Raw genomic sequence first — 72,089 nt, forward strand, 5'->3', positions numbered from 1 at the left:
ACTGAACTGAACATGCCCAGAAATCTGGTTGAACATTATTTCTGAGTGTGTCTGTGAAGGTTTTGGAAGAGACTGGCATCTGAATTGAGAGTCTGAACAGAACAAAAATGTGGAGGAAAGGAAGATTTTCTCTTTCTCTGCCTGACAGAGAAAGCTTGACACACAGCTTGAGCCATGACATCTGTCTTTTGCTGTCAGCTCTTCAGACTATACCACTGGGCTGTCCTGGGTTTCCAGCTTGCAAATATCAGACCATGGGACTTCTCAGTGTCCATAATCACATATACTAATATCTTATAGTAAATCTCTTCATATGTACTCCAGATAGTTCTGTTTCTCTAGAAATCTGACTAACACACTACCTTATTATGAGAGGACCTTGTGCATTGCATGTCTTTTCATGAACATTCAGCTGAGACTCCCAGGTATATATTTCTTTCTCCAAACCTCTTTGTTAGCAATCTTTCAATCCTGTTCTTTCCAAGCAGTCAAACACTTAACAACTGCATATGAATTGGTGTTAATCTGTGCTACTGACCTGATATGGATGTAGACAAAATGGAGAAGCAAATTCATTGCTCAAAGGAGTTTCATTTGCCCCTAACCTTTAGTGACAACCCTGTGTAGGTCTCTAATGCTTCAGTCATCCATTTCTGTTTGGTACCATGTTATCTTGTGGAACTGTCTACACATCAGGCCTGAGTTTTTCCTTCTTCTAAACTAATTGTAAGAAACTTTTCTTGACATCATAGGTATAGGTTGAGAAAGAAGAGGTGGTACTAAAAGAGCAAGTGTTGAAGTTTGGGCCATTAACACACATAGTAATTGTATCTGAATCTTTTCATACCATTTCCATTTGATAGTACATTGTTTCTGAGCCTTCTCATCCATAAGAATTCATGTCAGATAATGTACAGCTTATAATGAATAGTTCTGAATGGATGATATTTTATATCCCACTATTGGGCATTCAGCCTTTACCTGAGTATAGCAGTCAAAGTCTGTTTCTCAAAAAGATAATAGTTATTGGACAATGAAGGAAAAAATCAGACCCTGAGAGGCCAGTGTGGTGATTTGTCCATTGATGCTTGCCAAATGCTTCATAAAGTATTCTTATTTGCCACAACCCTTAAAGAACCATGAGATCTGCTGGGTTATAACATCCAAGCAGAACAAGAAAGTGTTCTAAAGCCTGCATGAGCCCCACTGATTTCTTCTGCTCTCCTTCCTGGTCAAAACAGGCATGCTTATGGTTTATACAGTAAGTGCTCTACTCAAATGTGAAACAAGTTGCTGCTGTATTAAAGAAATCCTACTGATAATCATGCCTCATCTTTACTTTCACCATGGAGAGGATATATTAACATTTTTCAGATAACTGGTCTTTATAAAACTGCATAAAAAGTAGACCCTAAATTGTTTAACTTTGTATGATTTGTTTATAATTATTAGCACATACACACATATATGTATGTTTATTGCAATATACATATAATGTATAAAATATGCATATTACAGACAATTATAATGTAAATTTTGTATATATGTATATTTATAAAGTACAAAAGTCCATCTAGTCAAGGCTATGGTTTTTCCAGTGGTCATGTATGGATGTGAGAGTTGGACTGTGAAGAAAGCTGAGCACCGAAGAATTGATGCTTTTGAACTGTGGTGTTGGAGAAGACTCTTGAGAGTCCCTTGGACTGCAAGGATATCCAACCAATCCATACTAAAGGAGATCAGCCTTGGGTGTTCACAGGAAAGACTGATGCTGAAGCTGATTCTCCAGTACTTTGGCCACCTCATGCAAAGAGTTGACTCATCGGACAAGACCCTGATGCTGGGAGGAATTGGGGGCAGGAGGAGAAGTGGACGACAAAGGATGAGATGGCTGGATGGCATCACCAACTCAATGGACATGAGTTTGGGTAAACTCCAGGAACTGGTGATCTACAGGGAGGCCTGGCATGCTGTGATTCATGGGGTCGCAAAGAGTCAGAAACGACTGAGTGACTGAACTGAACTGAACTGATAGTATACTTTATGTTGCATGTACAATATTTTATGCCAATATAATCACAGTTCTTCTAAATTACTTTTGGTCTCTTTCTAGAAAGCTTTATTTTAGCATTTAAAAAATATTCTTGACTATCAAAAACTTCACCAAAATATTTGGTTGAGTTCTTCCCACTTTAATGATCTTGTAAGATACTTGATGGAGATTCCCCGGTGGCTCAGTGGTAAAGAATCTGCCAATTAGAAGATGCAGGTTCAATCCCTGGGTCACGAAGATCCTCTGGAGAAGGAAATGACAACGCACTCTAGTATTCTTGCCTTGGAAATCACATGTACAGAGAAGACTGTTGGGCTATACAGTCCATAGGGTCGCAAAAGAGTTAGACACTGCTTAGCAACTAAACAACAACAATGTCCACTCTCTGCTCATTTTCTGGAGATTTTTTATCATAAATAGGTGATGAATCTTATCTGAAGCTTTTTATTTTTTCATCTATTGAGATGATCATATGGTTTTTATTTTTCAATTTGTTAATGCTTTGCTTTGGGCTTCCCAGGTGGTGCTAGTAGTAAGGAATCTGCCTGCCAATGCAGGAGAGGCAAGAGACTTGGGTTTGATCCCAGGGTCAAGAAGATCCTCTGGAGAAGGAAATGGCAACTTACTCCAATATTCTTGATGGGATAATTCTTGCTATGGATAGAATTCTTGGATAGTATTCATGCTATGGATAGAAAGCCTGGCAGGCTACAGTCTCTGGGGTCACAAAGAGTCTGACACAACTAAAGTGACTGAACATATATGCATGCATGCATCTTTATATGAATTAAAGGACTCTCCATGACTGGTATTGTAACGCCTCCTGATTCCTCTCTTATTTTTTAATCTCATTTGTGACACTAATTATGAAATGTTCATCAGTTTTTATAATTAACAGAGAAAACTATAAAAGATAATATATTTCACTGATTTTTCATAAAGTAGTATTCCTTGCTTGGTTGAGTATTCCCAATTTATTTTAATGCAAAACGCAGTAATTTTACAAACAAAGATATCTGTAATAACAAAACACAACCACATAAATACACATATTCTGAAGAAGTCATAGTAGAACATGAGTGTTAATCTTTATTGCTGTAGCTACAGAAAATGTAGAAGAGTCATCACTTTGACCATCTGTTCTACTTTCTACTCATTCATTCTAATGGAAGAGAAAATCTAGAAAATGTATAACTGCCAAGAATATAAATATACCTACTGGAAAAGATTAATGATCCAGTACAATGAACGGTGAATCAGCTGTATGAATTCCATCCCACTTGAACAAACATCCTGAGCTGTGAAAAATAATGTGAATTAGACTTACAAAATGATAAAGGAAATCTTTGATATAAGAGATGAAAACAATGAAATTCCAGTTGCCTATTAAATTAATTTACTGATAAGTAGCTTGGTAAGTGTAAGAATTAACAAGACAGCTACATAATTATTTTCACTTGCGAGCAGGGCAAAAAGTGAATAACTCACAGGCAAGAAGGCAAAGATTTAAACTGAGATTTCATATTTTTGTAGGTCTGCTCCTACAGTAAGGCTACAGCAATTCTAGATTGCATATTAGGGTCTGATACGAGAAGTGGCAGTTAGGAATTGAGTGGATGGTCGAGGAAGAGTCATCCCTTCAGGCTGAGCTGATTGCCAAAATAGAGGCATGTCATCTGATTTAACATTATTGAAAAGTAAAGGTGAAACTGAATACAAGATGATAGAGTAGAAGGACGTGTGCTTATCTTCTCCTGTGAGAACTCCAAAGTTACAAATCGCTGCTGAACAACCATCAACAGGAGAATGTTGGATTCCACCAAAGAAAGATACCTTACATCCAAGGGCAAAGAAGAAGCCCCAGAAAGACAGTAGGAAGGGCAAAATCATGTTTAGAATCAAATTCCATACCCACAAGAGATGCTCAGAGGGCTGAAATGAACCTTGTGCCCACCAGGACACAGAGACCCTGCAGAGACTGAGCCAGAACTGTGTTTCAGTGTCTCCTGCAGAGATACGGGTCAGCAGTGGACTGCTGAAGGTGCAGGGGCTCTGGGTGCAGCAGATCTGGAAATGGCATAAGCCCTTTTGGAGGATATCGCCATTAATCCCACCATAGTGGGATTTCTCACAGTTCAACTCTCACATCCATACATGACCACTGGAAAAAACATTGCCTTGACTAGATGGACCTTTGTTGGCAAAGTAATGTCTCTGCTTTTCAATATGCTGTCTAGGTTGGGCATAACTTTCCTTCCAAGGAGTAAGCATCTTTTAATTTCATGGCTGATATCACCATCTGCAGTGATTTCGGAGCCCAGAAAAATAAAGTCTGATATTGTTTCCACTGTTTCCTCATCTATTTCCCATGATGTGATGGGACCAGATGTCATGATCTTCATTTTCTGAATGCTGAGCTTTAAGCCAACTATTTCACTCTCCTCTTTCACTTTCATCAAGAAGCTTTTTAGTTCCTCTTTACTTTCTGCCATAAGGGTGGTGTCATCTGTATATCTGAGGTTACTGAGATTTCTCCCAGCAATCGATTCCAGCTTGTGCTTCTTCCAGCCCAGCGTTTCTCATGATATACTCTGCATATAAGTTAAATAAGCAGGGTGACATTATACAGCCTTGACGTACTCCTTTTCCTATTTGGAACCAGTCTGTTTTTCCATGTCCAGTTCTAACTGTTGCTTCCTGACCTGCATATAGGTTTCTCAAGAGGCAGCTCAGGTGGTCTGGTATTCCTATCTCTTTCAGAATTTTCCACAGTTTATTGTGATCCACACAGTCAAAGGCATTTGGCCCCAGGTAAATAGCAGAGAGGAGAAGGAAATGGCAACCCACTCCAGTACTCTTGCCTGGAAAATCCCATGGAAGGAGGTGCCTGGTAGGCTGCAGTCTATGGGGTTGGGAAGAGTCGGACAAGATTGAGAGACTTCACTTTCACTTTTCACTTTCATGCATCGGAGAAAGCAATGGCAACCCACTCCAGTGTTCTTGCCTAGAGAATCCCAGGAACAGGCGAGCCTGGTGGGCTGCCTTCTATGGGGTGCACAGAGTTGGACAAGACTGAAGTGACTTAGCAGCAGCAAATAGCAGGGAGGGAACACAGCTCCACCTACCAACAGAAAATTGGATTAAAGATTTGCTGAGCATGGCCCCACCCATCAGAACAAGATCCAGTTTCCCTCTTAATCAGTCTCTCCCATCAGGAAGCTTCCATAAGCTTTTTATCCTTCTCCATAAGATAGAATAAAAACCATAATCACAAAAAGCTAACCAATCTGATCACATGGATCACAGCCTTATCTAACTTAATGAAACTATGAGCCATGCCAAGTAGGGCTACCCAAGATAGACAGGTCATGGTGGAGAGTTCTAACAAAAGTTCCACTCAAGAAGGGAACAGCAAACTACTTCAGCATTCTTATCTTGAGAACCCCATGAATAGTATGAAAAAGCAAAAAGATAGGATACTGAAAGATGAACTCCCCAGGTCGGTAGGTGCCCAATATGCTAATGGGGATCAGTGGGGAAATAACTTCAGAAAGAATGAAGAGATGGAGCCAAGGCAAAACTAACACACACTTGTCAATGTGACTGGGGATGGAAGTCCAATGCTGTGAAGAAGAACATTACATAGGAACCTGGAATGTTAGGTCCATGAATCAAAGCAAATTGGAAGTGGTCAAACAGGAGATGGCAAAAGTGAACATCGATGTTTTATGAATCAGCGAACTAAAATGGACTGGAATGGGTGAATTTAAGTCGGATGACCATTATATCTACTACTGTGGGCAGCAATCCCTTAGGAGAAATGGAGTAGCCATCATAGTAAACAAGAGAGTTTGAAATATAGTACTTTGATGTAATCTCAAAAATGACAGAATGATCTCTGTTCATTTCCAAGGCAAAACATTAAATATCACAGTAATCCAAGTCTATGCTCTGACCTTAGGAGAAGCTGGAGTGAACAGTTCTATGAAGACCTACAAGATTTTCTTGAACTAACACCCCAAAAAGATGTCCTTTTCATTATAGGGGACTGGAATGCAAAAGTAGAAAGTCAAGAAACACCTGGACAAATTAACAAGCAAATTTTGCCATGGAATACAAAACAAAGCACGTCAAAGGCTAACAGGCTTTTGCCAAGAGAACACACTAGTCATATCAAACACTCTCTTTCAGTAACACAAGAGAAGACTCTACACATGGACAATCACCAGATGGTCAATACTGAAATCAGATTGATTACATTCTTTGCAGCCAAAGATGGAGAAACTCTATACAGTCAGCAGAAAAAAGACTGGGAGCTGACTGTGACTCAGATCATGAATGCCTTATTGCCAAATTCAGACTGAAATTGAAGAAAGTAGGGAAAACCACTAGACCATTCAGGTATGACCTAAATCATATCCCCTAAAACTCCCCTACTCCCCCTGGAAGGGACAAATAGATTCAGGGTATTAGATCTGATAAAAAAGAGTGCCTGGGAACTACAGATGGAGGTTCATAACATTGTTCAGGAGGCAGTGATCAAGACCATCCCCAAGAAAAACAAATGCAAAAATGCAAAATAGTTGTCTGAGGAGGCCTTACAAATAGCTATGAAAAGAAGAGAAGTGAGATGCAATGGAGAAAAGGAAAGATACACCTATTTGAATGCAGACTTCCAAAGAATAACAAGGAGAGATAAGAAAGGCTTCTTCAGTGAAAATGCAAAGAAATAGAAGAAAACAATACAATGGGAAAGACTAGAGATCTCTTCAAGAAAATTAGAGATACCAAGAGAATATTTTATACAAAGATGGGCACAATAAAGGACAGAAATAGTATAGACCTAACAGAAACAGAAGATACTAGAAGAGGTGGCAAGATACACAGAAGAACTATACAAAAAGATCTTAATGACCCAGATAACCACAATGGTGTGATCACTCACCTAGAGCCAGACATCCTGGAATGTGAAGTCAAGTGGGCCTTAGGAAGCATCACTACGAACAAAGCTAGTGGAGGTGATGGAATTCCAGTTGATCTATTTCAAATCCTAAAAGATGATGCTGTGAAAGTGCTGGAATCCATATGCCAGCGAATTTGGAAAACTCAACAGTGGAAACAGGACTTTAAAAGGCCATTTTTATTCCAATCCCAAAGAAAGACAATGCCAAAGAATGCTACAACTACCACACTATTGAACTCATCTCACACACTAAAAAGCAATGCTCGAAATTCTCCAAGCCAGACTTCAATAGTACCTGAACCATGAATTCCCCAATATTCAAGCTGGTTTTAGAAAAGGCAAAGGAACCAGAGATCAAATTGCCAACATCTGCTGGATTATTGGCAAAGCAAGAGAATATCAGAAAAATATATACTTCTGCTTTATTGACTATGCCAAAGCCTTTGACTGTGTGGATCACAACAAACTGTGGAAAATTCTGAAAGAGATGGGAATACCAGACCACCTGACCTGCCTCCTGAGAAATTTGTATGCAGCTCAAGAAGCAATTTAGAACTGGACATGGAGCAACAGACTGGTTCTAAATCGGGAAAGGATTAAGTCAAGGATGTATATTGTCAGCTTGCTTATTTAACTTATATTAAGAGTATTGCATGAGAAATGCCAGGTTGGATGAAGCACAAGCTGGAATTTAGATTGCTAGGAGAAATATCAATAACCTCAGACATACAGATGACACCACCCTTTCGGAGAAAGTGAAGAAGAACTAAAGAACTTATTGATAGAAATGAACGAGAAGAGTGAAAAAGTTGACTTAAAACTCAACATTTACAAAATTAAGATCATGGCATCCACTCCCATCACTTCATGGCAAATAGATGAGGAAACAATGGAAACAGTTAAAGACTTTATAAAGGGAATGCTAAAATAAAAATCCAAAATCACTGCAGATGATGACTGCAGCCACGAAATTAAAAGACGCTTGTTTCTTGGGGAAAAAAGCTATGACCAACCTAGAGAGCATATTCAAAAGCAGAGACATTATTTTGCCAGCAAATGTCTGTCTAGTCAAACTATGGCTTTTCCAAGTAGTCATGTATGGATATGAGAGTTGGACTATAAAGAAAGTTGAATGCCAAAGAATTGATGCTTTTGAACTGTGGTGTTGGAGAAGACTCTTGAGAGTCCCCTGGACAGCAAGGAGATTCAACCAGTTTATCCTAAAGGAAATCAGTCTTAAATATTCATTGGTAGGACTGATGCTGAAGCTAAAACTCCAATTCTTTGGCCACCTAATGTGAAGAACTGACTCACTGGAAAAGACCCTGATGCTGGGAAAGATTGCAGGCAGAAGGAGAAGGGGACGACAGAGGATGAGATGGCTGGATGGCATCACTGACTCAATGGACATGAGTTTGAGTAGGCTCCGGGTGTTGGTGATGCACAAGAAAGCCTGGCGTGCTGCAGTTCATGTGGTCACAAGGAGTTGGACACAATTGTGTGGCTGAGCTGACCTGAATGTTGATATAGGAGACACAGATTCGACCCCTGGAATGGGAAATTCCCCTGGAGAAGGTAATGGCAACCCATTCCAGTATACTTGCAGGGCATATATCATGGACAGAGAAGCCTGATGGGCTACAATCCATGGGGGTCACAAAGAGTTGGAAACAACTGTGTATGTACCTAGTACTACCAAACATAATAAAACAATTCTGAGTATGAAATCTTGTGATTTTACTCTGTATTTGTGTTTGTGTGTACTAGTCACTCAGTGTGTGCAACTCTTTGAGACTCCTTCGACTGTAGCCTTGCCAGTCTCTTCAGTTCATGGAATTCTCCAAGCAAGAAATCTAGAGTGGATATCCATTCTCTTCTCCAGGGGACCTTCCCAATCCAGGGATCAAACCAGGATCTCCTGCATTGCATGCAGATTCTTTACCGCTGGACCACCAGTGAAGCCCCAGTGATTTTACTAAGTCATGGTAAAAATAAACTATAAAATTCAGTTAAAAATATCATGTATATCTCTATCTGTCTATTAACTATACACAAACAGATGTATGCATGAGTACTTATGTATATATACTTACATTGTAAAACCTTATATTAATAATATGTATAGACAAAATAATATTGGAAATTAATTTGAAACAATCTTAAAAACAATATTAAGGTAAAATATTTCTTGTTTTAGTTTCTACAGAGCTTTATAAAGGGAATGCTAAGCAATAATTCAAAGAATATAGATGATGAGAATAAACCTCATTACTACTAATGCAGAAATTCCATTCTGAATACCTCAAATCAAAATCCTTGGAACTTAAAAGTGTTCATTAATACAGTGTTTTCAGGGAAGTTTTTTTTCTAATTTTGGTAAATTATTTTTTTTAGAGTTTGTCCAATAATTTTTCTTTTCAGCTAGTTGAATTTTACTAACAACATATGAAATCTGTTTCGTGTTCATTGAAAACTCTTGTGAAACGTTAAAAGAATATGGCTCACCAATATCCACATAACATTCTAGGTTCCACCGCCAAGCTGCTTATGAAAAGAATCAGTTCAGTTCAGTGCAGTCGCTCAGTCGTTCATGAAAAGAATAGTATATTAAAACTCAGTTCAAAAAATTAGGTTAATTCAGTTTTTAAAGTATAATATGCTGTATTAGCATATAAACTAACAAACACAAACAAAGATAAGTAAAGAGAGAAACCAAAAATAAAGATGCACGAAGTCAAAGATCAAGTTATTCTAGAGAGAGATGAACTGATAAAATACTTCCAGTCTTGATGCTGAGTCAAGTAGAGTGATGTCAGAAATTGATGGACAGAAATTGTTCATTGGGTTTGGTCCAGTTTTCATCCATGATGAATTTAACAAATTTAAATACTATAAAGGTGAATGAAAGGATGGAAGAGTAAATGGGGAGAAATGTCTTTTCTGGTATTATTGCTGACAATGCATCTGGCTTACATAACACCTGAAAATATTTGATAGCATATATTGTAAATCATTTATGACCTGATAAATTTGCAAGTATTCATTGCACCAACCTCAGTGAAGTGAAGTAAAGTAAAAGCTGATTCTTCCTTGAGGAATTTAGCAAAGAAGAGAAACTCAAACATTGGTATTCATAGACTCAAGTTTTGTGGAAGGGTAGAGAAATCTTTATGCCAGTACATGTGTAATACAATTTTTGCCAATAAGACACATCCCTAAAGGTTGTTTTCTATTTCCAAAGGCCACAAAATTTGCTTTGGCATTATGTGATGTGGGGGTGTGGCAGTCCTTGAGAAGTTTTAAACCAAAGCTTATATCGAAAGGCTTCTATAGATATAATTTACACTGTCTAGGATGCTCAAAACATCCCAACTTTGGAAGGAAATCAAATTGAATAAACTGAAACTCCAAAGGGACAGCCTTTATACAGTAACAGTATATCACTGAATATTTTCTTCATAGAGAGCATTTGCTAATCTTTTACATGGCTGATGATTGAACTTGATCATAATAGAAAGTACTCGACTTGGGAAAGAAAATCTAGCAAAGACTTGGGTGTTTGTGCTATTCCAGCTCTATAATTCTGAAAAGTCATGAGCCCTAAATGCTTGGTTGTGTTTATCTCACAGTCTGTTTGCCAAATTCTTTTGCTAAGTATCAGGTAAGATTTTCTATAAAGTGAAATATAATTTATGTAATCTTGCATTGTTTAGAAGAAATATTTACACCTAAAGAATGGGGCCTCTCTCAAGTGCCTACCATGCTTTTCACACAAGACATTCCTTATGATTGGAATAGGGTGCAATAGAAAGAGAAAGCTACAAAGCCTGAAATCTCCAAATAACAGACTCACATAATCCTTCTGCTGACACTAGAGACCCAATCAGAATTTCAGATATCAAAAAATATTAAGAACATTGTTCTACACTGAATTTTGTACACCTGTTCCAAATTCATGTGTTGAATTCTAATTCCCCATGTGATGTATTTTTCTGTTCCTTTCTATATTTTGTCTAGGATAACATACAAATTATTTCATGTCAAGAAATAAGATGATTCAACTCATAACAAAGAGGAAAATAAACATTAGAATGAGATCCACAGAAAATCTAGACACTGAGATTAACAGATGAGGATTTTAAAACAATTGCAATAATATAGAGGTATGAAAAATAACAAAATATGTTAGACAAGTGATGAAATACAAGGAGAGACATAATTGTATACATCATACTCAAGCCTCTGAAAAAGAGAAAGGAAAAGCAATTTTTCAAAACATCTTGAAAGGAAAACAACATGCTATGACAAACAACCTGAGAAGACTTACAGAGAAAACTTTTAACAAAATCAATGAGTCAGAAAATAGGAAAAGGGTAAAAATAACTTCAATCATTTCCAAAAAAACATACAGATATTAAAAATCTATATCCAACAGAAATTTTCCTGAAAATTTGTGTGAAATAATTTCAGGTAAAATAAGAACAGTGCTATAATTGGTCACCAACAGTTGTGCACTACCAGGTGTGCTTAAATTCAAGCCTCATTTCTACACTTAACTAGCTAAGTGACTTTTTCCAAGTTCATTTACCTCTCTGTGTCTCAATTTCCTTATCTATGAATATGAGATACAAATATTGCCCTTTTTACAATAGCATGGTTTTAAGAGCTCATGCATTTGATAAAGACACAAATCTATTTTTAGAATGCAAAATACAGTTAACAAATTATTTATTTCTTTATTTTTGGCTCTTTGGGTCTCTGTTGCAGCATGTGGGCTTTCTCTAGTTGTGGTGACCAGGAGTTACTCTTTAGTTGCGGTGTATGGGCTTCTCATTGTGGTGACTTCTCTGTTCTGGAGCACAGGCTCTAGACACTCGGGCTTCAGTACTTGTGGAACATGGGCTTGGCTGTTCCTTCGCATGTGGGATCTCCCAGACCAGGGATGGAACCCACGTCCCTTGCCTTGGCAGGCAGATTCTCAGCCCCTGGACCATCGGAGAAGTCCTTAACAAATGATTTTCCCTGAGTTTGAAACATTGTACTCAAACCTACTATTTACTGCTGCACAGTATCTCCTCATTGAGAGAATATGCTTCCGTCACTGAGAGACAAGTTTATGTGGACATTATGAACAAGGAATTGGAATTTAACTTGAATTGTATCATTAATATAAATCTTTATCTTCCAACACCACATTTATAGTTCTGAGCAAGTTGTATTATCTCTCTGTGCATCTATTTTTACATCTATAAAATATAAACACTATATGTAGCTAACATTGTGTGATCATTGTGAGTTTTAAGTTATGCAATGTATGTTTAGAGATCATAAACATATATATTTTTTAAAGTATTACATATTGGATTTGTAGACATTATACACAGGGCTGTAATAGCAACTACTATATCTATCTCTATGTGCTCACCCAGAATCAATTCCCAGAGATAGGATACTTGAGGGTAAAAAGTTATCAACATTTTCTAAAATGATGAGTACTATTAGACTGCTCTTTGTGTGTGTGATAAGTCACCTCAGGCTGTCCGATTTTGCGACCATATGGACTGTAGCCCACCAGGCTGCTCTGTCCATGGGATTCTCCAGCAAGAATACTAGAGTAGGTTGCCCTTGAGTCAATCCTAAAACCTAAATGCTCACTCTCTCTGGTGCTTAGTCATTCAGTCATGTCTTAACTCTTTGCAGCACAATGGACGGTAGCCTGCCAGTCTCCTTTGTCCATGAAATTTTCCAGGAAAGAATACTGGAGCAGGTTGCCATTTCCTACTCCATGGTATCTTCCTGATCCAGAGATAGATAGAACCTGTATCTCTTCTGATTCCTGCATTGGCTGACAGGTTCTTTACCACTCGCACCTCCTGAGAAGCCCAAATATTCATTAGGAATGTATAAAATAGTCCATTTCAATACATCCCTAAAGAAAATGGATAAAAGCATTGTTACATTCACATAATTTTTCATGTATTTTACAGCTGAGAGAAATAGCTCATATTTTCCCATTTTCAGCTAATAAAATATGGTAAATCACTATGGTTCATAATATAACATGCTCAATGAACATATTTTAAAAGTAGAATTCTAACAATTCGAACTTAAAAAGGCATTCATGTGCACCAGTGTTTGATTCATGTTGATGTATGGCAAAAACCACCACACTATTGCAAAGTAATTATCCTCCAATTAAAATAAACTAATTTAAAAAATACATTCAGAGTACTATTTAAACACAATCTATTTTGATTGATGATTGTCCACACAAAGTTATAATTATAATAATGACCTCTATCTGATTGATAAGCAACAATGATTTGCATAAACAGTTTTCATTGGAACATCACAATGCTCCACCCTTAAAACTTTTAACAATATATTTTATGACTAAACCTAATTAGAACTCTTTCTTCCCAAATGAAACAATGATATATATTTGTGTTTTTGTACCCTTTATCTTCTTTGAACTAAGAACAAAATTAAGTCTATAAAAAATGTACTCAGGCTAATTAAATGTGGAATGGACACACTGAACTCATAGATTATTAGGGTTTCACATGTCCTCAGAGATCATTTTAATGTGATTATTTTCCCCAATGTTGAAGCCCTTCTATAACTTCCTTAATAGTGCCTATACTACACATCCCCTGGAGAAGGAAATGGTAGCCCACTCCAGTATCCTTGCCTGGAAAATCCCATGGATCTCGGAGCCTGGTAGGCTACTGTCCATGGGGTCGCAAAGAGTCGGACACGACTGAGCGACTTCACTTCACTTACACATGAAAGGGAATGATTAGTTTTTAGAAAGTACTTTTTACATTGAGCCAAAATTTCTCTAGTTTTGGTTTAATTCACTAGCCTAGCCCTGGTTCTGCCCTAATGATGTCTTAAGGCATCTTCAATACAACATTTTTTTTAAGTGTAGGAAAACTGTTTAAAAATGAATGAAGTACTAAATTTTGATAAACCAACTTTGCTTTGAATATTATAATGGTATTTGATTCCCCCTCTTCCTGGCTATTCTGACTGGATAAATTCAGTATGTCAACATTTTTTTTTTATACTGAAGGAAAAATTTTATTAATTTCATTTAAAGCTTTTATTGGTTTTACTAAATATTGCATTTTTAAAAAGATAAATTATGTAAAGATTTATTTTCCATATTGTCAACGCATCAAGGAGTAGGAAGTACAGTATTTGCACATCTCTTTATGAACTCCAGCAACCAAAAGAAACACAGAGGGGAACTGGGAGGCTTACCCACATGTATTAGGCATATTAATCAAAAACAGTGTTTGATACTGAGCTACACAATATTTAAACCTTAACAAAAAACATTCCAAAAAGATTTTATTTGAAATAAATTTATATGACATTATCTTATTCTTGAATATCATCAAGCTGTAAAGATTCTTTTTAAAAAAATTCAATTTACTCAGAGCTCTAAACTTTCTTTTTTAGTGAAAATCTCTGGACACAAACTAAAAGTAAGTTCATCTTTTTATTCTAACTAGCTAAACTTAACTTGTAGGTAAAGATTAATAGGAGACAAAGATGTCTTTGATAATTACGAGTTAATTGTCGATTATAAAAATCAGAAAGTGAAAGCAGTTTAAATACTTTGGCCACTTTTTGGCCAATGTCTCATTTACACTTTCATATTCTTAAGAATGAGCATCTAAAATGGAGAATAACAAAATTCAGCCCACAGAAACAGAGGATAAGCTTTAAAAAAGCAATTCTTTCTGCTGCCGCAGCTAAAACTAAAATCACCCTGCAGGTAATTGCAATTCTCTGGTACATTTAAGTAGTTCTCAGTTACTAAAGTGGAATAAGACAAAATACTCTGAGGAGAAACCCTTTTGTTTCATTTTTGATCACAGCAGTTTCTGTAAGAGATCAAATTTTAATGAAAGAAAAATTAATACATGATTTTGTATTTAGATGATGGAGACAAACAGTTCCTCCAAACAGTCCTTTAGATAAAAAAGAGACACTAAACAATTACTCACATGAAGTCTGCTTATAGATCTATTTCACAGCATTTAATTATGCTTGAATGAATAAAATTGCTAGAGGACATATATTTTATCTTCCTTCTAAAAATTGGCTAATAAGCTGTTAAAGCCATTGCTAGAGGTACATTGACGCTTGCTGTGTTCTGATTCTAAACAACCTAGTTTAGCTCTTATAAATGCAAGAACATACTCTCTATTAATCCTTTCTGCTTAGCCTCTCAGCAGGATGAATTTAAAGTCATCTCAATGGCCCCAAGCAATATTTTAAAAAAAGAAGCATAGAAAAATTTTAAGAGATCATTCAGATCATTCTGATGTCAGAAAAATAACACTCCTAAATACAGCCTTCAGTATTCTATTTCAAACTCACTTTCAGATTCCAAAGTAATAGAGTTTTAATACCAGGAAGAGATGTTAGTCAAGAATAAATTTATAGTTATAAAAAAATAGTTCAGGGAGAATTTGCTCATTAGGGTACTAAATTTGAGATGCTTTTCATACTGTGTGCCCAAGGGGAACTGATTTGTACACAAATTTGATGAATTTGATAAAATGAGGAAGGATTTAGGTTGGTCATAAATAATTTTAATAATAAAATTATTTAGAAAAAATGAAATATATTACTAGGAAAGAATATGCCAAAAGATAAATGATTAATTAAAATTACATTAATATTGTCAATATAAAATTTGAATATTCTTCCAAACATAATTTTATTAGTAGAGAAATATATTTTGACCTAAAATAAACACATATGTGTGTTAGTAGCTCAGTCATGTTTGATCTTTGTGACCCTGTGGACAGTAGGCCACAAGGCTCCTCTGTCCGTGGGATTCTCCAGACATGAATACTGGCATGGGTTGCCATTTCCTTCTTCAGGAAAATAAACACATATACTAATTTGCAAGTTGTGGGAAACTTGGATAACCAAAATATATTTACTTATTTAAAATGCATAAGTAACTCAGGTGATTTCTACCTAAAATCTAAATATATAATATGGCATTTTACTGTAAATGAATGTCTTTAAAACTTCAAAATTAACAGTGATTTTCCAATAGCAGACTTTATGTACTTTATTAGAAATTTAGTTACTAAACAATTTATATCTGGTTCTGTATATGGTATTTGTTTTATTATGAATCTAGGGTTAGGAATTTATGATAAAAAATAGTGTCTAATGTTTCTTTTTTATTGGGGTGGTCAAAATGTTCATCAAGTTTTCTGTAAGATATGGAAAAAACCTGAGTGAACTCTTTGGCCAACCCAACATTTGTCTACATTGAGAATATATGACTAAAAGTGTTGAAGCTGATTGGAAAGAAAAAACATTTTTTTTTTCCTCCTACAGGAATAAACTTTAAATCTATTAGTGACAAAGTTGCACTGTTATATCTATCTTTTACTTAATATTATGTTTAAAATCACATTCTTTTAAACTGATAAGAAATTTTTCTTAATTATTTAGAGAAGAGGATTGGAAATATTTGCATAAATGAGATGATATTTTAGGAATGTATGGATTTTTATAAAAGAATGATGAAGATGAAAGTATGATATTTAAAATAGAGCAATAGTGTGACATGGAAGGCCTCCCATATTAAAAGTTGATCTGTTGTATTATGGCCATTCCTGTGTAATTAATTCCTGGCATTTTGATTCACATTATTTTATAATTTACTGATACAATCACTTATTAGCTGTATGAAATTGCACAGCCCATATTTAAAAGCACAAATTATCAAACACAACTACATACATTGACATTTGGATTTGGAGATATTGTGATATTTAATGATGTTGTACCAAAAGTATTTTATCATCTATTTTTTCCCTCCAAATGAACATATAAAATATATACATTTTATGCTCAAAATGCCAGCAGATTTTGCCTTCTGCTTCTACAAAAGATGGAGTAGGTACATTTCACTCTGACTCTTCCACCAAAAGAAATTATGAATCAGTCCAAGAGTGGATTTAGTATTAACACCTGATTAAGGATTCTGAAAAGTAAGTGGTAGCAGACTGACTGGGGAGAATTACAAGCAACCCTGAACCAATGGTGATTTACCAATTCTTTTCCCACTGTTTTCTCAGGACTATACTACACAGCATAAAATACAAAAGTGAATGTTTTTCTATAGATAAGAGAAATCCAGGAAACCCTTCCTGTTGGGCTCATAAAACTTGAAAGTGACTTTTTAAAAATTACCAAATGGAAAAATCACAAATGTCACAGCAAGAGACCACAAGATCCAAGACTCTGAGGAAGAGAAAACTTCCTTTTTGATTGGTGGACCTCTTGCCCTAGGAGGTTGGAACAAACCCCCTTAACATTTGCTCTTTGTGTAATTCTAGTGCTTAACCACAAAAATTAAAAAAAAAAAATGATACCACATACCACAACAAAGATACCTCATGCTTCAACTAAGAACCAGTGCAGGCATATAAATAATACTTTTTTTTTAAATCAGATGCATTGATGGATGGATAAAGGCATGAGACAGATATGTGATAGAGAAAGTATAATAAAATACAAATGGTAAAAGACCATAAATAATCAAAACACCCACAAAAAAATAGAAAAATAGGGTTGTTTAAAAGTACAAAGAAGAATAAAGATATACCTACTGTGCAAACACATCAAAACACGACAAAGCTAGAGTGGCTCTACTAATAACAAAGAAGAACAAGAGCAAAGAATATTACCAGGGATTGGTGGGGCATTGCTTATTCACCAAGAAGTCACAATAAGTCGAATATTTTTGTGCCTAAAAACAAAAATTCATGAAGAAAAACTGATAAAACTTAAAGAAAATTTAGGTAAAACTACAGTTACAATTAGAGGCTTCAATATTTATGTCCCCATAATAATACATAGAAGTATTAAACAGCAAGTTGGTAAGGTTATAGAAGAAATGAACTCCATAAATCAACTGGATTTTATCAACATTTTTAGGACATTTTACCCCCAAAACAGCAGAAATCCTTTCCGAGAGTATGTGAAATAAAAATTTTTGATATATCCCAATGTATTGTTATTTTTTTTAAAAAAAGCAAAGAATGAGTCAGTGCTAGCTTCACTCCAAAGTTAATCTCTTTAACTTCAATGTAAATTGCAGGTGCTTATATTCTTTAATTTGATGTCTTTTCAATAAACTATTGCCTGAAAATAATTACATTTAATGTTCCCAAATGTGTGCATTAAATCTTAAGTCTCTATAAACTCCAGAAGGAAAGGAGAAAAGAAGAGAATAATAGAGAATATCCCTTATTGTCTAGCAGTCAGGTCACATATGGTGGGATAGATAGCATCAGCTCAGTTCAGTTCAGTTCAGTTCAGTCACTCAGTCGTGTCTGACTCTTTGCAACCCCAGGAATCACAGCACGCCAGGCCTCCCTGTCCATCACCAACTCCCGCAGTTCACTCAGACTTACATCCATCGAGTCGGTGATGCCATCAAGCCATCTCATCTTCTGTCGTCCCCTTTCCCTCCTGTCCCCAATCCCTCTCAGCATCAGGGTCTTTCCAATGAGTTAACTCTTCGCATGAGTTGGCCAAAGTACTGGAGTTTCAGCTTTAGCATCATTCCTTCCAAAGAAATCCCAGGACTGATCTCCTTCAGAATGGACTGGTTGGATCTCCTTGCAGTCCACGGGACTCTGAAGAGTCTTCTCCAACACCACAGTTCAAAGCATCAATTCATCGGTGTATAGTAGCTCTATTTTTATTTTTTCAGAAACTTTCATACTATATTCCACAGTGACTGCATCAATTTACATTCCTACCAACAGTGTACAATGGTTACATTTTCCCTATATCCTTGCCAACACTTTTTGTATGTAATTTTTTGTTGATATCAATTTTTGTTGATAATCATTCTGACAAGTGTGAGGCGGATATCTCACTGTTATTTTAATTTGCATTTCTCTAATAATTAACAAAGTTGAGCATCTTTTCATGTGCCTGTTAGCCATTTGCATGTCTTCTTTGGAAAAATGTCTATTCAGGTCTTCGGCCCAGTTTTTACTGGATCATTTGATTGTTTGATATTGAGTTATACAAGCTGCTTATATATTTTCGATATTAACCTCTTGTTGCTTATATCATTTGCAATATTTCCTCTAATTTTCTAGGTTTTTTTGCATATATAATTTCTTTTGAATGAAGGAAACACAATTTTAAAACATTCTCTGGATAAAGGTATAGATAAATGCTTGACATCTGGAGAGTTAGAGGAACAACATACTATATAAGATATTATTGTTAATAAGCCTTATTTTTGTATATTTTCCTTATATTTTTATAGTTCCTTGGGTCATTTACTCTCTACAATCTCTGGAATGAGGGCCTTAGATTAGATGTGCCCTGTTTTGCCTTTTGATTCTTTGTTTCCAAGTCATGGAGACATAACGATTTTAGTTGGGAATCCAAATCAAAATGATATTTCATTTAAACTTTAAAGATATCTATTTAAATAGAAGGTAAATGTATTTTTAGAATAATAGAGGGTGGTAAAGCTGAAAACATAAAATATGTCAAGATAAAATAAGTTGTATTTTATAGCTAATGTGCACTTGCTCATAAACCTGTTTGTGCATATCTATTCCTGATAACTTCATGTCACATAAGTTGAATGATATCAGTAATGGTAGAAGAATTTATAGTATGGAAAAAGCAAAAACAAATAATTCTGTCCACCCATTATCTGGACATTAGCCCCAAAATGTGCCAAAAATAAACAAAGAAAGAAAATATCTAACAACTGTCCAGAGGAAAATTAGATAATAAATAGACAGATGTACACAGTCTCCAAAAATGTTTTCATATTCTTGGCAAAAATTAGAAACCAAATATAATCACAGCAATTATGTTGGCCATTCTGATAAAATGTTCACCTCACTTCTTCCTTCCAGCAGATTTAAAAGAAAATTCAGATTTCGCTGTATGAACTTCCATATGCTTTCACTTGCAATAGTTTTTGTCCTCTTGAAATAAGCAGTTCTGTGATAGATCTTTTCTCTTCTTCCCCTCAGAATGTTCAGTCACTGTGCTTCAATCTAGCCTCTTACAGATACCCTCTTGCCAGTGTGTACTGCTCAGAATCACAAGTTTCAGGAAACATCTTCTGATCCTGTTCCAAAATTTCCTTCCCTGGTGGCTCAGCTGGTAAAGAGTCTGCCTGCAGTGTGGGAGACTTGGGTTCAATCCCTGGGTTAAGAACCCCTGGAGAAATAAAAGGCTACCCACTCCAGTATTCTGGCCTGGAAAACCCCATGAACTGTATAGTCCATGGGGTTGCAAAGAATTGGACATGACTGACCAACTTTTACTTCACTTCACTTCAAAATTTGCAGCTCTCTCCCCCTAAGGAGCCATCTTCCTATTTTGTAGTCAAAAGTTTAATGATCTTTACATACAATGTAGATATTTTACTTCTGTAAATTTTTTGAATACCAAAGAACAGGTCACTGACAGTAGGACCTCAGGGATCACATTGCTTTTATAACTCCAGGGAAGAGCAAAGCATATTGGGGCAAAACAGTAGAAAGAAAGTTCTTTGCAAACATTGTGCTCTATTGTAAATAAGTTACTTACTTCCAGAGACACAAAAGCCCTTGGACATAGGCAGATTTTCATTACCTCTTTAACACTTACTCATATTCTTGAAAATAAAAATACCCATGGTACAATCGTGTTTATATCAGCAAAAATCAGACAGACAAGGACAGCTGTTTAAATTGGGATATCGGTAAATTTACATATATCCATAAATGTTGCCAGAATCATTAAGGATGAAAATTATAAAAGCACAGGCAAAGTGAGAGATTTCTGCATGTTAACATCCAGCTCTGTTTTCTCCCCAGAACCATAGACTCATTATCCAACTGTAACAGGATATACATAGAGTGTAATGCATATTACTAAATAAGGGAATGAATGCCTGGGGAAGGAGACAGGAAGATCATGTACCAGAATTAAAATTTTAATATTTCAAACATTACTAAACTCAAAATATTTCTTGATTATACAATATCATCACCATTTGTATTACCATTTTTCAGTTGCTCAGTCATGTCTGACTCTTTCTGACCCCATGGATTGCAGCACACCAGGCTCCTCTGTCTATCACCATCTCCTGGAGCTTGCTCAAACTCATGTGCATCGAGTCAGTGATGTCATCCAACCTTCTCATCCTCTGTCATCCCCTTCTCCTGCCTTCAATCTTTCCCATCATCAGGGTTTTTTTCTAATGAGTTGGTTATTTGCATCAGATGGCCAAAGTATTGAGAGCTTCAGCTTCAGCATCAGCCCTTCCAATGAATATTCAGGACTGCTTTCCTTTAGGATTGACTGGTTTGATCTCCTTGCTGTCCAAGGGACTCTCAAGAGTTTTCTCCAAAACCAGAGTTCAAAGACTTCAGTGCTCAGTCTTCTTTATGGTCCAACTCTCACATCCATACAGGACTACTGGAAAAAACATGTGAAGGGAAGTGAAGTGAAGTCGCTCAGTCATGTCTGCCTCTTTGCCACTCCAAGGACTGTAGCCTCCCAGGCTCCTCTGTCGGAATTTTTGTTGGCAAAGTAATGTCTCTTCTTTTACAATACTCTGTGTAGGTTTGTCATAGCTTTTTTCCAAGGAGCAAGAGTCTTAATTTCATAGCTGCAGGCAACACCTGCAGTGATTTTGAAGATCAACACAATAAAGTCTATTACTGTTTCCATTGCTTCCCATCTATTTGACATGAAGGGATACGACTGGATGCTGTAATATTTCTTTATTAAATGCTGAGTTTTAAGGCAGCTTTTTCGCTCTCCTCTCTCACCTTCATCAAGAGGCTCTTTAGTTCCTCTTCACTTTCTGCCATATGGGTAGTGTCATCTGGATATTTGAGGTTACTGATATTTCTCCCAGCAATCTTGATTCCAGCTTGTGCTTCATCCAGCCAAGCATTTCACATGATGTACTCTGCATATAAGTTAAATAAGCAGGGTGACAATATATAGCCTTGATGTTCTCATTTTCCAATTTTGAACTAGTCCATTGTTCCATATCCAGTTCCAAGTTCATTCCCTTGGAACCTCTTGGATATACTTCCACAATATTACTCCAGTTGGTTTCCCTGTTGTCAAATTTGGCTTGTGAAATCCATCCTCACTCTGAATGAATTGATAAATAGATAGATCAAGTAATCAAAGTATGGAATTGCAAAGAAATATTATCATAATGTTTTCATTTCCAAAATAAAATTTTGCCATAAGTATATATTAAGTACGGGTTGATACATGGGATCTCTATTTTTTCTGGCTCTTCGTGGTCTGACTGAGATGAAAGTTTCCAGAGTTTTCAGATTATGCCATGTTGTCCTCTTTTATGTGCTAACAAAATACACTTGCTTGATTCTATGGTCTTCATGCAGTTTTTCTGCTTCCTTCATTTCTGTGCTACAGTTTTCCATCCATCCTTCAGGTCTCTACTCATATTGCATCTAAGGAATCTTTTTACTTTCTCTTATTCTCAAAGAGCTAAAAGTATATGTATTGAATAATACTATGTGCTAGGCACTGAGTTGGCTATTTTTTCACATGGTAAATAATCCTAAGAAAGAAAGTTGACATTTTATCTGAAAACATAGGTGCAGATAAGCAAGGTCTTAAAGTTACAGAATGTGAGGTTATCACCCAAACTCAAACGTGCTGGTCCCCAAAGTACTTTCTTGTTTTCAACACACAGAATGACATGAAATGGGCATTATATTGTAGCATTCACACTACATAGTTTTATTCTTTATTTTATTCTGTATTTGCAGCAACACAGAGTAGCTAAAGAAAATCTTAGAAAGGACGCCAGCATCTCAGAGATGTGGATAAATATTTATATTAGCTTCTAAATTCTTGTCATAAAGATATAAAGAATGTCCTTAAAAGAAAAACTATCAATTCTTTAGTAAAAAAAAAAAAATAATGAGCAACAGGAAAGAAGTGTATATACAGGATATTAAAGTAAACATCTTAAAAATGAAAGTATAGTGACTTCTTTATAAAATGTTAAAGATATTCTGGCTGTCACAAAAACATGTTGTGACATTTATTTTCAATCCAATGGGGCTCCATGGCTGTCATTTAGCATGGCTGGGGAATTCCCTTGGAAATGAAATGGCAAATGAAATTTTCATTTTAATATTGCTTAGGAGTAGCCAAAATTAGATTGCTAATTATAGAATCAGAAGTTAGCAATACAGCATCTCTATACCGAAAATGTTTCTTTTAAAAGAAAACCAATGCACATTTTCATTTACAGATAAGCATTGTGTAGAATATGATCCTCAATACTATTCCGAATTTCTCCAGAGCCACATAGAATAGTTAGAAATAAAAGGATTGAGAAGGGCTATTTGGCTTAAGGTACTTTGCTGTTTAGTAGAAGCCTCATTCTAGTTCTCTGCATATTGAAAACTCCTCTTCTTTTGGAAGAAATCATTTAAATCCCTGGGGAAAAAAAAAAGTACATTTCAAGGTTGGGTCTTTATAATTAGCTTTGCATTATATACACATTTTCAGTAATCAAATCCTAACTTGTGGTTCAGAACATAAGTTTGTTTAGAAAGAATTGTTTATAACAGATATATCCCCTCAAAACAATGCATAACTTGAACAACATACCTGAAAAGGCAGGAATAGCCTATAGGGAAATTTAAAGCTTTATTGTTTTTAGAATCATGATATTATAGTACCATGCTTTGTGCAATGCTGATTTATAATTTATGCTATCTCTGTCTCTTTTAGAAAAACTTTAATTGAGGGTGAACTCTTTGGATAATGTTTAATTTTTCTTTGATGTGTATTGAAATGCTCAGCTTCAGCTTCCTTTGTGGCTCAGATGGTAAAAAAAAAATCTGCCTATGATGCAGAAGACCTGGATTCCATGCCTGAGTCAGGAAGATCCCCTGGAGAAGGGAATGGCAATCCCCTCCAGTATTCTGGCCTGGAGAATTCCATGGTCAGAGGAGCCTGGTGGGCTACAGTCCATGGAGTTGCAAAGAACTGGATATGACTGTGCAACTAACACTTCTTACTTCAGCATTTGTGAGTATTTTGATAATAATTTTGCCTTGAACTGTGAAAGTGAAAGTCTCTCAGTTCTGTCCAACTCTGTCCCTGGGATTCTCCAGGCAAGAATACTGGAGTGGGTTGCCATTTTCTTCTCTAGCTGATTTTCCTGACCCAGGGATTGAACCCACGTCTGCTGCATCTCCTGCATTGGCAGGCATGTAGCTCACCAGGCTCCTCTGTCCATGGAATTCTCCAGGCCAGAATACTGAGTGGGTAGCCTTTCCCTTCTCCAGGGGAATTCCCAACCCAGGGATCAAACCCAGGTCTCCTGCATTGCAGGCAGTTTATTTATCAGCTGAGCCAAAAGGGAGCCCTCAAGCTCTATTACCTTTTAATCCCAAATTTATGTGTTTACATTGAGAATGCATATTCCATATGTATAGCATTTATCTAAAATTGCAAAATAAATGAGCAAAAATTAATAACTACATTAGCAATATCCCAGACTGTCAACTTCAAGAAACTATTATTCCAACATCATTTTAAAGACATCACTTACTAGAAGACTATGAGGAAAAATACAGCTAAAATTTAAAATATATAAATATAGCTCTAGGAGGAGCTGTCTACATAGGAGAAGATAGGGACTTAGCTTTCTTTCATTATTATTTAATAAGAAAAATGTTTAAATCTCAAAATAGGTGAAAGTAACTTTATTTTATCTGCAAAGTGTATTTAATTTAGCATCCTTATAACTTGGAAAAACAAAGATGATACAAAAGTTATTCAAGTACATAGGTTGCTACAAAAATTACATTTTGTTTTCATTGTTATTTATATTCAAATTATAATATAGCATAAGCAGATTTATTTGATTTTCTAAAAGAAGGAAGAAGACTGAGGGTTTAAAATCTTTTGATTTCTTTCCTGTTTTAGTTTTTACTGTTTTATACACTCAAAATTTTCTTCCCAACACACAACATTATACCAGATGAATAATTAATAATAATTAATCAGCAATGCAAATATAGTTATCAAAAGAGCACATAATTTAATGGTATATTTTATAAGGTTTATGGTTGATAGACATGATCATGCACCTCTGACATTTTATCATCAATAAGTAGATTGGATCTGCAACTGGTAATCAATTCAAATATTAATAAAAGAAATGTTGTCTCAATTTTGTGTAGAAGGAAAATCTTTTCTTTTTTTTCGTAGAAAAAGACCACAAAATTTTTTTAGAAACGTTGTTTATGTATAAATCAAGAGCTTCATGTAACTTTACACGTGTCTTGCAAATTCACTGCAGTTTCAGCATCTTTAAAAAATGAGGTATGTGTGTATGTGTTTGTGTGTGTGTATGTGTAATTCTACCTAGTTTTGGTTAGGTTACTTAAGATCATGGCAATATGAACCATTTTTTCTTGATCTCAAAATTATCTGTGACAATAAGTATTAGTGAGAATGAGCTTCTTCCTTCTGTTTCTGAGAGATGTAAAATCTTCCTTCTAACACCTAATAAATGTAAAATTACAATAGCTGTGATAGTACAATATATTCAACTATGTATTTAATATAAACCATCTATTGAACAATAACCAAATTTTAGATATCTTTGATTCATAGTTTAATTTGATACATTTTCTGTCTGCTAACTGCCCAAATCCATCAAGAGAACACATACAATCAAATAATAATTGAGCCAAGTCTTAGCCTAAGTATTTTATAAATGCATTCAAAAAATGAATTTTTGAGCATTCAATAATATGATTAATATAATATTTTATAAATTTAAATATGTTAATACAAAATCTTTGGATTTTGTTACTGATCCCTTTCTTAATAAAAATATATGTGGATTTCTTCTGTTTCTGCAGGATCTTTTTACGATTAGTCTAGTCCTAGAAAGTCCTGAAATTTAGTCTAGGAACCCACATATAAACCCTGACATAGAAACGACCATGTCAGATTCATATAAATACAATTTGCTGCTGCAAAAGAGAAGAAAATATTTAAATAATTTTTAACTCAAATCCTTATAAACTTCTTGTGTCTCCCTGTTGTCCTAATCTCTTCTTCTGTTAAGGGTACTGGTCAGATTGGATTAGCTCCCATCCTAATGGTCTAATTCTAACAATCAACTTGTTAAAAACTTATTCACAAATGCATTCACAATCTGAGGTACTGAGAGTTAGGCCAGCCTTCCTTCCAGCTCACTGTGTCCTTACTTCTGAAGCTCTAAATAATAAACCTTCTGACTCTGCTTCCTTTGTGTGGGTATATTGAAACCCTCTTCAATCAAAATAAGCCCTTGGGTTTCACTTACCCAAAGTGGGAGTTTGGATGCTAAAGAAGTTCCCTGCTTCTCCTGTGTGGGTAGTCTGTGCCTTTGAATTCAGCAGGTTATAATTTACTTATTCTAAATTCAATACACCAGCTCCAGCTTCTCAGCACATAGAGCTTCAAAATATTAATTTTGGGGAAAGACACAATTCAACCCATCATAAATCGTTACAGAACATAATCCACCATTGCTGCTATGGTAGACACTGGTAATATTTTCCTCAAATTCCTGACATAAAAGACACTCACTTCTCAAGATCCATTGAAATTAGCAATAGCCATATATCTTACTCTGACCAAAGAGATATGAGAGAAAGTGACATGCAATTATTTCAACACCAGTGCTTCACTCTTCCTGGGCTCTTCTGTGGCCTCAACCAGTGAGATTCCAGATGATGGAGCTTCTGTCAGCCTAGAGGTGGGGCTAAGTACAGGATACATGACATAAGAGCCTCATGTGTGTGCCATGGAGTTGGGGCATTCTCACTTGTTTATAAAGCACAGCTATATGTTCCCTGTTCTTTTTTTGAGACCACATAGCCCTGGTTTTACTAACCAAGTAATAGAGCTGCTATTGTTATTCTGGCTACTCCTGGAATATTTTTGATTTCCTACTCTGTGCCTTGTTGTGCATCAGAGTCCACTCACACCCATAATTCCCTTTATGCCTTCTTATTGTACCTTGGTTTACATTTGCACTTAAGGCAAGCTTTCTTTTATTAATTTCATCCAACTAAAGCAAAAGTTCAGTGTCTTCCTTTGTGTCATGTGAGTTTTTATCATCTACTTGAGCCTGTGTTATTGATTACTATGCCACCTAATTTCCATTCTGATCATTTTAGGACTCCAAAGATTATTGATTCAGCAAATACCACTGAATCTAGATATATCCTGGCGTTTGATTAATTTTGATAATTTATTTCAGTATGTTGTGAAAAGTTGCTTTTAGTTTGGTAAAAACACACATTTTAAAAAAGGAAAATATTCATGTTTAAGATTTCCATTTTAAAATTTGACCAAAATACTACCTTATTGAGGGAAAGAATTTTTTTTGGCATAAAAGACATACTTTTTAGCATAAGAAGTTTTTCTGCAGGCAGGACACATTGACCTTAGGACACTAAAAAGGCTGAATATCAAAGAGCAGAAAAGAAACTCTCTCCACTAGATATGAAGCCATATTCTAAAGACAAGGTAAGTAATAGAGGATTGAATAAAGAGGTGAAAGTCCAATAACATGCATGAGTTACTATATCATTCCTTTTTGTTTGGAGGGAAAAATAAGAGAGAGAGAGAGAGTGGTTGGAGACAGGGATCTATTTGAACGTGTTTATTACAACGTTAGGTTTCAGAATAAGTGGTATACATCATGTTTTGTTACACAAACCAAGTTTTTTTTTTTAGTTTGTCATTTTTAATCCCACGACGATTTATTTTATTAATTTATTGATTCTTTAGAAGTTAAAAACACAATTTTTAACATATCGTAGGAGGTACCCTATGCCATAGTTGTATACATTGAGAAGTAAATCAATTTCTCCTGTCTCTTCCTCCTTTCTATTGTGTGGATTATGAATGTAAAGGTTAGAGATTGAAGTCTCCTCTGGAAATGACAAACGCAAAGTTAATAGCCAACCCCTAATAATGCAAGAGACAGATACACGTATCCTTTACTTTTTGAAAATCCTCTTTATGTCACTTAATTTTAACAAAAGATCCATTTTAATATCCTGCTTTTGCTAACTGAAAAAAATCCAGAGATGATTTAATTTTTTTTTAATAGTAGAGAAGTGAAAATAATGTGCAGTGCTGGTTTTGCAGCAAGCCATAGCAGAGGCAACAGGCGTCCTGAGCTCAGTTCCTTCCATGAGAGATACACTCAATGTCTTAACATCAAGCCTTCATAGCTTTGAACTGTGTCCATAGCATCTGTGCTTTATCTCATTTATTTTGTGCATCCATGAGCAAGGTATGTCACAAGGTAACTGTTTATTTATCATTTAGGTTTAGGAAAGATTTCATAAGGATGTTACTTTTGGATGAGGGGCATGTAATATGTTTGTGTGCATCACACTTTTTTTCTGAATGATGAACAGGGAGAGAAAAAAGTGCATATGGGTGTGCTAAGATGCTTCAGTAATGTCCAACTCTGCAACCCGATGGACTGTAGCCCACCAGGCTCCTCTCTTCATGGGATTCTCCAGATAAGAAGACTGGACTAAGTTGCCATGCCCCTCCAGGGAATCTTCCCAACCCAGAGATCGAACTTCTGTCTCTCATGTCCCCTGCATTTGCAAGACAGCTCTTTACCACTAGTGCCACCTCAGAAGCACAGGTAAAAAGTAGTCACACCTAAAGAGTAGGACTAAAAGGCCAGTATGAAAGAGTGGCTTTCACAAACTCGTGGGGTCTTTGAACATATTTTCTGCTTGAGTTCACTTCAGTTCAGTTCAGTCACTCAGTCGTGTCTGACTCTTTGCGACCCCGTTGACAGCAGCATGCCAGGCCTCCTTGTCTGTAACCAACTCCCAGAGTTTACTCAAACTCATGTCCATTGAGTCAGTGATGACATCCAACCATCTCATCCTCTGTCATCCCCTTCTCCTCCAAACTTCAATCTTTCCCAGCATCAGGGTCTTTTCAAATGAGTCAACTTTTCGCAAATGAGTCAGGTGGCCAAAGTATTGGAGTTTCAGCTTCAGCATCAGTCCTTCCAACGTATATTCAGGACTGATCTGCTTTAGGATGGACTGGTTGGATCTCCTTGCAGTCAAGGAACTCTCAAGAGTCTTCTCCAATACCACACTTCAAAAACATAAATTCTTCAGTGCTCAGGTTTCTTATAAAGAAAGTCCAACTCTCACATACTTACATGACTACTGGAAAAACCATAGCTTTGACTAGACAGACCTTTGTTGGCAAAGAAATATCTCTTCTTTACAATATGCTGTCTAGGTTGGTCAAAACTTTCCTTCCAAGGAGTAAGCATCTTAATTTCATAGCTGCAGTCACCATCAGCAGAGATTTTGGAGCCCCACAAAAAAAAGTCTGTCACTATTTCCCCTATTTCCCCATCTATTTTCAAGGAAGTGATGGGACCAGATGCCATGATCTTCGTTTTCTGAATGTTGAGCTTTAAGCCAACTTTTTCACTCTCCTCTTTCACTTTCATCAAGAGGCTTTTTAGCTCCTCTTCACTTTCTGCCATAATGGTGGTGTCATGTGCATATCTGAGGTTATTGAGATTTCTCCCAGCAATCTTGATTCTAGCTGTGCTTCTTCCAGCCCAGCATTTCTCATGATGTACTCTGCATACAAGTTAAATAAGCAGGGTGACGATATACAGCCTTGACATACTCTTTTTCCTATTTGGAACCAGTCTGTTGTTCCATGTCCAGTTCTAACTGTTTCTTCCTGACCTGCATATAGGTTTCTCAAGAGGTAGGTCAGGTCGTCTGGTATTTCCATATCTTTCAGAATTTTCCAGTTTATTGTAATCACACAGTCAAATGCTTTGGCATAGTCCATAAAGCAGAAATAGATGTTTTTCTGGAACTCTCTTGCTCTTTCCCTGATCCAGCGGATGTTGGCAATTTGATCTATGGTTCCTCTGCCTTTTCTAAAATCAGCTTGAACATCAGGAAGTTCATGGTTCATGTATTGCTGAAGCCTGGGTTGGAGAATTTTGAGCATTACTTTACTAGCGTGTGAGATGAGTGCAATAGTGCAGTAGCTTGAGCATTCTTTGGCATTGCCTTTCTTTGGGATTGGAATGAAAACTGACCTTCTCCAGTCCTGTGGCCACTGCTGAGTTTTCCAAACTTGCTGGCATATTGAGTGCAGCACTTTCACAGCATCATCTTTCAGGATTTGAAACAGCTCAACTGGAATTCCATCACCTCCACTTGCTTTGCTCATAGAGATGCTTTCTAAGGCCCACTTGACTTCACATGCCAGGATGTCTGGCTCTAGGTGAGTGATCACATCATCATCATTATCTTGGTCATGAAGATATTTTCTATACATTTCTTCTGTGTATTCTTGCCACCTCTTCTTAATATCTTCTACTTCTGTTGGGTTCATACCATTTCTGTCCTTTATCGAGCCCATCTTTGCATGAAATATTCCCTTGGTGTCTCTAATTTTCTTGAAGAGATCTCTAGTCTTTCCCATTATGTTGTTTCCTCTATTTCTTTGCATTGATCCCTGAGGAAGGCTTTCTTATCTCTCCTTACTATTCTTTAGAACTCTGCATTCAAATGCTTACATTTTTCCTTTTCTCCTTTGCTTTTCACTTCTCTTCTTTTCACAGCTATTTGTAAGGCCTCCCCAGACAGCCGTTTTGCTTTTTTGCATTTCTTTCCCATGAGGGTGGTCTTGATCCCTGTTTCCTGTACAATGTCACGAACCTCCGTCCATAGTTTATCAGGCACTCTATCTATCAGATCTAGTCCCTTGAATCTATTTCTCACTTCCATTGTTCAATCATAAGGGATTTGATTTAGGTCATCCTTGAATGGTCTAGTGGTTTTCCCTACTTTCTTCAATTTAAGTCTGAATTTGGACATAAGGATTTTATGATCTGAGCCACAGTCAGCTCCTGGTCTGGTTTTTGTTAACTGTATAGGGTTTCTCCATCTTTGGCTGCAAAGAATATAATCAATCCGATTTTAGTGTTGACCATCTGGTGATGTCCATGTGTAGAGTCTTCTCTTGTGTTGTTGGAAGAGTGTGTTTGCTATGACCAGTGTGTTCTCTTGGCAAAATCTATTAGCCTTTGCCCTGCTTCATTCCATATTCCAAGGCCAAATTTGAATTTTACTCCAAATGTTTCTTGACTGCCTACTTTTGCATTCCATTCCCTATAATGAAAAGGACATCTCTTTTGGGTGTTAGTTCTAAAAGGTCTTGTAGGTCTTCATAGAATCGTTCAACTTCAGCTTCTTCAGCATTACTAATTGGGGCATAGATTTGGATTACTGTGACATTGAATGGTTTGCCTTGGAACCGAACAGAGATACACACACACACACATATATATATATATATATATACATCAAATTCTGTAATCTTAAAGATTATAATTTTTTTCAGCTATATAGAAAAATTTACAAAAAAAAGAGGACTCTATAAAAAACCTCAAAAAATAATTCCTGATAGATTTTTAAATATTTGTCAGAATAAAGTAAAACTAGGAATGAACAGAAACTTAAAATAGCTCATCTTGATATTGAAATTATGATTTGTCCTTTCAAACAGTTTTCAATATTTTCCAGAATAAAATTGAATTGAAAAATAATCAGATATTTTATATACCTGAGCAATTTTAGAAGGAAAATGCGTAGTATTTTAATACCTACATTAGTAAAAATAGTAAAAGAATAAAACGTCTAACAGCACAGCTAGAAAAGTGCCAATAAAATCAATAAGAAAAAGTAGCAGAAGCAAGTAATTCAATAATATAGAAAGTGAAGAATGAGGTTTTTTTTTTTTTTTTTTAAAAAAAAGCAGACAAATTAGACACAATAACTAATTGTACACTATTTGGTTGTAAAAAAAGAAATATCAACAACATAAACAAACTGTGATTAGTTTTTAATGCAGGAAAGAAAGGGAAAGCTTTGGTTACTTTCATATCATCACAGAGTCCCACACCCCATTTTAATACATTCCGTTCTAAAAAACTGAGCTTGTAATCTAGAAACTATATTTCCAAGGACTCCATAGTACTTGGCCTCTTATTAGATTTATAGTAGGTTTAGAAGGTGGTTGGAAGGGAAACTTGCTGTGTTGGTCCCCAAAATATGTCTTTTACAGGTAGAGTCTGCTTGTGATTGCAATGCCAGGGTCCAGGACTCTAGATCCGCTCAAGCCAGGATGTTTGAAAGATTAAGCACCAAATGAGAACCAAGTCAGAGAAAGTTCAGAAAAATAAAAACTAAAAACCAAACTGACATATGATTATTAGTTCAAGATTGCAAACAGTAATCACAGATATAGAGTATAATAAAATACTATGATTTTTACTACAAATATCATCTGGTTGGCTGATTAAACCAGATTAAACAAAATACTCATCATAAGTGGTAACAAACAAAAAAGAGAAATGCTTAAAAATGAAAATGTGCTCAATATAATAAGAATCTTCTTTTATAGGAAGACTCATTTAAAAAAACTTACTGCCAAGTAAAGTTATATATTTGATGAAATACTAATTCAATGCCAAGAGGATTTTGTGTCTAAAAGTAGAAAAAATTATTTTATTTTTTTATAGAAAAATATATAAAGTTAAAACAACCAAGAAAATCTTCAAAAAGAAGAGCAATGACATGGATGAGAAAGAATGGGACTAGCTCAAACAAAAAATAAAAATATAGTAAAATATTTTATATATAAGCTGCATGACATTGACATAGAAAGGTTGCCAGAAAAAAACACAACAGCCAAGGTACAGAAATAGACTAAACAGTTAGTATATTATAGAAGTGCTATTTCAAATTGGTGGGAAAAGCATTTTTCTAATAAAGAATTTTGAGACCATAGGTAATAGTCACATAGAAAAATGAAATTTCAGTTATACTTCATAAAATCCATCATTAAAAATTCTGAGTGTTTGGAGACCCAACCAAAGTTAAAAAAGAAACATAGGATCAAAATAAGCAAGATCTAGGAGAGATGAGTGATTTTATTTATATACTAGAAATAAAGAAAGTTTTTAAATGAGGATTCAAAAATCAGTAACAAGTAAATGATAAATACAACTACAGAAGCATTAAATATTAATGTATAATATACATATATGTATATGTCTATCATATTTTATGTTTATGTGTGTATATGTTTAATGTAATATATATGCATATATGGGCTTCCTTGGTGGCACAGTGGTAAAGAACCTGCTTGCCAATGCAGGAGACACGGGTTCAACCTCTGGGTCAAGAAGATCCTTTGGAAAAGGAAATGCTAACTCACTCCAGTATTCTTGCCTGGGAAATCCCATGGGCAGAGAAGCTTGGAGGGCTACATTCCATGGGATCACAGAGTCGGACATGGCTTAGTGACTAAGCAACAACAACAAAGTATGTGTGGATAGATAAACAGATAGATATCTGTTTATCTAAATATTTATCAAAAGCCCTAAATTAGAGACTGAATATGGCCAGTAAAATTTTTAAATAGTTGTAAATAGAACTAACTATATCCATATTTTCATCAACTAACCACATTCTCTCATTATTGTATGCAAAATTTCAAAGGAATTTCAAGACTAAATCCTATACAAATGCTTTTGATAAAAATGTACAAAGTATGTTGAAAAGAAATCATGAATTAAATACTTTGAATACTGCTCATTGGTTCCTCTTTTGCAAATATGGAAGAATCATACACATGGTGATATTTGTAGAGAGTAAGCATTATTTTACCCCATGTTTGTCTAAGAAATATATTCTCTTTTTTTGAATCCACTGCTATTTTCCACCCATCTGCATGATATTTGAAGGTGCCTCACCAAACAATCTAGGAAGGGTGTTGAGAAAGAAAAGTCTGTCTTTGATTTTCTGTACCTATGTAATAAAACTAAATCATCAGTGAAAACACTTTCTGCCATTCAGACATGAAAAATAGGCAAAATCAGAATGAGGAAAAGAGTTAGAAATGGAAGAGGATAGAGAGTGAAAAGGAGTTATTGGTTCATGAACTGACCAGTGTACATGGAGGGTAAGTACAGACCTAGGGAAAAAGCAGACCACTCTGCATTGGCAGGTGGCAAATTTAAAGAGCAAGAGAACTTACTATAAGGCTTGTCCTAGGTGGGCGGGTCATGGTGGAGAGGTCTGACAGAATGTGGTCCACTAGAGAAGGGAATGGCAAACCACTTCAGTATTCTTGCCTTGAGAACCCCGTGAACAGTATGAAAAGGCAAAATGATATGATACTGAAACAGGAACTTCCCAGGTCAGCAGATGCCCAATATGCTACTGGAGATCAATGGAGAAATAACTCCAGAAAGAATGAAGGGATGGAGCCAAAGCAAAAACAATACCCAGTTGTGGATGTGACTGGTGATAGAAGCAAGGTCCAATGCTGCAAATTGGAAATGGTGAAATAGGAGATGGCAAGAGTGAACGTTGACATTCTAGGAATCAGCAAACTAAAATGGACTGGAATGGGTGAATTTAACTCAGATGACCATTATATCTTCTACTATGAGCAGGAATCCCTTGGGAGAAATGGAGTAGCCATCATGGTCAACAAAAGAGTCCAAAATGCAGTGCTTGGATGCAATGGCAAACCATTCAATGTCACAGTAATCCAAATCTATGCCCCAATTAGTAATGCTGAAGAAGCTGAAGTTGAACGATTCTATGAAGACCTACAAGACCTTTTAGAACTAACACCCAAAAGAGATGTCCTTTTCATTATAGGGAATGGAATGCAAAAGTAGGCAGTCAAGAAACATTTGGAGTAAAATTCAAATTTGGCCTTGGAATATGGAATGAAGCAGGGCAAAGGCTAGTAGAGTTTGGCAAGAGAATGCACTGGTCATAGCAAACACCCTCTTCCAACAACACAAGAGAAGACTCTACACATGGACATCACCAGATGGTAAACACCAAAATCAGATTGATTATATTCTTTGCAGCCAAAGATGGAGGAGCTCTATACAGTCAACAAAAACCAGACCAGGAGCTGACTGTGGCTCAGATCATGAAATCCTTATGTCCAAATTCAGACTTAAATTGAAGAAAGTAGGGAAAACTGCTAGACCATTCAAGTATGACCTAAATCAAATCCCTTATGATTGAACAGTGGAAGTGAGAAATAGATTTAAGGGACTAGATCTGATAGTAGAGTGCTTGATGAAGTATAGATGGAGGTTCATGACATTCTAGAGGAGACAGTTATCAGGACCATCCCCATGGGAAAGAAATGCAAAAAAGCAAAATGGCTGTCTGGGGAGACCTTACAAATAGCTGTGAAAAGAAGAGAAGTGAAAAGCAAAGGAGAAAAGAAAAGACATAAGCATCTGAATGCAGAGTTCCAAAGAATAGCAAGAAGAGGTAAGAAAGCCTTCCTCAGGGATCAATGTAAAGAAAAAAGGAAAACAACATAGTGGGAAAGACTAGAGATCTCTTCATGAAAAATAGAGACACCAAGGGAACATTTCATGCAAGTATGGGCTCGATAAAGGACAGAAACGGTATGCATCCAACAGAAGCAGAAGATATTAAGAGGTGGCAAGAATACACAGAAGAACTGTACAAAAAAGATCTTCATGACCCAGAAAATCATGATGGTGTGATCACTCACCTAGAGCCAGACATCCAGGAATGTGAAGTCAAGTGGGCCTTAGAAAGCATTGCTACGAACAAAGCTAGTGGAGGTGATGGAATTCCAGTGGAGCTGTTTCATATCCTGAAAGATGATGCTGTGAAAGTGCTGCACTCAATAAGCCAGTAAATTAGGAAAACTCAGCAGTGGCCACAGGACTGGAAAAGGTCAGTTTTCATTCCAATCCCAAAGAAAGGCAATACCAAGGAATGCTCAAGCTACTGCACAATTGCACTCATCCCACACGCTAGTAAAGTAATGCTCAAAATTCTCCAAGTCAGGCTTCAACAATATGTGAACCGTGAACTTCCTGATGTTCAAGCTGGTTTTAAAAGACCTTGACTGGGTGGATCACAACATACTGTGGAAAATTCTGAAAGAGATGGGAATACCAGACCACCTAACCTGCCTCTTGAGAAACCTGTATGCAGGTCAGGAAGAAACAGTTAGAACTGGACATGGAACAACAGACTGGTTCCAAATAGGAAAAGGAGTACATCAAGGCTGTATATTGTCACCCTGCTTATTTAACTTGTATGCAGAGTACATCATGAGAAATGCTGGGCTGGAAGAAGCACAAGCTAGAATCAAGATTGCTGGGAGAAATATCAATAACCTCAGATATGAAGATGACACCACCCTTATGGCACAAAGTGAAGAGGAACTAAAAGGCCTCTTGATGAAAGTGAAAGAGGAGAGTGAAAAAGTTCGCTGAAAGCTCATCATTCAGAAAACGAAAATCATGGCATCTGGTCACATCACTTCATGGGAAATACATGGGGAAACAGTGGAAACAGTGTCAGACTTTATTTTTGGGGGCTCCAAAATCACTGCAGATGGTGACTACAGCCATGAAATTAAAAGACACTTATTCCTTGGAAGGAAAGTTATGACCAACCTAGATAGCATATTCAAAAACAGAGATATTGACTTTGCAAAAAAAAGGTCCCTCTAGTCAAGGCTATGTTTTTTCCAGTGGTCATGTATGGATGTGAGAGTTGGACTGTGAAGAAAGCTGAGCACCGAAGAATTGATGCTTTTGAACTGTGGTGTTGGAGAAGACTCTTGAGAGTCCCTTGGACTGCAAGGAGATCCAGCCAATCCATTCTAAAGGAGATCAGTCCTGGGTGTTCTTGGAAGGAATGATGCTAAAGCTGAAACTCCAGTACTTTGGCTACCTCATGTGAAGAGTTGACTCATTGGAAAAGACTCTGATGCTGAGAGGGATTGGGGGCAGGAGGAGAAGGGGATGACAGAGGATGAGATGGCTGGATGGAATCACCGACTCAATGGACATGATTTTGAGTGAACTCCGGGAGTTGGTATGGACAGGGAGGCCTGGCCTGCTGCAATTCATGGGGTCACAAAGAGTCAGACATGACTGAGTGACTGAACTGAACTGAACTGAAGTGAGGCCACTGAAATGTGGCTGACACTCCCCACCCACCTATCAGAAACTTAAAAGTTTATTTAGAGGTCTTAACCTGGTTCAGCCGTGTATGCAGACTGGATGGTCTTAAGAAAACATTGCTGTTTCAAGGAAGCTTCCTTGAAATGTCTCCAGCTATGGTAACTGTGAGCTGAACCCAGACTCTAAGGACAGGGAGGAGATAAATGTGTGCTAAGTCACTTCAGTCGCGTGTGACTGTTTGCAACGCCATGGACTGTAGCCCAACAGACTCCCTTGTCCATGGAATTCTCCAGGTAGGAATACTGGAGGGGATTGCCATATCCTTCTCCCCAGAGGTCGGACCCAGTCTCTTGCATTGCAGACAGATTTTTTACTGTCTGAGCCAATAGGCTTGTCTGACTCCTTGCGATCATATGCACGGTAGCCTGCCAGGCTCCTCTGTCCATAGGATTTTCCAGGCAAGAGCCCTGGAGTGGGTTGCCAGGCCCTCCTCCAGAGGATCTTCCCAACCCAAGGATCGAACCCATGTCTTTTCTGTTTCCTGTATTGGCAAGCAGTTTCACCTCTAGTGCCACCTGGAAAGCAGATAAGGAGACTCGAATTGCCAAGATGGAGAATTCGGGTAAACCTGTATCCATGTCCTCTCAGTGGACTTCCTCCCCCTTTTCTACAAGAGTACACAAATAAAGATAAGCTGGAATGAGAGCAAAGCTCGTGTTTATAAATGTTGTCTGTGTTTGTTCCACAACCACGCTTTTGTCCCCCACATGGCTGAGCCAATCTGACACCATTTTGTCAGCCCCATCTTAAGCCTATAGACCTACTCTCTCCCCTTTCTGTATGACTGAGCTTTAGCCTATTCACAAGAAATGAAGCCAAGCCAGGTAAGGTCTCTATCAACTTTTACCCTTGCCTTCATCTGAGATCAAAGCTGAAAGAGTGCCTTCTGCTGACATTCATAAGACTGCTGGGGGAGAGGAAAAGCCCCTGGTTCCCAAAGGTAGAGACCTGCTTATCCCCAGTAGTCAGACTCTATCTCTAGCTTTGGTCCCCTTAAATTCCCCTGCACTCCTTTCGGTGGTGCACATACAGCTGCAAATGCCCCTGGAGCATTGCCCACCTGAACCTGCCTGTATGTAAGTTACCCACAATAAACTTCATTATTGAATTTCATGGAGTTGCCTGCTTTGTTTTTTGGTCTTGATGTTCCTTCTTAGTTTAGAGGATATTATTCAATATCTCCACCTCCCAATAGTCCAGTAAGTTCCAAATGTCTGCTGAGGACCTTTATGATAAACTTCTCTAAATACTTAGGCTAGTATAGGTCAATAAACCAGTCATGTGCAATCCAAAGTGCCCTTACTAATCCAGTTATTATAGAGATCAAATGAAAGCACCTCATAAACTCTAAAGCCCTATACAAATATATGGTATTATTATAGTAATGACATAATAATTTCCTCATGTTGACTCAGTACTTATGAGTGTCTACTTCACCTTTATTCAGAGATTTTTAATGATTAATAATATCCAATTAGTAGTGAAAAAGACACAATTATATTATTCAGTGAATTTTCAGATCCAGGGGATAAGTGCAGCTATGAATGGATTTGAAGTCTGAGAATTTCATTATAGCACTTTATGAATAAAAGTGAGACTTAAACTTTTTATATTATTACAATGATTACAGTTATGAAAAAGAACACTTTTTATGACTAAGCAGAGACCAAAAATGTTTTAAATAAATTATCACACATTAATTTTAAAATATCTTGCTAAGATGAAGGAACATTTTGAACCCAGTAATGGACAGTAAAGAACAATTTGCAAGCATAGAAAATTCAGCTGTACTGTAAAAAATTTTGGAAAGCTAATTTATTTAACAATGGTTTTACAAGCCAGTAATATTTGATGTATTTTTATATGTCAATTTTTCTCTTACCTTAGCAGAAATAAAAAACAAAATGTTTATATTCAAACAAAATATGCAGGCCATTCGTGACTTTTTAGGTTCCATAACACAAATGAAATTTACCATAAGCCATAAAAATTCTATTTTCTTAGTTTTTCTCTTTTATATCGTTCCTGCTTTGGTTTCAAGGACTGATGTTCGTTCTTTTTTCTCTTAGAAGGTCTAATTCCCCCAACCACACACCCTCCAAAAACCCACATATATTCTATTTCTCAAAAAAATATTTGGACTATCATAAAACAAAATTAGGCCACACACATTTGTAAAATGTAATTTCTGTTTTAATTCCTTGTATTTCACTCCAGAGAGTATATCAATGTGATAATGTGTATTTGTTATTTCTATCTCACAGAAGACCATCTTCTATTTCTCCTAATGTTATCCATTTATAAAAATTAATAAAATTTTTGTTTAAAATGATCCTGAACCTATCCTACTTTAACAGATTGTTTTTAGAAAAAAGCAGGTTTTTTTGTAAATGTTCTTCAGCTACCCTCATGATGTTGGTTCCAACCATTGAATCCACTTAATTTCTTTTCTGCATGTTTTATGACTATAACAGACTCTAACAAATATGGAAGAAGACTGGTGGGAACATGAAGAAAAAATCAGATTGCGCTCTAGTGTATAAAAATGTAGAGCATGAAGCACCTACGTCCTGGGATTCTCCATTTATAGAGAAAATAAATGTCCTTTTCTCTTTAAAAACAGAAGAGAAAAGTTTGAGTGGAATGTCATTCATCTGCTAGTGAAAATGAAAAGTCTACTGTTAATGACTAACATTTATTCAGAGCTTATTATATGATAAATGCCAATATATTCTAGATATTATTTTAAAGTGTACCTTTTCAAACTTTGTCATCCTCATAGATTTTCTGATTAGCTCATTTTATTTTGATTTTTGAGATGACTTATTTCATATTATGATATACAAAGATATATCAAAGTATGAAAAATTGAAATATGAAAATATGAAAAACTCATATTTTGTTAACCAAAATATGAATAACAAAAAATAATAATGCATAATCACCCAGATCATGGCTTGAAAGTTAACAGTTTTTTCTGGTTCTCACTCTGTATATAGTTCCAACCTTCCCTGATCTTCAAAAAAAAAGGCCTTTTTCAGAACAATGAATAGTTTTTCTCCAAGTTTTTTATTTCATACTGTTTCTCTTTAGACCATTCCTAAGATGATTTTATTACAATGTAAGTTTTCCTTTTATGTTTCATGTTTAATATTCCCTTTCAAATGCTTAATTAATGGTTTCCTATTTCAAGTTTTAGTTCTAAAGTCTTTTCATCTTGAGGCTCACTGTCTTTTTTTCTTTAGTTCTTAAAACTAGTGTATGATTTTCCCCCATCTTTAGTCTTGATTTTTACAGAAGTGTGTTTCAGTAAAGTTCAGCAGAGAATCATTAAACTTTGAAGGAATTTAGGTAATGTCTATAGGTGTGAAAACAGAAATTACATCTATGTAAAGTAAATCAAGGAAGTTTATAGAGGTGGAGCATAAACAGAGCAATTGCAAAATCATACTAGATCAACTATCAGTTAAGATAGTTGGACTGATAATTGGAAGTTAATTATTGTGTGGAAATATTCTAGGTAAATTTTTTATTATTATTTTTTTTACTCTACTCAGATTTCCAGGAGATTTCCAGGTCCCCTCAGCCCTTACTCCCACCTTTGTTTATGAGGTAACCACTGATTTGTCCTTTAAGGCCATATATTAGTTTTGCCTGCTTTTGAACTTCATATAAGTAATCATCATATAATATGTACTCTTTAATGTCAGGTTTCTTTTCTGTGCAACATTATTGCAGTGAAATTTTAGTCATGTTCTGGTGTGAGGCAGCACTTTGTTCTATTTCACAGCTGTGAGTTATTTTGTTGTTTGACTATATTACAACTTAGTTGTTCATCAAAAGAAACTTGGATTGTTTCTAGATTTTAGCTATTAGAAATAGTGCTGCAATGAACATTGTTGAAAATGTTTTTGTTGGACGTAGCACCAAGAGTGGGATTGGGTCACAGGATAAACCCATATTTAGATTTAATAAATGGGGCAAAAGTTTCCCCAAGGTACTACTTGTTTATACTCCTATCAGCCATGTATGAGAGTTTGGTGTTGTAACCTGTTAATACAGGGGTAGATTCTTTTACTTTTTACCAGCGTTTTACATTAAGCACAAAACACTTTTAAACTGAGTACCATGTGTGATGGACAGAGGCAGTGTTTCCTCTCAGCTGGCAGGGATCATTGTCATGAGGATATGCCTATTAGATCTCTGACCTCAGGGAATTTAATCGACCATTGGTGCCCATTGCTTTGACATTCGTCACTGCACTCTCAGTGATCGCATACATTCAATAGGGTCTTCTTGGCAAGGATGGAGTGTGTCAGGGTACCAGAAGCTGAACTGTTTCTGGGAAATACATTACATTGCTCATCAGTAACTTGGGCTTAAAGGCTCAACAATGTCTTTGCCATTAACTTTCTTAGAAAATCTATATTAGATTTTTTTTTTTAATCTAGTCTTTCTTACTTCTCTTTCTCCTCCACAGAAGTCAGACCTGCCTTATGATCTGACAGCTTTCCTGCTCTACTCCAGCTCTTTCACATTCTCTCTCATCCAATAAATCTCTTGTATATCGAATTCTTATTGGAGTCTGTTTCTTGGAGGACCCAAGCTAAAATATATGAAACCAGTAGTGGCTCTGCACTTTGGGACCTCTTATTCACCACCTCATGGGCACACTTGATGATATCCAGAATATGGCACAGATGGAGTGGCAACCCAATTGTTAAAGAATTCACTGTAGGTGACCTGGGAAATGGTTACAGACATGGGAAATGCCCTTTCAAATGCAATGATTCAGGCATCCGAAAGTGTGAAAGATAGTGAAAGTGGCTGGTTATCTCCAGAAAGACGATGAGTAAGTCAAGGCCATTAATAGCAAATAAAGACTAAGTTTAGAGTCAAAGTTGTTATTGTTGTTGTTGTTGTTGTTTTAGTTTATTTAGTTGTTTTTTTTTTTTTTTTTAACATTACAAGTAGGTCCTTGCAGGGGAAAGATGAACATAAATGAGTGGAAAATAGAACACCAAACAATTAGAGATACAGATTCAGTGGATATTAAATGCTCAACCAACACATAATCAGTCATCAATGGGACTATCCAAGGTTTTGGATGTCGAGGATGCTGGATCAAGAGGGTAAGCCTATAAAAATAGGTAAGTAAAACTTCATTGACTTGAGAGCACTTTCTAGGGATATGGGATTTCACAACCTGGCAAAAATCCTAGGAAATGGATCAAACTCTCCGTTGGGGTGACTCTGAGAGATCTGGAGAAATTGATGACTAATGCCAAACAGAGTAGAAATGATACTTACCCTCTCTGCAAGCAGAGGTAGAAAGAGAATGACTGAGGGAGGTAGACATGCTGAAATCAAAATTTCCTGCGAAGTCAAGAAAATTGCGAGAGTATTGTGTTCTACTGGAAAGTGAAAATGACATACCATTCACCAAAGCTGTCAAGAATGTGTGGGCAAAAAGCACAGTCTTCACTAGGAAGTTTGATGATGGCTCTCTGTTGCAGACTAGGTATGACATTGGGGTAGTTATTACAGTACTTAGTTTTTTAATACCCACTGGGCCCCAGACTTAAAGAGGCCAGGTGACAGCACTTCACTGCCAAGCCAGAGGCTGCAATTGCTATAAGGCTGAAAGGGCAAACAATGGGGCTTCACCGGCAAGAAATTCTATGAACAATTAATAAAGCATCATGTCCGCTGGATCAGCCAACAACGGTGCAGAAGCAGGCAGCTAAGATTGGTTCCTCAATAAAAACTTATACTTGGTCAGTTCTCAGCCCTTAACTGATTTTCAGTTCTGGAATCTATTGACTGGAGAAATTGCAAAATCCTTAGGAGGAAACACTTTGCAACCGAATAGCAAAGTTATACCATGCTGATTCCTCCAGTTCTTTCCAAAAGAATCTATGGGAGGGAGGAGGGAGGGGGATTCAGGATTGGGAACATGTGTATACCTGTGGCAGATTCATGTTGATGTATGGAAAACCAATACAATATTGTGAAGTAATAACCTCCAATTAAAATAAATAAATTTATATTTTAAAAAAACTATGACAACTAGAAAAAAAAATCTATGGCCATTCACTTGGTTTACTTTGCAATGTGGGAAGGAGAATAATTTGACATTTTGACAATAAACACAGAGTTTTGAGATGGCATGGATTCCCAGAGACCTGGTGTATCAGCATGGACCTCGTGGTGGAGGCAGCTTATGGGGACCAAGTAATACATATCATAGTTGACAGTGAGCCCTGCCTGTGGGGGTAAGAGTTAATACCGCTGAAGTTCATATCCCCATCTCCCAGTTTTATGAAGCAATATTTTCTGTGCTTTGGTAGAGAGCACAGAATGAATGAACTAACCTGGAAGCAAAGAGAGAGGAAGATACTGTGATCCAGCCAAAAAAAAAGTGACAGAGGTAAACTAAGGATACATTGAGAATTAGATTTAAAAATATGCTTTAACAACTGTGTCTGCTTCAAAGGATTAGAGGAACAACAAGGGAAATGAAACATTAGAGAAAGATCATAAGTATATCTAATTGTTATGGTAAAGGAGGTCTCAAGTAAAGAATGTTTATACAGTCACTGATGTTCTGCAAGTTATTTGAGACATGGGAAACTCAAACACTGAGGGAAGACAGTGTTTTGGGGAGGACCAGCTGGTAGTTTTTCACTGGATGCATAATGTGACAGAGTTTGGAAGAATCAATAAAGTCAGCTTCAGTTCAGAAATCTGTTAATGATGATTTTTCAGCTGGTATAAATGTTCTGAGAAGACAGAAGTTTTTCCAAAGGGCTGAATTTATGGACCTAAAGAACTCAGGAAGAGAAGAGAAAAATGAGTGAAAGTTAGTCAACAAATAAAATACATTTCAAAATGGCCTTGAGTTTCTCATAAAATGGAAGAAAGACAGACTGAATGACATGGGAGCGGATTACGTTAAGGCTGAAAATGGCAACTGTGGCTTGCTCTCAATTTAGAGTGCCCTGTTCATCATAGAGAACATATTTATGTATTTTGATTCTTGCATGGAGCTGTTAAGGAAATGGAAATATAGTGGTTTCAAATATTGAAGAGATTCATTATAGGTAGAAAGCATACCAAACTATTGTTATTATACCTAATTTGGACATAGAAAGAGGTCATAATTAATCTCCTCATGGTTGATGTCTCTCATTTGATTTCAAAATCTCAGTCCATAGGATCTGGTCAAGTGGTATGTATTGATTGGATTTGATACAACCAAGATGCATTTCTCTACTTACTATTTTTTCTATAAATCAATATCTAACAAATATTAGATAAAGATATTATTTAAAACAATATTTTTGCTTCAGTAGCCTGAAATATAAGAGTGTAGAGGCTGAATGTGATATTCCTCTGTCCTTTTGAATCATGAGTTCAATATGAGGCAGGCATTTGCATGAATTTAATAAATCTCTTTTAGGGTATTCCAACAGAATTCTAGGGGCTTCCCAGGTGGCTCAGTGGTAACGAATCTGCCTGCCAATGCTGGAGCTGCAGGAGACTGCAGGTTCAATCCTTGGGTAGGGAAGACGAGGGAAATGGCAACCCAGTCTGGTATTCTTGTCTGGGAAACCCCATGGACAGAGGAGCCTGCAGGGCTACAGTCCATGGAGTCTCAAAGAGTCAGACACATCTGAACACCCACACACTCACACAATAGAGTTCTACCCATTATCAAGAATAAAGTCCAAACTGAAGCTACAGAACAGACAGTCTAGATACCAGAGTTCAGGCCATTACTTGAATACTTATAATATTTTCTTTATTCAGCAGTGGCTCTACACTGCTTCTAAGAAACATTAATTATGCATCTATAAATAAGGCTCATACGATAATGATCACTTTTTCAATTCTTGTCTCCTGGTTTGATATTTTGATTGATTCAGGGGTCTTGATTCCATCAAAGCAGACTGAATTACTTTTTATTGTTTGTTTGTTTGTTTTTACTTTTGAACTGTTTTTTAAAGCTAAGCAAGAGTTCAAGTGTTTTTCTGAGGACAAGCCTACTCATTTTCTGTGAATGTCCTTGTTTCCTGACATGTGTTGGAAGCCTGCCTGGAAAATGAAATCAGTAATCAATGCGAAGCAGAGAGAAGAAATGAGATGAAAAAGATTTTACAGTGAATGCCGTGGTCCGTTTAGTACTGAAGACTCTACTGCTTTTCCACAGTAATGTGAGTCTTCTGTAAAAGGGTTTTTTGGGCAGAGTTACTTGAGTGTGGGATTTCTTCCAGTCTTTGTAGTGCTTCTCTGGTGGCTCAGATGGTAAAGAATCTGCCTGCAATGCGGGAGACCTGGGTTTGATGCTTGCATTAGAAAGATCCCCTGGAGGAGGGCATGGCAACCCCAGTATTCTTGCCTGGAGAATCCCCATGGATAGAGGAGCCTGGCGGGCTATGGTCCATGGGGTCACAAACAGTCAGACAGGACTGAGCAACTAAGCACAGTCAGTCTTTGCACTGAAGTGAAACAGGAGAAGATGCATTTTAAAGACTAGTTTTCTGAAAGGGACTTGTAATACTACTTTTTAAACTCTAACTTATTATTTTAAAATATATGGTATTTGAAATTGGACAGAAATGATAGAATTAATTTATGAACAATTTTATTATTGCTGAAAATGAGATCAAAGTTCTGTAAAACAAGGGGTTTTATCTGCTTTGTTTAAATATCTAGCCTAAGAAGAGCTCAATAAATAGTTTGTGAATTTTATATGTACTATGCATTGTGGAAAAATCAATAAGAATCAGGATGGACAATTCAGTTAGAATAGCTTTTTTGAAGTTTCTTGAATTGATAGAACATGAAAAATTTAGAAGACTATTTAGAGGTTCAGCTGCCATATCACTGATCTTATAAAAGTCATATAAAAAGCAGATAGATGAAGACCAAAGAACTCTTCTAGACTGAAGGAGAATAAATAGAAGCGACAAACTAAATGTAAAATACGATTCTGCAGTGTCTGGATCAACTGGAATTCAGCTGATCTTAGCCATACTCCACTGGTCTTCACTCTGCTCTATGGAATGAGCCATCTGTCCTATGCCTTTCATTCCCTGAATCAGCAGGTATCTTAGGCACACATTTTTTCAAAATTCAGGGCAAGCTCAAGTGCACAAGTATAGAAGAATGGCAACAAGTGGATTGCCACTGCAAGTTTCTGTTCACTTGATGTCTAAAACCATCTAATTTGCTAATGTATATCATAAAGCCAACCCCCATGCCAAAGTGTGGGAACACAAATGGCTGGAAACACTGCTACAATGGCGCAGTGAAGAACTGAGACCAATAGTTCAATACACCTCTTTTAATACGTACCTTACACTTTTATATTAAATAGGTTCCCTATACAGTCTGGCCCATGGTGAATTCCTACCTAAGGTATGAATGAGTGCCAGTCACACTGCTGAACCGAAGGAAGGTGTTTTTTCTTACTAACCTATTGAAGGTGTTTTCTTCTTACTAACATATTACCCCATTGTTATTGCAGTTTATTTACTAATTTTTGTCCAACTCCTTTGTGACTCTGTACAGTACCCTGCCAGGTTCCTTTGTCCAAGGGATTTTTCAGGCAAAAATACTGGGATGAGTTGCCGTTTCCTTCTCCAAGGGATCTTCCTGATACAGGGATCAAACCCATGCTTCCTGCATTAAAAGAGAATTCTTTACAGCTGAGCCACCAAGGAAGCCCTAGTAAGTTCTTTCTGGCCCTTGTTGATATGAAGAGACTATCACGTCAATGGTCTCCAAGTACATTGATTTGAGGCAAAGATAGCCTTCCTGCATTTTGGATCTATCATCATAAAACCTGCAAACATTTTGTATCATCAGCCCCTTTTTTTTTCCCCCTGGCCTGGTAAAAATGATCACAGATGTGATTTTAAAAAGAGAGACAGAGAGTGAGAGAAGCATGAACAAGAGTGCTTATTATAGCATGGTTTGTGAGAGTGATAAAGTAGAAAATCCAAAAGTGCCCTCAACGAGGTAGGAGCAAATAACACTGGTTTTTCTACAGCAGATAAAAAAGAATAAAGGAGAATTTTAAAGAAAAAAGATGAAATAGTGGTGAAATAAGCTGGCTTTAGGACACAATGCCTGGATTTATGTGCTGGCTCCAGCATATAGAAACTCCAGGACCTGATGAAAATTGCCTAACCTCTCCAACTTAATGTCCTCTTCTGTAAAACCAAGTGAGAGGCATTTATTTCATGGAATTATTTGAGAATTAAAGGTAAAAACAACGCTCAAAAATGGTGCTTAGCTTAGCCCATTTCAAAAGCTCCTAGCACTTAACACTACCTTGAAATTTCTATTTAGTAATTCTTTATTATTACTTTTAAGCATGATAATAAAAGTAGTCTGTCACTCAGTTTAAAAAAAATCAATAAATAAGTATGAAATGTTCCTAAAATTTAGTTATATATCACTATATACACTCTATGCCTGTATAAACTGTATATATGCATATATTAACTATATATAAAATATATATATAGAAATGCATCACTAAATATGAATTATCCATAATAATGTGCAAATAAAATATCTTCTAATATCATTGGAAAACTTAATTGGAAAAATTATCATTGGAAAAATTAATTTTTAAAAAGCGACACTCTAGTTAAACAATTGAAAGAAAAATAAAGCTAGATTGTCCTTCCCCAAAATATTTTAGAGCATTATTCCAAAAATTAAATTAGCCATATATTAATACAGATCTATATATTATATACATGTATATATAGATTTAAATTAGGTTAAACTTTCTTAGTATGAGGATAAGGACATAATCTACAACAATCTTTAATAAATAATTTTCTACATTAAAATTATTCCTTTTGTAATAAAACAAAGATTACACAAATGTGAATGCAGATACTTGTAGAAAGAAATTTTAATGAATTAACTATCTTCAAATTTATTAAGATAAATAAGTAATAAACTGAGGTAATAAGATAGATAAATTTCTATCTTTCAAAAGATAGAAATTCCTGTATTACTTTTTAATAGTGAAATGCAAACTAAATGAAGTGTTAGGAACTTTGTTTATATCACTAAAAGAAGGAAAAAGAAACGCTTTTTTTAAAATGAAATACTATATTCTTTTCTATCTTAAGATAATGTGTTCTTAAAATATTTAATTTGTAATGCTTTGCTTCATTACATAATTAAAGTGCTATAAAGTCAAAGATTCCAGTAGTTTCTAATTATTTTGTTTTGTTAAAGCCAATAATATCAAATTAGTTTAATTTCACTGTGTTTAGAAGCACTTGTAATAGGAACCACTTCACCCAATCCAATTTAATAGGACCAGATATCTGAATTAACTTGTTAATTAGTTTACTCCCATACTTATTCATTTATCCATTCAAACTTTAAAATTGAATATTAATTATGGACAGAGAATAAGACTTAGCACTTTTTATATATACTTAGCATTGTCAACTGTTATATTTTCAATTTGGCCACCACAGAGACTTCACACACACACAGAGAAAAGTTCCCAACATAGAATAATCTTCCTTATATTTATACATTCATTCATTTATTTACCTCAATTTGTTGAATATTTATTGCATGGCAAGAAGTTTTCTAGGTTACTTCATGGACTTTATATGGTAAGATATGATAAATAAACAGATAGACATGATAAAGTAAGTAGAAAAGTAAAATATAAGATGGTGATAAGTATTACAAAATAATAAAAGCAGATTAAAATGATAGAAAAAATATTCAATGATGTATAAAATTAAACAACATTTTAGTCACTACTAATTTATATCAAAGGCTTGCAAAATTTTGAAAATTATTTAAAAGATTGCACTACATCTGACAAGATTATTTTTTATCATTTTTCCAAATGTTAAATATAATTATACTTCCTTGTATAAGAATACAAGATAATTTAACTTGCTAGCTAACATTCCAAGTAACTATTAATCTTATAAAATGCTGTATGATTTTTAAAACATACATGTATATTCTTTTATATCTTTCAATTTTGTTAGAGATATTAATCTAATTTTTTTCCTTTGGAGATACTATTTCCTATTGTCAAGGTATAAGTATACAGATACTTTCAAAATAAAATAACAGACTACAATTGTGTCTAATAGTCAAATTACAAAATGTATTTTTTTATATGTAATAGTAAATTAACTAGTTCAGGAAAAAATACATAAGTAATTGTTTTGACTTCAAAAATTAAACCATGGATTTGAATACTGTTATTTTATTAATTTATTTTCTTTCACTCTTGTTTACTCTCCCTTAGAAGAAATTTTGTTTTTCATAAAAGTTACTTTACTTATATGTTGCATTACCTACTTAAGTCTCTACCTAACACATTCCTTAATGCATGTATGAATGCATTATCTGATTACTCTATCATTCACTTAATGTCTAGTTAAAGAGTACCTTCTAGATTAATGACAGTGTCCTAAGTACATGAATGAACACTGAAATCAATGATATCTGTAAGAAATAGATTTGGTATCAATTAATTTGATTTCATAGAATCTAAGAATTACAGTGCATGATAAATTACTGCTGCTGCTGCTGCTAAGTCGCTTCATTTGTGTCCGACTCTGTGCAACCCCATAGACGGCAGCCCACCAGGCTCCGCCATCCTTGGGATTCTCCAGGCAAGAACACTGGAGTGTGTTGCCATTTCCTTCCTAATGGCCTGTAAATGGTCATGAAAATGTTCTTTAGAACTATCTGACGTGTCACACTGGGGCATTCTCTGCAATATAGTGGCATTGCCTTCTAAGACTCATTAAAGAAGGGATTCTAGTTATGAATGGGCTCCAGATGTTCCTTAGTCTAGAAAACAGTCAAGTCTACCAGACTATTTTAGGACACTTCACAGTACTCCAACTTCTCCCTCTACTGCCCTAAATGCATTCTGCGGACAAACTTGATTTTTCGCTCGTCTTTGCAAGTGTTCCCATTCTTCCTAGTCTCCATTTTACTTTTCTTAATTCTAAAATGTGCAAAGTATCATCTCCATTATCTACTGGTGACCTGGAAAGACTTTAACTTCTCTCTCCCTGGCTTCCCTCAATAAACAAGCACACACACACACAAATACACACACACACACACACACACACACACACACACACACACACATTCACCACAAACTTCCAAACAGTACAAACTATTGGTAAAACCAAAGTGAATTTTCTATGGAAATATGTCTTCCAGGCAACTCTACTGACCACTTTCAAAACATCCACCCTCAAGAACTAGTAGTCATCACAACCATCTTCATTCAAGCCACTTAGACATTGAAAACTGACTCCCTAGAAAAATGTGTTCCTTGTGTTACTGAACCAACACCTTTTATTTATTGTAATAATACTAAAAGATATGTTAAAAACAACAGAAACAACAGTATAGCTCTGATCACCACTTTTCATACACCAATCATCTATGTAATGAAACAAAAGTGTTTGTCATATTATTTTGGCAATTGAGTACACTTATACATTTATTACTTAGATTGTTACATTTTAGAGGGAAAAGCCTGTAAAATATTTTTTAACTATTGTGTTTTTAGTGGCATATAAAAAGAGTATTCATTAGGTATTTATTGAATTTAGTAAGTAATAGAAAATAACTCATGAGTACTAAAAGAATATTGGCTGCATCATTGCACTGTTTAAAAGAATTAGTTTTGTTTCCCATCATGTGCTCATTGCATTTAATGCTACAATTAATTACACTTAATTTCTACACTTGTAGAAAATCGGATAAAAGTGGAAAAGTGTTCTGATTTTTGTCATAAAGCCCACTAGTATCTCTTGTAAAATCCTGTTAAATCTTGTCAATTTTTTTTTTTTAAAGTACAAATGTGTGGGCTGTGATCCTGACAAGCTTCTGAAAAATTCTTATCAGACTCTGGTTGCTCTGGTGATCAACCATCTGTTTATACAACTGGAATTTTATTTCTTTTGGAAGATTAGAAAAAAAAAAAAGGAAATGAGAGCATCTTCGCTTATTTTTCATCATTTTACTTTGTTATAGAACAGTTAGCATTGGAAATTAAAAATTATGATCATTAAAATAGTTTTTAGAGGGAATCTTTGATTCTATCTGAAAGTAAAAAAATTATGACCTTGAAGAGCTTATGGTAATTCACTAATAAGACCTTTCTGCTAAGTATATAAAAATTACATTCAATATAAATTCTTATATAGACAGACACATAGGAAATGGAGACTTTTAATTTTTTCAACAGAGACACTCAAAATGATTGTTTTAAGGTAATAGGCCAAGTAGAAATTCATAGAAATGAGGCAATAATTTTACTCGAACCACTTAAATGGGAGGGAGAGGAAAAGGAGGAATTGGAGCAGAAAAAAGGAATATTAACCAATTATTATGAAAATTTCTAAATTTTATAAAATCATTGTGACTGTAGGTAAACATGATTAAGATGCCTTCCTATACCCCTGAAAAAGCCTGTATAAGTCAAATCCATAAATTCTGAGCTTCATTAGCTTCTTAATAATTCTGCCTCTGGTAAAGGTTATTCAAATTTTGGAAAATCTTGAAAGCTAAAGGAAAGAATCCTCTAATTCTAAATGGAAATATATGTCAAGCTCAGAGTAAGAAAGCTGCAATTCAAAACAAAGAAAGTAGTTAATACACAGCTCTATTCAATGAGAGTGTATACAAGTAAGTTTATGTAACCTTAATAATTATGAATAATTCTTACATGGAACATTTTTAAGAAAAACTTCAGAAAATTTGTTTATTACCTGTAATACTGAGCCCTGAGATATGAAAATACCAGAACTTTTTTTCAGGAGTTCTTTTGGCTAAAAACATAATTAAGACTGACTGAAGGACCCAGGTGAGAAGGCAATGGCACCCCACTCCAGTACTCTTGCCTGGAAAATATCATGGATGGAGGAGCGTGGTAGACTGTAGTCCACGAGGTTGCTAAGAGTCAGACATGACTGAGTGACTTCACTTTCACTTCTCACTTTCATGCATTGGAGAATGAAATGGCAACCCACTCCAGTGTTCTTGCCTGGAGAATCCCAGAGATGGGGGCGCCTGGTGGGCTGCCTTCTACGGGGTTGCACAGAGTGGGACACGACTGAAGTGAGTTAGCAGCAGCAGCAGAAGAAGAACCCAGGTAGAGACAAAAACGCTTTAAGCAAAAGTAGAAAAAAAAAAAAAATCAGCATATTCATTTTCGTAGTTTAACGTGCTTGATCCCTCTAATAGAGAAAGAAAATCAAATAAATGCTGTGTAGTATTAAATAAAAACAAAATGGCCTCTGAATTATAAGCTCAGTTCTGATAAATTAGATGTTTAATGCAGAAAATTATAAATGCATACATGAATGTATTGATATTTTATACCATTTTAAAAGTGCCTTATCCAGGAAGTATATATTTTTCATAATATTCTTGACCTACCAATATAGATTTTCCTTCATTCTCCATTTATCAAATATCACATCTGGTTCTTCCTCTTCTGGAGTGAAAAATTTGATATGCTTTATATTAGTGATATCATTATTAAAAAATGAACCCCAGGCAATGAACTCTGAAATGAAAACACAAGCTCACCAAAAGAGTTGTTTCAATGGAGTTTGCAAAATAAACATCTATTTAAGGTTATTAAGAAAAATTTTATATTATGAATACTTTTCTTAGTGATCTAAAATCTTTAAAAAGAAAAGAATAAGTAGGCTATAGTTTAATAAATGAATAGACTTTTTATTATATGTTGACCAATCAAAATAGCTTCAGAACTATTTGCTCATTAAATCTTTCATGCCAATTTATCATTTGCCCACTTCTACCAAATTTGACTAGCCCCAAAATTCGATGTGAATTTTCAATGCATCATAATAGGTAAAACTTTTCAATGCATATCCTCATGTATTTTCATTTCATATATTTTCAAAGAGTTCAATAAACATTATTTAAGAAAAATAAAAGATTTATAAATATTGATAATTCCTTTCAATATTTGAAGTCTGATACTTTGAATTAAGGGTTTACTGCCATGTCACAAGCATGTAACAGACTCAAATGTCTCTCTCAGTTAATCATACTCTAATCAAGTTGATTCGGAGAAGGCAATGGCAACCCACTCCAGTACTCTTGCCTAGAAAATCCCATGGACGGATGAATCTGGTAGGCTGCAGTCCATGGGAACGTGAAGAGTTGGACACGAACGAGCTACTTCCCTTTCATTTTTCTCTTTCATGCATCGAAGAAGGAAATGGCAACCCACTCCAGTTTTCTTGCCTGGAGAATCCCAGGGAGGGAGGAGTCTGGTGGGCTGCCATCTATGGGGTCGCACAGAGTTGGACATGCCTGAAGCAAGTTAGTAGCAGCAGCAATCAAATTGATTAATGTCCATTATGTAGAATTACTTAAAAAAAATTACATTCTAGCAGAATTATGCTGGTGGCACTTAATGATAAATGCTGTTCTAGTTACATATATGGGACCCACCATTTTTCCTGTAACTAGAGTAAAAACCAATTGACCCATTGCTACTTTACTACAATGTAAATGGATGGGAAAATGGTTATATCACTTTGTGTTATAAATGGATTCTTGCTTTATGATGTCAGAATGCTGGCATTGTTCTAGTCAGTGCAGCCACACTTTTTAAACAAGCTTGTTAGGAATATTATAACATTATATCCTCATGGTGTAGTCATCCATCTAGCTTTAAAAATGAGTAGGAATTGTCTTGTTACTTTCAGAATGGTATGCAACAGTCTTTCGCCTGAAATGTTAACTGAAGTATGCTGCTAGTTTTACAGGCTCATCCTAGTTCATGTTAATTTTTAACAGTAAGAGAACTACACTAGGGTTTTGTTTTGTTTTTTTTTTTCATCCATTGATAATGTGCATCCATTAAACATTTTATAACTTGTGCTAACATCACTAGAGATAGCAAGAAAATATAACTGAATGTTGCCTAAAAGATAATTTAAAATCTTGGGATTTCTGTTTCTGTGGTGCAGACACCTACACTATATTATATTCTGCTGTGTAAGTTTTTGCTTTTTCTCCTGTCATGTAAAATGAAGATTAAAGTGGTAACTTTCCCTATGCACACAGAGAATGAAAAATTTTGAAATCTCTACCCTGTAATTCTCACCTGGAAAATTCCATGGGCAAAAAAGCCTGGTGGGCTATACAGTCCATGGGGACATCAAGAGTTGGATACGACTGAGTAACTGAACACACACACCTTATAATGTCCATTTGATTATGTTATATCCATATTAAAAGTTAATAAATATTTCATTTTTTGAATTATATACTAAAATTTGAACAAAACAATCCCATGCCTATGTAGAGAATAAATCAAAGATCTATCAGAGGAATGGATTTAGTATGTTAAAAATTGAAATCATTTTCTTCCTCTTCAAAATATTCTCAATTCTTGCTTATAGTTATTGATCTCATATGATTAGTTTACACATCTTAGAAAAAGTTCTGCTGCATGATTCCTGTAGATAATTTCAGATCTATAACTACACTTACCAATCTGGGGAACAATTAAGGTAAATTAAGAGTTCTCCAACTTCTAAATACTGTCATTTTATCTAATTGAATCTATTAAAATTACAAGAAACAATACAAAATTGTTGAGAAAATAATGAGTATTGAGTAAGTTCCTCCTCTTCAAATTTTCCCGACCTTATACCCTGCTGAATTTCAAGTACAAATAGTACTAGATATTATCAACAGGTTTCTTAACTTTTGACGATGTTAGTGATAAGTTTCTTAATTTTCCAATCAAAACCACATTTGAAATTTCTTTATTGGGTCATAACTTTTTAAAAATATGTGAATGACACTGAGATTACATAAATAGTTGTATTATCAAATTAGACTCAACAAGATTATAGATCTTAGTAATCATTAAACTTCATTAAAACTAAAATGATACAGTTTAACCATGAAGCGTAAAACAGCTGACAAATTTCTGAGGTTCTTCCTAGCTGAATTTTAACATTCAACAAAAGTGGATATATAAAATCAGATAAAGTCTGAGAATCAAGTAAAATATTACAGTTAATCACAAGTAGTAGAAAAATAAAACCTACAGAAGGAAATAATTTCATTTGATCTTCTCTTAAGCATTAAGTATAATGTCCTATGTATGTGCTCAGTTGCTCAGTCATGTCCAGCTCTTTGCAAACCCAGAGACTGTACCTCACCAGGCTCCTTTCTCCATGGAATTCTCCAGGCAAGAATGCTGGAATGGATTGCCATTTCCAACTCCAGGGGATCTTCTCAACCCAGGGATCAAACTCACGTCTCTTGCATCTCCAGCATTGGCAAGCAAATTCTTTACCAGAGTACTACCTGGGAAGCTCCATAATGTTCTATGCTTTCTTCTTAAAAATGAAGTCAGAAAAAAAATCTACACTGTTTATCAACTACCCACCTAAAAGTGGAGCATAATTTACTCAGATCAAAAATGCCTGAGAAAATAATATAATATTTAAAAGTACACGTTTGTTTGTTTGTTTTACTTTACAATATTGTATTTGTTTTGCCATAAATCAACATGAATCTGCCACTGGTGTACACTTGTTCCCAGTCCTGAACCCCCCTCCCACCTCCCTCCCAATATCATCTCTCTGGGTCATCCCAGTGCACCAGCCCCAAGCATCCTGTATCCTGCATCGAACCTCGACTGACGATTCATTTCATATATGATATTATACATGTTTCAATGCCATTCTCCCAAATCATCCCACCCTCTCCTTCTCCCACAGGGTCCAAAAGACTGTTCTATACATCTGTGTCTCTTTTGCTGTCTCACATACAGGGTTATTGTTACCATCTTTCTAAATTCCATATATATGCTTTAGTATACTGTATAGGCGATTTTCTTTCTGGCTTATTTCACTCTGTATGATCGGCTCCTAGAACTAATTCAAATGTATTCTTTTTAGTGGCTGAGTAATACTCCATTGTGTATATGTACCATAGCTTTCTTACTCATTCATCTACTGATGGACATCTAGGTTGCTTCCATGTCCTGGCTATTATAAACAGTGCTGTGATGAACATCGGGGTACATATGTCTCTTTCAATTCTGGTTTCCTCAGTGTATCCCCAGCAGTGGGATTGCTGGGTCATAAGGCAGTTCTATTTGCAATTTTTAAAGGAATCTCCACACTGTTCTGCACAGTGGCTGAACTAGTTTGCATTTCCACCAACAGTGTAAGAGGGTTCCCTTTTCTCCACACCCTCTCCAGCATTTATTGCTTGTAGACTTTTGGATAGCAGCCATTCTGACTGGCATGAAATGGTATCTCATTGTGGTTTTGATTTGGATTTCTCTGATAATGAGTGATGTTGAGCATCTTTTCATGCATTTGTTAGCCATCTGTATGTCTTCTTTGGAAAAATGTCTATATAGTTCTTTGGCCCATTTTTTGATTGGGTCATTTATTTTTCTGGAATTGAGCTGCAGGAGTTGCTTGTATATTTTTGAGATTAGTTGTTTGCCAGTTGCTTCATTTGCTATTATGTTCTCCCATTCAGAAGGCTGTCTTTTCACCTTGCTTATAGTTTCCTTTGTTGCGCAGAAGCTTTTAATTTTAATTAGGTCCCATTTGTTTATTTTTGCTTTTATTTCCAGTATTCTGGGAGGTAGGTCATAGAGGATCCTGCTGTGATGTATGTCAGAGAGTGCTTTGCCTATGTTCTCCTCTAGGAGTTTTTATTTTCTGGTCTTAGGTTTAGATCTTTAATCCATTTTGAGTTAATTTTTGTGTATGGTGTTAGAAAGTGATCTAGTTTCATTCTTTTACAAGTGGTTGACCAGTTTTCCCAGCACCACTTGTTAAAGAGATTGTCTTTAATCCATTGTATATTCTTGCTTCCTTTGTTGAAGATAAGGTGTCCATATGTGTGTGGATTTATCTCTGGGCTTTCTATTTTGTTCCATTGATCTATATTTCTGTCTTTTGTGCCAGTACCATACTATCTTGATGACTGTGGCTTTGTAGTAGAGCCTGAAGTCAGGCAGATTGATTCCTCCAGTTCCATTCTTCTTTCTCAAGATTGCTTTGGCTATTCAAGGTTTTTTTGTATTTCCATACAAATTGTGAAATTATTTGTTCTAGCTCTGTGAAAAATACAGCTGATAGCTTGATAGGGATTGCATTGACTCTATAGATTGCCTTGGGTAATATACTCATTTTCACTATATTGATTCTTCCAATCCATGAACATGGTATATTTCTCCATCTATTAGTGTCCTCTTTGATTTCTTTCACCAGTGTTTTATAGTTTTCTATATATAGGTCTTTCATTTCTTTAGGTAGATATATTCCTAAGTACTTTATTCTTTTCATTGTAATGGTGAATGGAATCGTTTCCTTAATTTCTTTTTTCTATTTTCTCATTATTAGTGTATAGGAATGCAAGGGATTTCTGTGTGTTGATTTTATATCCTGCAACTTTACTATATTCATTGATTAGCTCTAGTAATTTTCTGGTGGAGTCTTTAGGGTTTTCTATGTAGAGGATCATGGCATCTGCAAACAGTGAGAGTTTTATTTCTTCTTTTCCAATTTGGGATTCCTTTTATTTCTTTTTCTGCTCTGATTGCTGTGGCCAAAACCTCCAGAACTATGTTGAAACACAAATTTTAAATGATACAATAGACCAGTTAGACCTAATTGATATCTATAGGACATTTCACCCCAAAGCAATGAATTTCACTTTTTTCTCAAGTGCACACGAAACCTTCTCCAGGATAGATCACATCCTGGGCCATAAATCTAGCCTTGGTAAATTCAAAAAAATTGAAATCATTCCAAGCATCTTGTCTGACTATAATGCAGTAAGATTAGATCTCAGTTACAGGAGAAAAACGATTAAAAATTCTAGCATATGGAGGCTTAACAACACGCTTCTGAATAACCAACAAATCACAGAAGAAATCAAAATATGCATAGAAACAAATGAAAATGAAAACACAACAACCCAAAACTTGTGGGACACTGTAAAAGCAGTGCTAAAGGGAAAGTTCATAGCAATACAAGCATACCTCAAGAAACAAAAAAAAAAAAGTCAAATAAATAACCTAACTCTACATCTAAAGCAGCTAGAAAAGGAAGAAATGGAGAACCCCAGGGTTAGTAGAAGGAAAGAAATCTTAAAAATAAGGGCAGAAATAAGTGCAAAAGAAACAAAAGAGATCATAGCAAAAATCAACAAAGCCAAAAGCTGGTTCTTTGAAAGGATAAATAAAACTGACAAATCATTAGCCAGACTCATCAAGAAACAAAGAGAGAAAAATCAAATCAATAAAATTAGAAATGAAAATGGAGAGATCACAATGGACAACACAGAAATACAAAGGATCATAAGAGTCCAATAAAATGGACAATGGAAGAAATAGACAAATTCTTAGAAAAGTGCAACTTTCCAAAACTGAACCAGGAAGAAATAGAAAATCTCAACAGACCCATCATAAGCACGGAAATTGAAACTGTAATCAGAAATCTTGCAGCAAACAAAAGCCCAGGTCCAGACAGCTCCACAGCTGAATTCTAACAAAAATTTAGAGAATAGCTAACACCTATCCTATTCAAACTCTTCCAGAAAATTGCAGACGAAAGTAAACTTCCAAACTCATTCTATGAGGCCACCATCACCCTAATACAAAAATCTGACAAAAATGCCACAAAAAAAGAAAACTACAGGCCAATATCACTGATCAACATAGATGCAAAAATCCTTAACAAAATTCTAGCAATCAGAATCCAACAACATATTAAAAAGATCATACACCATGACCAAGTGAGCTTTATCCCAGGGATGCAAAGATTATTCAATATATGCAAATCAATCAATACAGTACACCACATTAACAAATTGAAAAATAAAAGCCATATGATTATCTCAATAGATGCAGAGAAAGCCTTTGACAAAATTCAACATCCATTTATGATAAAAAAAAAAAAAACTCTCCAGAAAGCAGGAACAGAAGGAACATACCTCAACATAATAAAAGCTATATATGACAAACCCACAGCAAACATTATCCTCAAAGGTGAAAAATTGAAAGCATTTCCCCTAAAGTCAGGAACAAGACAAGGGTGCCCACTTTCACCACTACTATTTAAAGTACATGTTTTTAAATACATGATTTGTCCCTTAAATAGAAAACTTAGAGTAACAACTATAAGTATGAAAGTACTTTATCAAAAGTAATGAAAAGATGAAAAGAACAGATGCAATGAAGATGAATTGCAATACACTCTAAATTAATTGTCTAATTTTTAAATTATCATGAAAAGAACTGCAACATAGTAGAATGCAATTAAATGATAATCATATGTCTAATTCACTTTTCTGAATCTACAGTCCACAAACAAGCCATCAGGAATAACTTCTTGCACAAAACATCATGGGATGTGTGTACCGGCCTCATCAAATCCATTACTCATATCCAATGTCACTACTCCTTGATTTTATATATATATGCTTTAATGTTGCTGTCAAATTAGCTAATTTCCTTTTGCTTTTATCATCATTGATTTCTATTCACTAAGTATACCAAGAAAAACATTAGGCAATTTTAGCTCAGAGATTCCAGTTTAAACATCCAAATTGTATTTTCAATATAACTGAAAATAACAAAGCTTTTAAAAATAGTACAGATTCTAGCAAATCTTGCAGTATTTTTTTTCTTAGAGGCAGGAAACATGACTCTTATTACTGACATCATTATGAAGATTTTCCAGTTAGTTTTCAGTACCTTTTGGTTTATTTGATTCACCACCAAGTTGGCAAAATAAGCATGCATATTTTCCTTCCTCCTCCCCCATGATAACTTATTAAAATGAAAATACTATGATACAACAGGGTATAAGCCCACAAAAGCTAAGATTATGGAGGGAGAGAGATCAGATAAAGATTTTTAACTTTTTTTAAAAAATGAATAAAGCAGTTGGAAGTGAATTTACTAATGAAATAGAAAAATGAGAGCATATTTCTAAAATAGATTCAGTATCAGACTGCTTAGAAAGTGGGAGTCAGTTTTCCAGGCAGAACATGAGAGAATTTCCAAACATGATATACACATGGGAAGAGTGGGAAACTGCAGCTGAAAGTAGCCTCATTAACTAAAGGTCCAGCTATGAATTCTTTGTACTAGTCAGCACTTAAACATGTCTCTTTCACTCCATTACGGAGAGTACACGTCAAGAGATTAAGACCAGGTAGAAACATGAGAAATAATCGCCAGTGAATATTAATAAACTGCCTAGGGAATACTGGGGATACTATTGTGTATATTGATGACTCAGGATTAAGCTATACTTACTTATTCCCCAGAGTAAACTATCAGTTTACTGATATCCATTATCTTGCCTTCCCTGGAAGTCCAGTGGTTAAGATTCTATGCTTCTACTGCAGGGGGTTCAGATTTGATGCTGGGTCAGGGAACTAGGATCCCAGAAACAGCACAGCCGGAAAAAAAAAGAAAATGAAGTTAAAATATAATCATAATAGAAAAGGTCCACCAGGGAAACTCGTGAAGGAAATGGCAACCTATGCCAGTATTCTTGCTTGGAGAATCCCATGGACAGAGGAGCCTGGCAGGCAACAGTCCATGGGTCACAAGAGTCAGTCACGACTTAGCGAGAAAACCACAGGGAAACAGAACTATAAACAAAACAGCAAATGAATACCAAACTTCTTTCTAGAAAATCAACTCATTAGTTTTTTATTTTTGGTAAACAAAAGAACAACTTTATTCTGAGGTCTTAACATGCAAGTTATTAAGTTAATGCATTGGTGATGGTATCCAGTTTATCATGTCTAGTAAGTAGCACTTATAATTGGGCATAGAGTTTTCATAGATTTTAAAAAGCAATCTCACATTTTTAAAAGGTTGTAAGTACAGTATAACAAAAATTTTGCCCTGAGTCTTTTGTAACTACACTGATGGCATGTGGCCATCCTTATATACTTTAGAATATGATTTCTACAATCATGAACATTATTCTTCATAACCACAAAACAATTATAGATTCAGGAAATTAATATCTATACATTATATTATATTGGAAATTAACATTGGTATCATGTATTACTCAAATCCCATTCACATTTTGCTAGCTCTTCCATCAGTTTTTAATTATAGGAAGAACATTTATCATGAGATCAATCCTCTGAATTTATAAATGCACAATAGTGTCTAAGTACACAATAAAGTCTTCTTGTTTCCCTGTCCTCTCCCAGGCACTGGCAACCACTCTTCCATCTTTAATTTTATGAATTCGACTTTTTTGTCTTTGTGTTTTAGGGTGAGTGACATAAGGACATTCAGTTCCTTTTCAAATAGGAGAAAGAAAAGAGAACATTTGATAATTGTGGTATCCAAGGGCAGGTGGGTTCATCTAACTTTTCTTTAAGGCCTTGAAGGCTGTTTTATCTAATTCTTCCCATAAAATTGGGCCATGAGTATTACAATTGAGTAAACCATAGAGAGGTTTGGCCATAAGAGATACATTCAGAATCAGATTTCATCAGTAACTGACAAACCTTGGGAACCCTCCCAGTTGGCACTAAGTTTTAAGTTTTGAGAAACTTAGGACACCAGGAAGTCCATCTTGGTCTAGATGTAATCCTGGTTCTGATATCAGATGCCCTCAATATATAACCTGGGTTTGGGCAAACTGCAATTTTTTTTTGGTGAACTTGTGTCTTTTTAAGGTTAAAAGTTTTAGCAGCTGGATGTTGTTTTTTTTCGGTGAGGAAGCTTGAGAAGGAGAGAGAAGAAGCAAATCATCCACATATCACAACAAAACAGAAACTGTGGGGAACTTAATTCATCCAGATCACCCTTCAGGATTTCTGAGAAATAAGAAAGATTATCAGTAAAACCCTGGGGCATTACTATTTGGGTGAGTTATTTTTCTTGCCAAGTCAAGGCAAGTCCACAGGGTCACAAAGAGTCAGACACGACTGAGCAACTGAACAACAAAGTCAAGGCAAAATGCATTGACTAGCTTCATCAACTGGAGAACTTCTTCAAGCTCATTAGAGATCTCCATTATCTGAAATTTTAGCTTTGGGGGCTGCTTTATAACAGCAAAGTTAGGCACCACAGGTGTGGTTCCAGTACCAGTTAGGAATGGAAGAATTTCATCCCCATTCTGGAGAAATGTTTCTCCATGTCAATTAAGAAGGAGAATTAGGGAGAGTTCCAAGGGAGAGTTCCTTGGATCCCCATCACTGAGAACTGAGAGGACATTGGAGAGGCTGGTTAGAAGGCTAAAATGCTTGTAACATTTACTTGTAACAATCTCTTTTCCAGTACCCTGGATCTTTGCAAAAATTTCAGAAAATTGAAGGGTTTGGGTTTATTTAAGAGCCTCATTTCAACAGAGTTGAAAATCAAGAATTTGGCAGTCTTCCTTTCAGGTGACTTGACTAGTAGAGAGCTGGTTTGGTAAATCTGGAGTGGACATAGTTTAGCATTCTATCCTGGCCTCTTTATTAGAAGGGAAAGATGCTGTTTCAGTCCATGAATAAACAGAGAGTTGAATGCTCTCCAGGTTGGATCAACATCTGAAGGAAGACCAAAATTTTCTTTAAAAAAATCTGAAGTCAGTTGTAATAATCATGAACTGATTCATCAGATTTCTCTGTGCAAGGTTGAATTTTGTTCCAATCAACAAGTTTTGGAACAGCCTTAGGACTTTCTTTGAAGTTACTTCATAATATTTTAATAGGTCAGCGTAATATTCTCCCAGTTGTAAATCTAGAGACCTTTTAGGATTTCCTCAGTTAGCAGCTTCCATCAAATACTGGACCTGGCCTTCAAGAACTAGCTGGTATAAGTCAGAGAAACCAGGTTGATAAATTTGAATGACTATAGCAAATTCCTCACCATATCTGTGAGGATCTTTGGTTATTTTGGAAAAGTCTTTGACCATGCCTTGCATTTATTTATTTTTTTTTAATTTTTATTTTTACTTTATTTTACTTTACAATACTGTATTGGTTTTGCCATACATTGACATGAATCCACCACGGGTGTACATGCGATCCCAAACATGAACCCCCTACCACCTCCCTCCCCACAACATCCCTCTGGGTCATCCCCATGCACCAGCCCCAAGCATGCTGTATCCTGCTTCAGACATAGACTGGTGATTCGATTCTTACATGATAGTATACATGTTTCAATGCCATTCTCCCAAATCATCCCACCCTCTCCCTCTCCCTCTGAGTCCCAAAGTCCGCTATACACATCTGTGTCTTTTTTGCTGTCTTGCATACAGGGTCGTCATTGCCATCTTTCTAAATTCCATATATATGTGTTAGTATACTGTATTGATGTTTTTCTTTCTGGCTTACTTCACTCTGTATAATCGGCTCCAGTTTCATCCATCTCAACAGAACTGATTCAAATGTATTCTTTTTAACAGCTGAGTAATACTCCACTGTGTGTATGTACCACAGCTTTCTTATCCATTCATCTGCTGATGGACATCTAGGTTGTTTCCATGTCCTGGCTACTATAAACAGTGCTGCAGTGAACATTGGGGTACATGTGTCTCTTTCAATTCTGGTTTCCTCAGTGTGTATGCCCAGCAGTGGGATTGCTGGGTCATATGGCAGTTCTATTTGCAATTTTTTAAGGAATCTCCACACTGTTTTCCATAGTGGTTGCACTAGTTTGCATTCCCACCAACAGTGTAGGAGGGTTCCCTTTTCTCCACACCCTCTCCAGCATTTATTGCTTGCAGATTTTTGGATCGCAGCCATTCTGACTGGTGTGAAGTGGTACCTCATTGTGGTTTTGATTTGCATTTCTCTGATAATGAGTGATGTTGAGCATCTTTTCATGTATTTGTTAGCCATCTGTATGTCTTCTTTGGAGAAATGTCTATTTAGTTCTTTGGCCCATTTTTTGATTGGGTCATTTATTTTTCTGGAATTGAGCTGCAGGAGTTGCTTGTATATTTTTGAGATTAGTTGTTTGTCAGTTGTTTCATTTGCTATTATTTTCTCCCATTCCGAAGGCTGTCTTTTCACCTTGCTTATATTTTCCTTTGTTGTGCAGAAGCTTTTAATTTTAATTAGATCCCATTTGTTTATTTTTGCTTTTATTTCCAGTATTCTGGGAGGTGGATCATAGAGGATCCTGCTGTGATTTATGTCTGAGAGTGTTTTCCCTATGTTCTCCTCTAGGAGTTTTATAGTTTCTGGTCTTGCATTTAGATCTTTAATCCATTTTGAGTTTATTTTCATGTGCGGAGTTAGAAAGTGATCTAATTTCATTCTTTTACAAGTGGTTGACCAGTTTTCCCTCACCACTTGTTAAAGAGATTGTCTTTACTCCATTGTATATTCTTGCCTCCCTTGTCAATGATAAGCTATCCATATGTGTGTGGATTTATCTCTGGGCTTTCTATTTTGTTTCATTGATCTACATTTCTGTTTTTGTGCCAGTACCATACTCTCTTGATGACTGTGGCTTTGTGGTAGAGCCTGAAGTCAGGCAAGTTGATTCCTCCAGTTCCATTCTTCTTTCTCAAGATTGGTTTGGCTATTCGAGGTTTTTTGTATTTCCATACAAATCTTGAAATTATTTGTTCTAGTCATGCCTTGCATTTAAAGTTTACTCCAGGGAGTACAGGTTAAGGGTTTAACCTCTAGATCCTCAGAAGGCTTAATTTCAAAGGGACAGATTCTGATAAGTTCAGAAGAAAAGGGAATGGAGAGAGTTTCAGAGAAAGAGGGAATTTTGGTGAAAGAATTAGCATGAGACAAAGAAGCCAAGATCGCCTTCAGGAGTATTTTTATCTTTCTATCATTCTTTCCTTACCTTTGTTAATTTAAATTCTTTATTTATCTTTATTTCTTTGCAGAAGGCAATTTTAAACTTCTGAGAACCATTTGGAAGCCTCAAAATGCCAATTGAAATAACCATTCCACCATTTTTAGAAGCTTCTGAGCTATTGTAGTCCAATTTGATTGTAAGGAATTTAAGTTTGGAGCTTTCAACAGTTCCTCATACTGGTCATTAATATTCTTTGTTGCCTTCAGTTAAATTCAGTTCAGTCACTCAGTCGTGTCTGACTCTTTGCGACCTCATGAATCGCAGCACGCCAGGCCTCCCTGTCCATCGCCAACTCCAGGAGTTCATTCAAACTCACGTCCATTGACTCGGTGATGCCATCCAGCCATCTCATCCTCTGTTGTCCCCTTCTTCTCCTGCCCCCCTTCCCTCCCAGCATCAGAGACTTTTCCAATGAGTCAACTCTTCGCATGAGGTGGCCAGAGTACTGGAGTTTCAGCTTTAGCATCATTCCTTCCAAAGAAATCCAAGGGCTGATCTCCTTTAGAATGGACTGGTTGGATCTCCTTGCAGTCCAAGGGACCCTCAAGAGTCTTCTCCAACACCACAGTTCAAAAGCATCAATTCTTCGGTGCTCAGCTTTCTTCACAGTCCAACTCTCAGTTCCATACATGACCACTGGAAAAACCATAGCCTTGACTAAGTGGCCCTTTGTTGGCAAAGTAATGTCTCTGCTTTTGAATATGCTATCTAGGTTGGTCATAACTTTCCTTCCAAGGAGTAAGTGTCTTTTTTAATTTCATGGCTGCAATCACCATCTGCAGTGATTTTGGAGCCCAAAAAATAAAGTCTGACACTTAGGTCAGGTCAATTCATTTGGTTAAAAGTACATAGGAATAAGGACCTGAGTCCTTAAACATAAAATTGACTGGAGTCTCTGATGCAGAGCTTACATGCTTGCTAACTCGCTTCAGTCATGTCCATCTCTTTCCAACCCTGTGGACTGCAACCCACCAGTCTCCTCTGTTCATGAGATTCTCCAGGTAAGAATACTGGAATAGGTTGACATGACCTTCTTCAGGGGATCTTCCCAACCCAGAGATCGAACCCATGTCGCTTGTCTAACCTGCATTGGCAGGTGGGTTCTTCACCACCAGCAGCAGCACCCTCAAAATGCTTAGATAACCAGGATCCCATTTCCTAAGAGTGCTTTCTCCATAATAAAGAGCAACTTTCAAACGGTTTGAGCAGCTTACAACACAAACTGCTGAATTCAAACAGCTTGCAAAAGAATCCTGTCCAGTCCTACAGTACTAAGAAGACAGCCTCCTTTCTGAGAAGCTAGGCTATTTTTTTTTTTTTCCCAGTCTCCAGAGGGCAGCCCTTCCAAAGAAATAGACAAAAAACTGAAAAATTCGGCACTGTTTCCAAGAAACAAACCTTATTTCTAAAAGAATGAGTTGAAAGTTAGCCAATTTCAGGAAAAGAAACCCCTGCTCTGAGGGGAATGGGCCAAAGGCTAGCTGAAATCAGTGGAATATTCTGGTATTAAAATCAGATTGAGCTCCCAAGTGACTACGTGCACATAGAACAAGATCTTAAACAGAAACACAAACTTTTAAATAGATCCGGAATCAAGCCTGAACGTGCAAGTGTTAGTCACTCAGTGTTCATCTCTGAGACCCCATGGACTGTACCTTGCCAGGATCCTCTGTCCATGGAATTCTCTAGGCAAGAATACTGGAGTGGGTTGCCATTCCCTTCTCTAGGGGATCTTCCTGACCCAACAATCAAGCCCAGGCCTCCTGCAGTGCAGGTTGATTACCATCTAAGTAAGTAAGTGTTAGTCGCTCAGTCATGCCCGACTCTTTGTGACCCCATGGACTGCAGCCCACCAGGCTTCTCTGTCCATGAGATTTTCCAGGCGAGGATACTAGAGTGGGTTACCATTTCCTTTTCCAGGGGATCTTCCCAACCCAGGGATCAAAACCAGGTATCCTGTACCGTAGGCATATTCTTTACTGACTGAGCTACAAGGGAAGCCCTAGCCACCAAATAAAACCTGGAGAGCTTTAAATGCAAAAAAGAGTGTGAGCTGCATCCAGGAGAAAGAGGTAGCTTAGAAAAGCAGTGAGCAACCATGGGCTCAATTGTGGGTACCATACCTGTTTGCTCTGGTCACTCCTGGAGCCCTGAGGATTCCTTTCTGGTCCCACCATGGGCCAACAAAATGCTGATCTTAAAAAGCCAGATCATTCTTCAGCAAAGATTGGAGTTTATTTGGAATTAACAGAGAAATGAAATTTATTTGGATTCTGCAACCAGCGTAAGCCACTTGCAAATCCAGTCACAACAATGAGAGCAGAATGCTTTACAGAGAGGAAAATTATTTGGGGAGGGCTCTAAGCAAATAGGGAGCCATGGCTTTCATTGGTTGAGTCCTTTTCAGGAGAAAAGTGTAGTCTTTCTTCCTGTTGGGCTGTGCAATTGTCAGAGGATGTGAGAGGTCCTCTTTCCAGTTTCAACTCTAGTTGAGGTTTCCATTGATTAATTTTTTACATTGCTCTAATATAAATACATAAGCATAACCAATACTTTCAACAATAAAACTGATATTTTAATAATATTAATTAAAAATAGATCTGTTTGATTAAGCAATTAAAAACTTGACCTGCCATTTAAACTTTTAATGATGTTATTAAACCAGAATCTATATGCATATGTGTGCATACGTACATACATGTATACATATAATACCATTTCACATATAGTGAATTTAAAACAGTTAAAAGATGGTAAATCCAGATGGCTCAGTATTTGAGAATAAGAAGTTCTGAGAGAACATACTAGATAAGATAAAATCTATGAATTAATTATGTCATAAAAATATTCATAACTGAGGGAAACAAAATGGCTTAGAATTATAAGATAAAATAAGTGTCTGGGAGCCTGAAATTTAAAAGATGCATGTACATTTGTGTGTGTGAGAGAGACAGACAGACATAGAGACAGGGAAAGAGAAAGTCACAAAATAAAGTTAAGGAAGTCATACTAATACCATACTTTTCATCAGCAAAACTAGTTGCTGAAAGATGATAGGAAAGAATCATTATGGAATTGGAAGACAGTATATTTTTAAATTCTGCTACATCAGTCAAATATTCTCTTAAGTAATACAGTTACATGTATAATTTAATGACTTTTATAGATAAAATGATTCAAAAAAGATGGTCATCATTCATCCTTGTTGAGAAAATTAAATGTAATTGTAGTCCAACATTATTAACATTCACAGTGAAAGAGGGAAAGTTTAGGATTTTAAAAATTTGGAAACGAACAAGAACATTATCTTAGTTAAAAAGCTATTATTTCAAATTAGATAGTGAGACAGTAAGATCTGAAAAAGAAATATCTACAGGAAGAAAAGAAAAACTTCACATAACAAAGATGAAATGCATGGACTTTCTAACGCTTCAATAAAAACACACTTAATCGCTCAATAAAAATAATTAGTGTCTCCAAAGGAAAGGTATTTGTAAAATAGAATCATGATACAAGTACAAAACTGAAACATGACATTGTTTTCAGAGTTGGTGCACAAAAAAGCATAAGCAATTTGACCTCTGCACTAGACACTGATCACAGAAATTTCTTTTGTTCCATTTGCTGCTGAGTCAATGATACTTGTGGGCTCTGAGCAAATCCACAGGTACATAACCTGACAGCTTCTTTCCTCAGAATGAAACCAGCACCTCTTATCTCCTCCCCAGAGGTTGCCTGTTACCCCATCACAAACAACTGTATTTGTGTTTGTGTATCTTACAACTGTTGGGGCCTGAATATCCCCTAAGCCTCACCTTTGACTCTGTGAGTTGGCAGCTGGTGGAGGGATTTTCCCTGTTTTGCCTCAAGTGAAGGTGCTGAAATGCAGTTTAAATAGCCCCTCTGAGGAAAGAGTAAGGGCATAGACAACTCAGGAGCAATTCCCAACTCCTAAACGCCTTTCCTTATGGGTCTCTACACCCTTTCCCGTGTCATTCTTTTTAGCCCTGATCCTTGCAGTTATATTCCCCAATTAAAATAATTTAAAAATATGCCCTCTGTTTATGTTTAATTTATTTTAAAAATTAGGAATTGAAATCATAGGAACATAAAGAAGTAAAAAAGAATGACCACAAGTAAACACTACTTGCTAAGTCACTTCTGTTGTGTCCAACTCTGTGTGACCCTGTGGACTATAGCCTGCCAGGCTCCTCTGTCCATGAGATTCTCCAGGCAAGAGTACTGGAGTGAGTTATTATGCCCTCCTGCAGGGGATCTTCCCAACCCAGGGATCGAACCTGCATCTCTTATATCTCCTGCATTAGCAGACAGATTCTTTACCACTAGTGCCCGCAATAATCCAAATAAAAGTTATTGTGTTTAAGGTAGTAGAAATAAAAGATTATTGTGCAAACTGGAAGCCCAAACTGATATTAACTCTTTTATTAGTCTGTAGAATATTTTTTAAAAATATTCATTTGGATATAAAAGTCTCAACATTGCTCACTGGTCACATATTAGGCAATCCATCATTATTTCCAGTTATGTTAAATGAATGTCCATTTATATTTTGTCCACTACTATATGTTTATTTTCTATTTTATTAATTTTTAGATCTTTTTTTTTTTTTTTTTAGTTCATTCCTTCTATTTTTTTTTTTTTTTTTGGTTTTACTCTGTATTTGTTATATTTTGGTTGTTTGGAGTTTTTTGCCCCTTGAGATGGATATTTATCTTCTTTTCTGTTTTGTTTTTTGTTTTCTTTGTTAGGACTTTAATTTTCTAGAGAAGTTTTAGGTTCACACCAATACTGAGAGGAAGGGAGATTTCCCATATAACCACTATATTTGTTTTTGTCATTGACCTCAACCCTTTAAATATCTGGTTTTATAGCTCTGTGGCAATATGACTAAACAAAGTTACTGAACAGAGAGTGGATGTGGTTTATCTTGTTAATTTAAAAGCAAACATACAATTGAGATATAGGTAAGCAGGCAAGAATAAAGGACAGTTGAATAAGTTCATAGAAGTATGAGAAATCTATAAATAATATTTTAAATAAATGGATCAACAAATGGAAACTTACAGATATTATTTAAACTTACCAAGGTAGCAAAAAAAGTGTTTACTAATAATAAAACTCAAACATTTTTATTTTTTTTATTTTTATTTTTTTTAATTTTAAAATCTTTAATTCTTACATGTGTTCCCAAACATGAACCCCCCTCCCACCTCCCTCCCCATAACATCTCTGTGGGTCATCCCCATGCACCAGACATTTTTAAAACAGGAAAGCTGACAGTACTATTTTGAGGATTTGAAATTTTAATTTTCAGAATGAGGTGTTATATACAATGTCTAATCAGCGATTTTCCATAGGGGTTATTTTGTTCCCAACAGGATATTGGGCAATGTCTTGAGCCATTTCTGATTGTCATTACTTGGGGTTATGGGGTGTGGAGAGGATGTGTGTTTTGTGGGGAAGAACCTGCTTCAGGCAATGAGTGGAGCGAGATCAGAAATGTCAGATGCTCCTAGACATCCTATGCTGCTGCTACTGCTAAGTCGCTTCAGTCGTGTCCAACTCTGTGCGACCCCATAGACGGCAGCCCACCAGGCTCCCCCGTCCCTGAGGTTATCCAGGCAAGAACACTGGAGCGGGTTGCCATTTCCTTCTCCAATGCATGAAAGTGAAAAGTGAAAGTGAAGTCGCTTAGTCGTGTCTGACTCTTAGCGACCCCATGGACTGTAGCCTATAAGGCTCCCCCGTCCATGGGATTTTCCAGGCAAGAGTACTGGAGTAGGGTGCCATAGCCTTCTCCCTATAGAGCTCTGTAATATCTCCTGCAGTGAAGAATTCCCTGATAGATCTACCGGTAAAGAATCGGCCTGCAATGCAGTTGACCCTGGTTTGATTCCTGGATCGGGAAGTTCCCCTGGAGAAGGGATAGTTTACCCACTTCAGTATTCTTGAGCTCCTATGATGGCTCATAAATAAAGAATCTGCCTGCAATGTAGGAGACCTGGGTTTGATCCCCGGGTTGGGAAGATCCCCTGGAGGAGGACATGGCAACCCACTTCAGTTTTCTTGCGTGAAGAATCCCCGTGGACAGAGGAGCCTGGCAGGCTGCAGTCTATGGACTCACAAAGAGTGAGACACACTGAACATGAAAACCCAATAAAGAATTACCCATGCAAAATGTCAATATTTCTGAGGTAATGCAAATTTGGTCTAAAGTTAGTATATCAAGAAACTTTTATTAAGCAATTTAGAGTTATGGAGTTTACCACAAGACACCCAAAACAGAAAAATTCAGTTTCTGCTTTTAATGAGTGGAATAGCTGGCTGTGGGAGTGATAGGGTAGGAAATTGTTTCTTTTCATCCTAACTCATCTATAACATGTATTTTTTTTTAATTATGTAGTTCATTCATTTAAAAATATTAATAGCAATGATGACTTTTAATTGTCAGCTACCAGATTTTTTGGAATAATTGTATGGATTTTAGTCCAAATTATTATCACAAATTGTAATAAACAGATGGTGATTTTTGAACATGTTGAAAGTTTAGCATTAAGAAAACAATGTAAGTTGGCAAATATGTAACACTGAGTATTATTATATACATGGATTTTATAAACAAGCATTAGTATAAAAAAAGCAGAGTTAACTAATGAGAATTTTTATATTTAAAATAACAGAAACAACTTATTCCAACCAAGTTGGAACAAGTTAAAGCAATGTAGTTCCAAGAGTTTTGGACTAAGAACAAGAAAATCAAACAGGAGATTATTGCAAGAACAATTATTTTTTTGGTTTTGCAAAATGTCCACATCCAATTTAAAAAACTGTGATTATGCTGATTATTTATTACACTGGCTGCATTAAAAGTAAAAACTTATGTTTGGGTTTCCAGCAA

The sequence above is a fragment of the Capricornis sumatraensis genome, chromosome 12 (genome assembly GCF_032405125.1).
Source record: "Capricornis sumatraensis isolate serow.1 chromosome 12, serow.2, whole genome shotgun sequence".
Taxonomy (NCBI): domain Eukaryota; kingdom Metazoa; phylum Chordata; class Mammalia; order Artiodactyla; family Bovidae; genus Capricornis; species Capricornis sumatraensis.